Source organism: Papio anubis, chromosome X (genome assembly GCF_008728515.1).
Source record: "Papio anubis isolate 15944 chromosome X, Panubis1.0, whole genome shotgun sequence".
In the NCBI taxonomy this organism is placed as follows: Eukaryota; Metazoa; Chordata; class Mammalia; order Primates; family Cercopithecidae; genus Papio; species Papio anubis.
The window spans coordinates 115,172,258-115,244,346 of NC_044996.1; the positions used below are offsets into that span (position 1 = coordinate 115,172,258).

A 72,089-nucleotide genomic window follows, 5' to 3' on the forward strand; every position below is an offset into this window, starting at 1 on the left:
CTAACCTCAGAAAAAAATTCCCAAATCACAAAACAAACATTAAGGAAAAAAGGTAAAAAGTATCTTCTTGTATTACTGGGCTCAAGCATATCTCTGCTCTGAGATCAGCCATTTCACCTCTGTAGTGAACTGTCTTTGATAATTAGGTGTGGTTTTATGTGTATATGTGTTCTCTCTCAAGTGAAACACAATAAAGTAAGGTATGCCTTCATGTAAATTCTCAGGGAATGCATTACTCTTACCTATTCCACCCCATCTTCATGTGCTGATTGTATATATGGTCAGTTAGAGAATAAGAAAATATATGTATCATTTCAGTAGGGTCCAAGGTATTATAATTTTTTAAATTATGATTAAATAATTATTAAATAATTGTAAGGTAAGCTCAAGATAAGCTGCAAATTCCTTGAGGGAAGGACAATGTTTTTCTTATTGTTTTCCTTCATGCTACCTAGCATAGTGCTTTGCACGTTCTAAAGAATCAGTTTTATTATTGTTGTTGTTATTGATGCTTTTCTGTTTGCTGATCCCTTATTGAGAAGTTGAATTAGACTCTGCTTATGTTTCAAGTCTCAAAGCCTGGAGATTTGCTTTCTGTTTCTTTGTCTTCTCTGTTTTTGCCAAGTGTTCCATTCCATCTACTTGACCTAGCATGTCTATGCTGTGCTGTAAGAATGACACCTTCTACCTCTGGTCCTGTGTACACATTCTCACCTGGAAGAATGGCAATAGAATGGATAGCGATTTATTTGAATTTGTATCAAGGAAGAGGAAGAAGTAATTTAGATGCTTCCTAAATCTTGCCATATAGGCAGACATCGACTTGCCTCGTGCCTAAGGCTAACTCTTCCTGTTAGAGTGAAACTTCTTATTTTTAGTAAGCAGTGGATGTTGTTTGAACTTACTTATCTCTGAGAACTTTACCTGGACAAAAATGTTTCTCATGTCAGCCGTGAAGTTGATGATTTGCCCAATAATGTGTGCGTGGAGTTTTCCACTCTGCCTGAACAAAGTTGAAAGGAGGATTTTGCAGCTGCAGCCTGGGTATAGATACCTGGAAACTCCCATAGGCATCACTATTGAAAAAAAAAAAAAACAAAACTGTCTTTATATGCTGTTAGTATCTGCATTTAAACCCAATGTTTCACATCTTGGAGCTTCAAGCTCATCATTTATGAAAAAGTGAAAGTGACAACTGGTCTTCTTGCTTCAAACAGGGTTTATTTTTCATGAAAATCAGATAAGATGATGTGTGACAAAGGCCTAGAGTAATATATTCTCCATCTTTGATGACAAGTACCAGACTGGATCTGGAAAGACTTTCCTAAAACCTTCCCCTCTCTAATGCTGCCCTTCAATCTTTGGTTCATGGGGTCATAAAGCAGAATCAGATGGAAAAGATACAATATTTCCAGCTTTAAAGATCTCTTACCTACAAGATACAGCATCTGTCTAAATAATGGATTTCAGTACAATCCCAGGAGCAATCTTGCACATTACAGTTGGTTCCACTTCATTACCCAGTTATTTTGTACCTTCCCAGACTGTTAGTCAAATCACCCCGCTGCCTAGCAAGTTTCTGATTAATCTGGATTTTACTAATTACCCTGCAGTAAGAGAGATGGGACTAAACTGCTTTTTGTATTATTTTGCTATAGGTTTTAAATCCGTTTCCATGGAATCTGTTGCAAAGACACTACCATTGCTTCCCTGATAATGAATCTTTTCACAGGAAAGACAGCCAGGAACTATGTTTTAATTCTTCCTCATATGGTCTTTCTTTTAGACAAATATTCCTCCAGAGAATCAGAGATGTGTTCAAGGAAAAAAAAAAAAAAAAAGGAGTAAAGAAACTGGAAAAAAGTAAGGAATCAGGCCTTGTTGCTGCTCCATTGACATGACTGGGGATACATAGGTGCAGCTAGATAGGATTCAGCAAAATAATAAAATAAATGCTAAGGGTCAAACCTCTGATAATTATCTTTCAAGAAGCAACACTGCCATCTGGCTGTGTAAGATTGAGAAATGTTGCTGTCTTTTTCTAACCAAATATTCCCAATATTCGATCTACTTCCTGATTTCAAGATTCTCTAAGTAGGATTGTGGAATTCTGAAAGATTCCTATGGTATCTCTAAGAATACTAAGTGCTAAGGCACAAAATCATAATAGGATAATTGGAAAAGATCTTAAGGACCATCCAAACCACTATTTAGAGTGCATGAAGGTGAAGCCCAAAATTGAATCACAAAGGTAGTATTATAACGCAGGTCTCTGATATGCTGATCCATTATATTTCCACTATTCTGTGAATTGCCACCAGAATCCAAATTCAGAGTCATGATTACTTTACAAGTGGCACATAAACTTTGGGAAACAGCAAAGAAGGGAATATGAGTGTAATGGTATTTTTTAACGTTTTATTTTATTTTTAATTGACACATAATTATACATATTTATAGGGTACGATGTATTGTTTCGACACATGTATACATTGTATATTCACCAAATAAAGGTAATTCGCATATCCGTCACCTCTAATATTATTATTTCTTTGTGGTGAGAACATTCAAAATCTTCTCTTCTAGCTGTTGTGAAATATACAATACTTTATTGTTAACTATAGTCACCCTACTGTGCAATAGAGCACCAGAACTTATTCCGCCTACCTAACTGTAACTTTGTATCTATTGACCAACTTCTCCCTAGTTTCTATACCACTTCTCTCCCCAGACTCTGTAACCACTATTCTACTCTCTACTCCTATGAGATTAATGTTTTTAGGTTCCACATATGAGTGAGATCTTGCAGTCTTTGTCTCCCTGCGCTTGGCTTATTACAGGCATAATGTCCTCCAGGTTCATCCACATTGTGGCAAATGGCAGGATGTCATTCTTGTTTATAGTTGAATAACATTTTAATCAAAGCCACAGTGAGTTTTTTTTTTTTTTTTACTTGTTTCAAGCTCTTTAATCCCTTTGTAAGTTAACTAATAAATCTATTTTCTTTTTAAAAATTTTTATTTTATTTTAGATTTGGGGATACATGTGCAGAACATGCAGGTTTGTTACATAGCTGAACGTGTGCTGTGGTGGTTTGCTGCACCTATCAACCCGTCACCTAGGTAGTAAGTCCGACATGCATTAGCTATTTGCCCTGAGGCTCTTCCTCCCCATAACCCCCCACCCCCAACAGACCCCAGTGTGTGTTTTCCCTTTCCAAAACCACCGTAGATATTGCCTCACTCCAGTTACAATGACTTTTTAAACAAAGGGAAAAGATAACAAGTGTTGTTGAGGATGTGGAAAAAAGGGAATCCTCACACACTGTTGGAAGGAATGTAAATTAGTACAGCTATTATGGAAACCAGTATGGAGGTTCCTCAAAGATATAAACATAGAACTACCATATGATCCAGCAATCCCACTACTGGGGATATATCAAAAGAAAATGAAACTAGTATAACCAAAGAGATATCTGTATTTGTAACCTTTTGAGCTATCAGAATTTGTTTCTTTCAGAAGAACCACTGTCAGTGTTCACTGTCTTGAAAGGTTTAAACCCTAAAACTGCCATTTGCCATAAAACACATCTTTTGTGATTGGCTTATTGAAATTTTACCTAAGCATCTCTTTAATGTGGCAATTTTATGCTAGACTCATGCTGATTTTTTCTCTGCAAATTATAGTCTCCACCACAAAATTCTGCAGTAGAGGTAAGTTTAAGAAGAACATAGTCTCATACCCTTTATTGGATTTGCCTGAAACTTATTGCAGTGGCTGTGTAATGCATGGTCGACTTGGTTAAACTGAGTTACATTTTCCAGAATTCCCTTCCCTGTATATTTTCAGTTAGCTGTGGCTGCAAGTGTGGCATGCGTGAGACATACAAGGCTGAAGTGAAGTAGTATCCATGTTTACTCTCGAAGGTCTATGTATTAGTCTGTTCTCACACTGCTTATAAAGATGTATTAATTTCTTTTATAATTTTTTTAAGATTCCACAGATGAGTAAGATCTTGCAGTATTTATATTTTTGGGGGGGCTTGGCTTATTATAGGCATAATGTCCTCCAGGTTCATCCACGTTGTGGCAAATGACAGGATGCCATTCTTTTTTATAGCTGAATATTATTTTAACCAAAACCACAGTGAGATATTGCCTCGCTCCAGTTAGAATGACTTTTATAATAAAGACAAAAGACTAATTTACATTCCCTCTGACAGTAGGTAATTTATAAAGGAAGGAGGTTTAATTGACTCACAGTTCCACATGGCTGGGGAGGCCTCACAATCATGGCTGACGGTGAATGTGGAGCAAAGTCACGTCTTACATGGTGGAAGGCAAGACAGCTTGTGTAGGGGAACTCCCCTTTATAAAACCATCAGATCTCATGAGACTTATTCACTATCACTAGAACAGCATGGGAAAGACCATGATGCAATTACCTCTCACTGGGTTCCTCCCATGACACGTGGGAATTATGGGAGCTACAATTCAAGATGAGATTTGGGTGGGGACACAGCCAAACCATATCAGTCTATGTCAGTTGATACCTGATGTAGCCCACTCACGTTTGTGTGGATGCACTGGTTTAGTCGTTGATATGGGCAGCAGCTGGGTCCACAGCTTCTTCTGTTCTCTTTGTAACTTTTTTTTTTCTTTTTAGCTTCTCCAGACCCTGAGTCAGAAGCAAATGAAGATTGGTGGCAAGAGCATCCACTCCTCCTGCAAGTCACCCAGCAGTGAAGTAGGAGGCTTGGACACAGGGAGAGATAAGTGTGGGTACTTCTAAGACAGATGCAGGATCCAACTTATTCCTTGAAGGTTCCAGTGTTCTGCACTCCACTACTTGACATCCATCTTTCCTTCATGACCCCCTGCTCTATAACTTCAGGCTCAGCACCAAACACAGAATAAACAGTTGAATTAAGTATAGCAATTACATAAGGTCAAATGTCTACAATAAATTCTTTACCCTACCTCATTACCAGTGATTGTTTCTTCGATTGAACCATGGCTGACCCACCTCTCATGTTCACATTCTTAATCATCCTTAGGAGAAGCACAGGTGGTACTAGACCCTATAACTATAGTAGGCAGGGTACCTGGGCACTGAAATATAGGGAACCCAAGTTGAGGACTTGAGAAAAAAATAGGACTGAAGAGGGATAAACAGTTTTGCCTTTAAATCCCTGTTTTTGAAATAGTGGGGGTTGTTTCAGTCAAAGTTTTCATTTTAATGGCTGACTTCTTATTCCAGGTAGTTACTTTGGCTTTCATTTCTCATATCATTATTGTGAATTGCTTATTAAAATCTCTTGACTAATGCTGTTAAGTTGACAGTAAAATTTCTATAGCTTAAGCTGTTTCTCCTCATTCATGGATGAACAAAGACTTTACTCTGAACACCCTTTCAGCTGGACTGATTAGCTGTAGTATTTTACACTGTGGCCAATAAAATCACATTGAAGTATTATCATTGCCTTTTGGCTCCAAATACAAAGTTTTAGGTCTAATTATTTTATAATTCATTGATTCAACAAATACTTACTGAGCACCTACTCTGGATTAGGTACTGTGTTTGGTGCTGTTGGAGTCAGCAGTGAACATGGCAAACAATCCCTGGCCATATAGAGGGAGATTTTAAACTAATAATTTAACAGATCATTATTAAAATACAAGTAAAATACTCTCATAGCTTTGTTTTCTGAGAACATATAGAAGGGGAACTAACCTAGTCAAGAGGTAAGAGAAATATAAGAAGGTTTTCTAAGGCAATGACATTTTAGTCGAGGCTAAAAGACTGAAGCAGAATCAGGAAAGTAAAAGGGAAAGAACATTTTAGAAACAAGAAGCTGTAAGTGTGGAGGACTTGGGAGTGGAAGGGACTTGGCTGATAGAAACACACACAGTTTATCTAAAGCAGGGGTTGGCAAACTATCATCCATAAGCCAAATTCCAACTTTTGTCTGTAATTGTAAATAAAGTTGGTTGGAAAACATCCTCACTCATTCATTTCCATATAATCCATAGCTACCTTTGTGCCACAAAGGCAGAGTTAAATAATTGCAACAGAGACTATATGGCCCACAAAGCCTAGAATATTTGCTATCTATTCCTTTACAATTGCCAACCCTTGAACTATCAGAGAATAGGATTTGTATAACTCAGTCTGCTTCTCTACATTTATGGAATAATACATTCCCACATTGGTGGAAAAGGGGTTCAGACTTAAAATTTGAGGAAGAAAGAATTGAAAGGGTACATAGAAGCATATGTAGGGAAATCCGTGGTTAGAAGGCAAATGATCAAATCAAAGAGAAAGGTAGTGGTGAGGAATAGTAGTAATTAAGACACATGAGACTATTTAAATTACAGTAACAATAGAATCAACAGGCCTTGATTCTTGATTATCGTTTGGGAGGATAATGAAGAAGAGAAATGATGCCCAGGTTTCTGGCACTAGCATCAGGGTACTTAGTAGGGCCATACACTAAAATGAGGACTTAAGGAGGTCCCGGTTTGGGGGAGAGCCCATAAGTTCTGTTTTGACATATTGGGTTGAAAGAGCCTGTAGTGATTTGAGGAGACCATTCTTTGACAGTTCTACATAAAAATTCTTTAAAAGGTGAAGTTTAAGACTCTTTAATGCCGGGTTTTCAGCTGTTGGTAGAAGTGAGTTAGACTCTTGCAGGCAATTAAAAGATACAGCATTATCTTCTCACCTAAGGTTAAGGTGACTACCAGAAGAAATTGAGACAGAAGTCTAGGTCATGTCAAGTGAATGGGAAATAAATATTTTGGCAGAAACCAATTCAGAGATTATGAGAAAAAGGAAGTAATACTTATTAAGCCTTTACTATAGGGCCAGTGCTCCACGGGGCATATTTAATATGTTGAGTCATTCTACCCTGAGGCTTAGAGGTCAGGCAATGCTTCCCTATTTAACATTCTTCACTTGGCTAACTATGACATAATTCATCACAGTTTCCTCAAAAAAGTCTCTTTAACCCACCACACAATAGTCATTCATTCTGTCTTTAACTTCAGTGGTACCCTTTGCCCACCCTACTCCCTACCACTTTTGTTATAAGTATCTTCTTGTCATTACTTATTTTATCCCCATCGTACCCATTAGGTTAGTCTAGGTTATGCTGCTGTAGTAAACATCTTCCAAATATTAGAGCCTTAAAATACATTTTTTTTCGCACATTACATGTTCAAAGTAGGTCAGCAAGAGGGTCCTTCCTGTTCACGTTAGTTACTTGGTGACATATGCTGATGAAAGTTCCAATAGCTTATGGCATTGCTATCTCAACATGTTTTGCCATGATTGCTAATAGGAGAAAGTGAGGGCTGGAGAGTTGAGCACAGGTGACCAAATGCCTTCTCATGAAAGGGACACATGTCTGTATTTCATTTGGACAAAGCAAGTAACATGGCAAAAATCTATCTTTACAGGGGGAAAGAAAGTGCAATTTTCCTATTTGCTCAAAAGTAGAGAAATAGATATCGGTAAATAATAATTTCTACCATCCCAACTTTCCCATTGAACTGTGAGAGTATGTATGTTTTGTTCACCTTAGTGTCCACTATTATATTGATTTGCATACAGTGGATACTTCTGTATGTATTAAATAAATGAAAATGGCAAGGCTGGCAAATAGATCCTAGACTACTTCCAAAACTCATATTCTTTCCGCTCTACCATGTTAAGCCACACATATACATTGTGCTGGTTCGTTTCCATCTTTATAAATTTTCTAAGGTATAATTCAATCACAGTAAAGCTTTTCTAGAGGGATTATCAAACATTTTGTTTCCAAAGGTAGAAACACTCATTATTTTGTAATGAGAAAAACATCCATTTTTTATTTCTCTTTGAATATGTCCTAATTTAACAGATCATCTGAAATGAGATTTTCTGAATAATAACCTGAGTATAGATTATGAAAGATTTTAGAAACAAGATACATGAGAAAATATATGACATATAGCAAAGGCCATATAAGAAAAATGATGTTTTATCAAGTTTTAGAACCAGCTCAAAGGCTAAACTGTTCAAACAATATTTTTACATAATTTAATAAGCCCAGCAAAGTCTCATAAACTAGGAAATGATATTTCTTGAATTAATGACTTTTACAATTATTATTTTACCAAACATTTATTTTTAGTATCAACTATATGTCAGGCAGTTTTAGAAACTAGTGGTATGATCTTCCAAGTGCAAAGTTCTTTTTCAAATCTGTCCAGAGAACGGCAAAGATTTCATTATGATCAGATGAAGTGTGGGTTAAGAATTGTGAAAAAGAAACTACAGTCAGGACAAGTGTGGCCTTATATGACCTCCTAAGAAACATATATATTTTTTGGGAGGATACACAGTTAAAGATTTTGAATATAAGGGTAATCTAACACAATTTGTGTTGTATAAATATGACTCTAATGTGTGTGTGTGAAGAATGCATTGAATGGGGGCAAGAATAAAATCACTGAGAATAGTTGAGGTTATTCATTAATGTGGGGAGAAATTAAGAGGAACAAACCAAGTCATTGACAGTGGTAGGGGAGAATGGAATTAATTTGAGTGGAGTGATGTTATTAGGTTGTGGTAGGTTGAATCATTAGTCTCAATTTTTTACTTACTTCAAATAACTATACATATATACACCCATGCTAAGGTTTCATGATGGCCAACATGTACTTTCCTGTCACTTTGATGTTAGGCTTAATCATGTGACTTTCTTTGGCCAATAGAGTGTTAGTGGATATGAGGTGAGCAGAGCGTTGGCATGTACTTGGACCATTTGGCTTGACTTTCTTGGACTCCTGTGATCTGCTATGAGAACTACTTCTCAGGCAGTTACTGTCCTTTCAGTCTTGGCCTCAGAATGAACACATATATAATAGACCTACATCTAACCTTCAGACTCACAGCCTAAAGCAGAGTTGTCCAAAAATCTGACAGAACTATGACTATGAGAATAAATGTTTATTGTTGGATAGCACTGAGTTTTGGGGTGGTTTATTAGGTAGCATTATTGTGGTGATAAATGACTAAGACATCGGTAGATATGCTAGATATCAGAGAAAGACTGATTATCTGAGGGAGGTATAGGCATTAATGTTGATTCCTAGATTTCCAGAATTGGTAATGGAATATGGTGGTGATATTATCCTAGGGGGAAAAAAAAGAGGAAAAGCACGATGGTGAGGAGAAAATTATGAGTCTAGATTTGGGGCAGGTTTCATTTGGAATACCTGACAGACATATAAGTGGATGTATTTTATAAGATTCTGTCTGAAACCTCACGGTAGAGAAGGTGATTAAGCCAGGTCTTTAAGGAGCCAACATCTCTATATTAAAGACTTTTTACTGATAGGATGTATCTTCTAGAACATAGTGCATAGAAATGTTGGAAATTTTGAGTTGAGAGATATCAATACCTAGGTAGAGGCTGAAGCCATGGGAGAGAACAAAGTCTTCAAGGAGGGTTTACATCATGAAAAAAGAGGAGATCCAAAGACGTAACCTTTGAGAACATTAAATGTTTCAGGATTGGACCCCAAAGTTGAAGACCACAGGACAATGAGAAGAAAAAGGTAGAAATATGAGAGAAAAACTGAGGGTGAATGGAGTTCCAGAAGCATCTTGGAAGAAAATGCCAAGCATAGAAAGGCAACCAATTATGTGAAGTGTTTTAAAGTAGGATAAGAATCAAAAAGTGCTTTTGGTAAAAATGATAAATTAGCATGTGGGTCATTAAAAAATATATAGGATTAACTTAAACACACTCAAAATCTAGATACCATTTTTATTTAGAATTTCACAAAGTAATTCTAAAAGTTGTCTGAAAGAATAAATATAGCAAACAGCTTATAAAATATTAAAAAAGAAAATCACTGGGAAGAAATATCACCTACCACATTTATATATATATATACTTTTTTTTTTTTTGAGACAGAGTCTCACTCTGTTGCCCAAGCTGGAGTGCAGTGGCAAGATCTTGGCTCACTGTAACATTTGCCTCCAGCATTCAAGTGATTCTCCTGTCTCAGCCTCCCGAGTAGCTGGGATTACAAGCACCTGCCACCACACCTGGCTGATTTTTGTATTTTTAGTAAAGACTGGATTTCACCATGTTGGCCAGGCTGGTCTCGACCTCCTGACCTCAAGTGATCCACCTGCTTTGGCCTCCCAAAGTGGTAGGATTACAGGCATGAGCCACCGCACCTGGCCTGAAATATATTCTAAATATATAATCATTTAAACAGTATTATATTGGTGCTAAATAGACATATAAATGAAACAGACTCTCGTGTGTATGAAATGTTGATTAAAGTGGAGAAATGGTTGCTCTCATGAAATTACACATAAAACGCACCACTCTTTGTACAGATCAATCATTGATATTAGGTGAATATTTAATATATGCTAATACATTTATATATTTATGAAGTATTATTTTTAAAAAGAAAAAGATAATTCTGTCTTATAGCACTTTATTACCTTTCTGTAATATACATTATTTTCAGAAATATAGGGATTTCTGAAATAAAATGCATCAAATTATTAACAATGGTTTGAAGTGCTAACAATGGTTAACTGCTATCTTTGGGCGGTAGGATTATGGGTAATTAGTTCATTCATGTTTTAAACTTAAAAAATTTCTAATGTGCTATAGTAGACAAACATAACTTTTGTTAAAAATAAACATCATAATTTTAAAAGTTTCTATTGGATTGATCACCCAGGAGATCCCTACTGATGGTGGTGAATGTTTGAGTAGAGAAGTAGAAAAGATGAATAGATTGAAATGTATTGAAAAGTGGTAGAAATAAGGTAGTTGATAGATCAATATGGACACTGATTAAATGTACCTTGGCCATCTGATTAAAAATAAACTTAAAACAATTTGGTGGAGTCCTTAAGAGCAAATGGAGTAACACCCCATTTATCTCAAGATTCTAGCTGGAACATCACAGTAAAGGAGATAATTAAGCAAGGCCTTTGAGCAGCCAGAGTCTCTATATCAAAAGAAATGCACTCTGCTAACAATACAGTCATTCAGGTCATCCACAAGAAACTGATTTTACTTTGATATGCTTCTTAAAAATCTGGTTGTCTGGATTCATCCCTTGGCCATTTAGAAGCTGCCAACATTTTGAAAGGAATTGCTAAAACTGTGAGAAACATAAAGTTAGTTTAACAATAAGGGAGGAGACAAAGAAACTATAAATGGCAGAAAATAAGATGAATAACTTCAAGATACTGAACCTTGTCAATATCAGAGTCTTCAGCTCAATTACCCAGGATGGAAGTGGCAGAGCTCTGAATAAGAGCAAAAGAGCACACACACACATACACACATACATACAGCGCAAATATGTTTCATATATATATATATATGGTTGGCAAGTCTGAATGGAAGTGGCAGAGCTCTGAATAAGAGCAAAAGAACAAACACACACACCCATAGAGCAAACATATAATATATTATATATAGTTCTATATTATGTATATAATATATAGTTTTATATATATATAATGTGTATAATATATATATAGTTATATATATAGGGTTGGCAAGTCTGAAATACATAAGGTAAGCTGGAAGGCTGGAAACTCAGGTACGTGATAGGGTGACAGTATCAAGTCTGAAATCTGCAGGGAAGGGCAAACAGACTGGAAACTCAGGCAAGATTTCTATGTTGCAGTCTTGAAACTGAATTTCTTTCTTTGGGAAACCTTAGTTGTTGCTCTTTAGCACCTTCAACTCATTGGAAGAAGCACACCCAAACTATGGAGGGTGATCTGCTTTACTCAAAATCTAGTAATTTAAATGTTAGTCACATCTTAAAAAGAAAACCTTTACAGCAATATCTTGACTGATGTTTGACCAAACACCTGGGGACCATAACCTAGTCAAGTTGATGCATAATACTAACAGGTGGGAATGATAAGGAGGAATCCAGACTTGGATATATGATGCTGCCACTAAGGAATAAGGAATAAGGAAACAGGAGAAGGTAATTTTGGAAGACAAGATGAGTTTATATTTCTTTACACTGAGCTCGAGATATCCATGAACCAGTCATAGTTTGATCTGTGTTTAAAGCTTTGTGGGTAAATTAAGTCTTGGGATAATAGATGTCGAAGTTAGAAGCATATAGTTAGTTGCAACTGCAGGAGTAGATGAAGTTACCTAGGGATAGCTGTGCAGGGAAAGTATTAGCGGCCTGGATATGGTAACTTGAGGAACATCAATGTTTAACGGGTGAGATGAAGAAGGAGAATTCTATTGAGGAGATGAAGAAAAAAAGCAGTCCGAGAAATAGAAGAGCCAGAACAGGGTAGTGTCTTGAAAACTGTGGCAGAGACAGTGCTACACTCACCAAACGTAGCTTCATATCCCTTCTTCTTAGGCACAAGGAGAACTCTGTTTCTCAGACCTCTTACAGCTCACCAGTGACATATAACTAGTTGCAGTCAATGAAATAGGAAAGAAAATTATTGGTTTGGCTTAATCAGAGAAAAGCCCCTTGGAGACTTTCTGGCTTCTCATTCCTACCTCAATGAGCAGGGAATTCACAGATGGAGCATCTGTCAACTCAAATTTCTGAGTGACAATGTGGAACAAACACTTAACGCCCTTTTCTTCCCCATACCCATTAAACATGTAATGTTATAAATAAATAAACCTTTCTTATAGTGAGATGCTGACATTTTAGGATTAATACTAACATTTCAGGATTAATTTCTAACTCTAGCATAGCCCAGCCTATTCTTGACTAATACAGAAGCTAAAGCAATAGCATGTTTAGCAAAAAAAAAAAAAAAAAAAAAAGAATAGTCAAAACAGTGTTATATGTAGCACAGTTCCAGAAAAGAGACCTTTATATAGATTCCTGGATGTGGAATTCTTGTGCCAACAAGTCCAAACATTTTAGAGGCTTTCAATTATAACAGACTGACAGATAATCTACATTGTGTTTGGCTTTAGGTAGCAAGTGTGCTTATCAGATCAATAAAATGTAGAGCTAACTGGAACTGGAAATGAACATTACAACATACATATGCATTTTGGTATATTATCCTTGTAGTTTGACTTCAAATCTTAAACATATAAATCATGGTTGAATTACCTTGCCTTAGTTCTCCATTTATGTTTTGCATGGAAAGACTGGTTTTTTTTTTTTTTTTTTTTTGAGATGGAGCCCCTCTCTGTAGCCCAGGCTGGAGTGCAGCGGTGCGATTTTGGCTCACCATAACCTTTGCCTCCCAGGTTTAAGTGATTCTCCTGCTTCAACCACCATGCTTGGCTAATTTTTGTATTTTTAGTAGAGACGGGATTTCACTTTGTTGGCCAGGCTGGTCTTGAAATTCTGACCTCGTGATCCACCCACCTTGGCCTCCCAAAGTGCTGGGATTACAGATGTGAGCCACTGCACCCGGTGTGAGATTGGTCTTAATATTTTCCTCTTAGTACAAGCAAAGCCCAATTTATAAAGAACTTTTCTTCCATACATTTAGCTATGAAGTTGGTTGTTTAGAATTCCAGGTGCTCTCTCCCAATTGGAAAGAAATGATAAAGGATGGTTAGTTTCCTAGGCTATCCCCCACAGCCTAAACCACAATGTGGCTGAACTAAAAAATAAATTTTATCCCAGTACATAATTAAGATTTATATTATTGTTTCTAGCCAATGAAAAACAAACTAAATGTCATTTTACATACAGCATGACAATAGAGTCGAGTAGGAAAATGTTTCAGATATATACGTATTCTACTGGAAAAAGCGTAATGCTAAATTCCAAAAGCCACATCTATAAAAAATAAAGGAAGTCCAACTAGCCTAAATGCACACATCTAATCATAAATTCTAAACATTTGTATAAATAAAAGTGAAATACCTTATGAGGCTAATAATTATGACAGAAAATATTCCAGCTTGGAAAAATTAAGTTAAAAATCACTTAAAATCTATAAAGTATACATGAAGACAATGCTTTGGATATGCCGCACTTCCAAGATATTCTAATTCTTCTTCCATATTACTCTCAAAAGAGATCATCAGAACGTGCTCAGATTTATTTAAAAAATACGATAAGAGATATCCTTGGACACCAGACTACCCTGAAATCTTACTTAGTTCAAGATGTGGTCCAAGCTGAGTTTCTCAGCTCTTCATTGCTTAGCTATATACTCATGACAAAAAATGGAAATGTCTCTCCATTAAAGCATTTCATTTATCCCTACATAAATAGGAAGTGAGAAATTAAGGCTAATAAATTCATGTGATAGCCATGGCTGAACTTTAAAAATATTAATGCTTTTTATTGACTTAATTAATACTAATAGAACCCCTCCTATAGTGTTTTAGGAACTACTCCCTGTCAGAACTTTATTATTTCTATATCCCAGCTTTTCTTTTAAGTACTAAGGTTCTCTATGGAGTCTATTTTCTCTCCGTAGTCAAGGTCAATTAATTCCCAACATGTAAAATAAAAACTCATCAAAAATGTTTTCGATAATAAAATAATAGTTAACATGTACATAAAATGCTTATGAATTTGTGAACACTGTTCTGAATGTTTTACATTTAATTCTCAAAGTAATTTAGTTAGGTACTATTATTACCCCAAATTTACAGATGAGAAAAGAGGCACGGAGAGGTTAAGTAACTTACACAAGATCACACAGCTAGTAAATGGTAGAGCCTGGATTCAAACACTAGGTATTTGACTCAAGAATCCCATTCTTTTAAGTACTGCATTTGCCTTTCTAGACAATGTGAGATAAATACTCTCCACGAACTATATAGAAAACCATGAACTATTAAGGATTTATCTTCTAAGTTTGCTTTGTGTTAATCTGCCATTTTGGGAGAGAATAGTCTACAGATAATCTTAATTTTTGTGCATTTTATAAGTGAAATAATAATATGTTATTTAACAATTCTTTGAAAATTATTGCTTATTTTTTCTCATTTTAATGATTTTTCAAATATGTACAATTCAAATTTTCCATACCTTTTAATATGTATTTTTCTTAACCTTCAAAAATATATTTAAGAATAATATGTGCTCCCTGTGGAAAACAAGAAGAACATAAAAAAAAAATCAGTACTTTTTTGTGACCACTAGTATCCTTTAATGCACTTATTTCTTAATTGCTGCTGCCTAAAGAACAGCCACAAAACTCAGCATCTTAACACAGCCATTTGTTCTCATGGTCTGTGAGTTGGCTGAAGTGGCTCTGCTGCACACTGTAGGTTGGCTGGGACTAGAGAACTGACTGGAACTTTTTCTAATTGTGATGGCAAACGTGTAAGAAAGCATGCCTCAATGTAGAAGCACATTTTAGCACTCGGCTTAAGTCACAACAATTGGCCAAAGAAAGTCACACGGCTGAGCCCAAAGATAATAATTGGGAAAGTACAATCTGCTCATGATGAGGCTGTGACAAGAATAAAGATATAGGGAGGGGTAAAGAACTGGGACCAGTAATTGACTCCATCACAGTGTATTCCATTCAGTAAATAAAACTATTTATCTATCTATCTATCTATCTATCTATCGATAAATATGTTGATGCAAATGTATTTCTTTATACATGCAATCTAAAATTTCCCTGATATCACCACTCTATCACTAGAAAATGGAGCCACATCTACATTTAAATACAAATTACAGCAACAGTTACATTTCCTGCCAACGCAGAAATCATGGCCTTCTCAATGTGTCCCCTCGTTATTTCTGTCACCAAAGGAGTGATTTACATATTTCCACAGACCTGCCTGTCACCAGCAGTTACCTGCTTGCCATGATTTTCCCTTGGCCTTGGCTTTGGTTCATGCTTGGCTAGAATGAACATCATCATATACTAAGTTCTGTGTGTATCTCTGGTTGTTAACTTAAGCGAAATTTCTAGAAGTGAAATTGCTTGGAAAAATGTTAAAGATCTTTTTAAAGCTCTTTATATATAGTAAAAGTCTCACTCTATCCTTTCACTAGTGTTAGATGCTATTATTTTTAAAATCTTCTCTATTTTATGTACAATAAACAGTATTTACTTTACTAACAAATACGTGAAATTAACATTTAAAAATATTCATTGACAATTAATATTTTTATTCTTTGCTTTCTTAATTAATTCATTCACACATAGTAAGTTGCCCATGTCTTGGACCTTACAATTTATGACGTTATTTAACTACTTAGATTATACAGAATTAGAGTCAGAGGGAGACTTAGCAATTATCCAAATCACCCAGCCTCCTCATCCTTCTGTGCTAATGAGGCAGACCTAGAAAGAATTCACTTATCTATTGACTTACTGCTTATTAGTGGTAGAAATGTCCTAATAATTATGAATAACACTGACAAGAATTACTGTCTTCTCTCTCATTCTTTGAGAAAAAACTGCCCAAAAATTTGCTGAATAATCAATATCCAGACCAGAACTACCCAAAAGAAATTTAATACATGCTATATTTTTAATCTTATACTTTCTAAAAGGCACATTAAAAAGGAGAAGCAGGTGAAAATATTTTTAATCATATATTTTATGTAGACTTAAGATATCAGGTTTTTAAAATATGTTTTAGATCTTTTCTATTATTTAATTTTGTATGAAGTCTTTGAAATCTGAAGTGTGTTTTATACTTATAGCACATTTCAGTTCAGAGGAGCCACATTTCAAGTGCTTAATAACCACATGTAATTTTTGGTCACAGTATTGTATACCATATACCCAGACCTTATTCTCAAAATATGAAGGAATCTCAGTAGGAAAAAAGGCTATGCATCAATTAAAACTGTACACTTTTATAAAATATATATTTTACAGAGACATGGAGAAGGCATATAGTGAGTACTCAGTATAGATTTTCCGAACAAACAATGTTCATGTGGAAATTAATTTGAGTAAAAAACTGCTTAACATATATTTTCTTTTATACTACATCATGAGATGTGTCATTTGCTTATCAATTTTTAAAAATTGTTCAAAAAGAACATCAGAAATTCTCAATACAGATTATCCAAATTCATTCCATCTTGCACATTTGAATAGCTTGGTAATCTTTTAAGAGAGAAGTCTTAGTTAGAAAGGACATGCAAATATTCAACTTTAAAAAGAAATAATTTTCTAACTCTATAGAATAAAAACTTATTTGACCCAGTATGTTGTTATGTGAGACATTAACGGACAAGATAATTTTGGCAGAAAACTGGAGTGAAATTGTACTTTTTACATTTTTGTTTTAGTTTTATCCCAAGGGCTTGACCAACAGTTCAGCAAGGTAGAACAGGAAAAGAAAAACAGCAAAATCAAAAGAGTACAAGACCTAGTTGTTCCCTTCCACCTTTTGAACTTGACAGACATTTTACAGATTGAGGAATGGGTCGATAGGAGAGGCCATTTGGACCGGAAGTAAGTAAACACGGTAAGCCACTGAGCTCTGCTCTGGCAAGTTCCTTCGGTATCCACGCCCTGGGAGCCTCAAGTTGTTAATTCAATGTGTGTGTCATAGCCAGTCTCCAATTTAGTGACGTTAGCCTTCCTTCTGCTTGCCATCTGTTGTGATGGATTAGAGGGAGACATACTGGAAATATAAAAACTTGGAGGAAAAACACTATAGTAGTTTATACAACAAGGGCCTGAACTGCTGAGATGGCAATATGAATTTTTTAAAAAAGACATAATCAAGGCAATAATTATTAAATTAAGTTGATAAATCGTCAGAATATCATTTTGAATATCGCACCTTCCCCATGCCCAGCACACATACTTCACTTGTAAAGTTTAACAATGTACTTTATCTTGTTAAAGACGTTGAGATATGCTGAAGAAAAAAAGTTACTTTAGAAAAACTTCTGCTTCCTACCAAGATGGAGTAACAGGGACCAGTTTTACCCTCCTATTGGGAACAACAACTACAAGAAGAACAGGGAATATATGCTTTAAAAAAAAAAAAAGTGGAGGGAAGTGCTTTTAAGACATTGGACATCCAGTAAGGAACCACAGCAATCTCTGGGAGACGGGAAACAAAAGAAACTAGCTCTATATTTTAACTCAAATGGCATGAGAACTATAAACCCACAGATCCAAGATGCTAAAAGAATCCCCTAACACAAGAAACATGAAGAAAACAACAGTAAGGCACATTGTAATCAAATTGCCTAAAGCCACTAACAAAGAGAAACTCTTAAAAGTAAACAGAGGATATTAATAAAAGACACTTTACCTCCAGAGGATCAATGATAAAGATAGCAGCAGATTTCCCTTCAAAAACGATCTAAGATAGAAGACAGTAGTGTTAATGCCTATCTTCTGGTGGTTAGTAAAGTACTGAAAGAAACAAAAAGTACCTGTCAGCCTAGAATTCTCTATCAGGTGAATCTATCTTTCGGAAACAAAGGTGAAATAAAAGATTTTTCAAAAATACAAAACCTGAAAGGATTTATCACCAACAGATGTCCACTACAAGAAACATTGAAGCAGGTCTCCAGGAAGAAGGAAAATGGCATCAGACAGAAATCTGGATCTATACAAAGGAATAAAGAGCACTGGAAAGGGTAACAAGATGCTATATATATGCCATATATATAATGTCTTTAAAAGACACTGTTTTAAAGTAAAAATAATGGCACTATATGGTGGTGTTAACATATGTTGAAGAATAATTATAATAATGACGATAGCCCAAGGGGTGGGAAGTGAGAAGCAGAATTACACTCTTGTTTCTTGTGTCTGAGTATTGAGTACCAATGGGTAGGGCCAGCTTTTTCCTCTTAGTACCTGAAGCCCTGGTGATAAGATGAGCCCATACACATACCAGGCATTAAAAAAAACAACCAAACAAACAAACAAAAAAGAAACCCACATCATTGAAAGTGTGAAAGCAGTCTGACTAGAGATAATACTGTGAACTCCAGACACAAATTATCCTTCTCTGTTCCTTGAAGCAGGAACTCATATAAGAACCCCTCTGACTTGTGATACTATAGGGAATTCAGCTGCACATCTGTAATAGATTTGGTTGAGACTGAGCCATGTGAGCATCAGTCAAGGCCATTGTATGCCATGCTGGGGAGCAGAAACGACAGATGAAAGCAAAGGCAGCCAAGCTCACTGCGCTTGCTGAGGGATTGCATGCATGGATGTGAACTGAGAAGACTTTCAAAAGAAAGAGACATGGGTGACAAGAAATCCCACTGTCCTAAAGGGAGTAGCAGAGGTCTCTTTCCCATAGGAGAATTTGAAACAGTGCTAGAAAGGGAGTGGAGACAGGGATTGGGGTCAGCACGAAGGCAAGGCCTGTGCAAGTTACTAATGAGGATGGTGGGTTGAAGAGAGGGCAGCCAGTCCTGTGCTGAAAATAGAAAAGACATGAGTGGATAGGAGGACAGAATGTGTTTGTGTGTGTCCAGGTGGGAGTGGGGTGGGCAATGAGGGGTTTGAAAACAAGAGAAGGGATGGCAAGGTAGGCTGGGCATGCAGAGGTAGGTGGCCACATTTCTGCAGTGCTGGAGAGCTAAGCAGCAAAATTGGGATACAGTGTATTGGGCAGAACGAAATCCACACAGATAGGTGCCTGTGCAGAAGCAGAATGTATTTGTGGCAGAAGAGATTTTATAGAATTTGGGCCACTATATGCAAAACACTTGATTTTACCTCAACCTATGGCCTCACATGACCTCTTCTGACAGCCAAATCTGATCTTGCTTCTGTCCTGATAGCCAACTTCACATTTTCTACTTTCCATTGAACATCACTTGGATAACCATCAGAACATTACCATCCATAGGGCCCACACTGACCTCATCTGCCACACCGTTACTCACTTCTACTCCTAACGCAAATCACCACCAACTCTTCCTCCTCCTTTATCCTCAATCTCAGCTAAGGGAAACTTTTACCTAGTTATCCAACCTTCAGGATTCAGTCATTATAGACTGTCCCTCGCCCTTTCACATAGTCCCTAACTTTCCAAAACTCAAATGTGACTCCTCTTCACCATCCTCACACCCACAGCCTAAATCAAGTGCCTTGCCATTTCCTTTTCTTTTGTTTATGTAGGGTTTCTCTCAGTATATGTTCAATAAATGTTTAATGAATAAATGAATGAATCAAAGCACCAAAACTGAATAAATCACAGTACCAAAATGTGGAGCCTACCCCGTGGTAGGGTGTTCTGCCTCCATGGAATCTATTACTGAGAGTGTGATTATGAATGTCTCCCTCCCAAGCTTTCACATTCTCACCTTGAAGGTGCATATCCCAGCAACAGGATGGTATGTGATGCTTTCTGCATTGGATTCCACACATCTCTATCAGCCACCATCATTTAAAAAAGGTAGTGTGCCATCTCCATCAGCTCACCATTCACTCTGCAAATGTCTACACCTTGGGCAATGTCTACAGTATCTGGTGGCAACATAGGCCAGCAAATACAGCCAGCAGGCACCTACTCTCTGGTGTGCCAAGAACTCTGAGACTATGGGAAGCAGTCAGAGTTGAGGGCATCATCTGGATTGTTTTAGGAGACATGTCCATACCCAGCCTTTTATCTGTAGTATAACTTGCAGTACTTAGCATCAATCTCCTCTCCAATCTCCCCCTCCTTGCAGTTGCATACCCTCTTTCACTGCTACACTGATACGCCGAGCCTACCTCAACTGCTGTCACATCACTAGTGAATATCTGTCATCTTCAACTAACCCTACCTATTCACATAGCCCTAGCCTCGGTGGAGAGGATCCACTCTCCAAAGGGAAAGAAATACCTGCCTCAAATAGGCATGAAGATACCAGTGAGCTCTGGCACTCTGGCAAGGGTGTATCGGACCCTCAGGGTAGTCAAGACATATAACTCTCTCAAAATCCATCACTAGAATTGCTGAGTGACAAAGGGGAGCTAGATAGTAAGTAGGGGAGAATTCTAAGGGATCGTGAGGTGTCCATGCAGATAAAACCTGATATGGGTTGGCAGAGGCTTTCTGCCATCAGGTGACCCAGGCAACCAGGCTGCCTCTGATCCTTTCATTCAATAGATCTGCCCACTCAGATCACCCTACAATTTCAGGCTGGTAACGATTATTCAGAGATTTCCCAAATCAGTTCATGGAAGTTGTTCAGGCCCTCCATCAGACTCTCTGCCCTCTCTCCTTCTGGTTCCTTCTCTACCTTATGCTGTACTCTAGATCCAAACCCCTGACTGCCAGCTGCCTTGGGTTCTGTGGGCTTAGTTTAGCATGTGGTCTCTCTAATGGACTCTGAAAGTTGCTCTCCCCCTGAATCCTCCAGATGCTCCTCACAAACTGAAGGTGACTTGTCTGGAACCACTTCCTGGCACCTGGTCATTCGGACCAAATCTTTTCCTCTCAAAGTAAAGGGAAATGTGTTATCAACATTTCAGAATTTCAAGGCATGACCAAAGGGATTCTGGTACTCAAGACATCACTGCAGAAATCTTCCTTTATAGGGGAAAGGAATTAAGTGAATTTTCTGCTCAACCAAATTAGAAAACAAGGAAACAAATTAAGATTACAGTGAGATAATATTTTTACCCCAAAGTTTAACCAAAATTTAAGATTGATAAAATAATATGCAAATAAGGGTGCAGGGTATCTACATACTTTAGTTTGTGGTAATGTGAGTCAATAGAGCATTTTTGATGAAATTTTAGCAATATTTATAAAATTTTGCAATCATCACACCTTCTCCACTTTAACCCTACTTCTGCTTCACTACGTCTTTCCTATAAGGAACCATGCATATTTACTCCAAAATTCATCTTCAAAGGTATTAATTTTGGTTCTATTCATCATAACAACAAATGGGAAGCAACTTATGTGTCTATCAGAAGGAGAATGGTTAATTGAGGCACATGTACACTTTAGAATTCTAGAAATTAGCTTAAAAAGTGAGGAGGATCTATACCTGCTGTCATAAAAAGATTCTGCATTTGGCCGGGTGTGGTGGCTCATGCCTGTAATCCCAGCACTTTGGGAGGCAGAGGCGGGAGGATCACAAGGTCAGGAGTTCAAAACCAACCTGGCCAGTATGGTGAAATCCCGTCTCTACTAAAAATACAAAAATTAGCCGGGCATGGTAGCGTGTGCCTGTAATCCCAGCTACCCGGGAGGCCGAGGCAGAAGAATCGCTTGAACCCGGGAGGCGGAGGTTGCAGTGAGTGGAGACTGCACCACTGCAGTCCAGCCTGGACAACAGAGTGAGACTCCATCTCAAAAAAAAGAGATTGTGCATTCACTTCATTAAATAAAAAGAGCAAATGGCGCAACAATATATACATTGTTACCTATGTATGTTAAAAACTCAATATATTTTCATGGCATATCTATGTATTAAAAAGCTTTGAGTGGGCTTTAAAACGACACACATCAAATTATTAATTGTGGCTACTTTTGAAAAGGGGGCTGAATTTTAGAGGAAAGTTGTGAGATTGTGATTTATTGGTATTAAAATTTTTTCCAACAAGAATATGCATACTACCACTAGCTTTACGATTAAAATATTTTTAATAAGCCTGACAATAGAAATAGTAGTTGTGTATATTACTCAAATAAAGTAACTGCTATCTGATGCAACAACAACAACAACAAAAACCCTGAAATATGAATGGGTTAACACAACAAATATTTCTCTTTTTTGTGCACATAAAACCTGAAGTGGGTTGGCAGTGACCTAGAGAACCAGGTTGTTTCTATTATGTGGCTCCACACCTCAACGTGGGTTCTCCATGTTTGCTGTTGAATGGAAGAGAAAGCATGGAGGTGGCCGACTGGATCTCAGTGCCTTGACCTAGAGATGACAAACATGCTTTTACTCATATTTCAGTGGCAAGGGTTAAATACATGACCCTTTTTAACTATGAGTAGACTGGGAATGTAGTCTCTCCATGAGCCCAGGAAAGAGAGCAAGACATCATATAGATAAACACTTGCCATCTCTCCCATAAACCAGTACACAGTAGATGTTCAATGAAGAGCAACTGTTATAATTGGTTAGGACAATAACCCTCTTCATTTCTTAGAGGAGTTTGTAAGAAGGCCAAATTTGCCTTGAAATTTGCAACATTTTTCTAGTGTCTACTATGTGACAGATGTTTTCAAACACAAGGTCATGTCTAATTTTCAAAATGATCCTGGAAATTTCTACAAGGAGGATTTGTCCTTTGTCGATCAATAGCACGTTTCTACACGACTCTTTATAATAACCTGCGTAATTTTAGTAGGCTGAGAATTTTCTCCTACCTTTGGTGCCTGGTCAAATCATAGCTACCCACCACCTACTTAACATTCCCAAACACCTGAACAGGTACAATGAAGCACACTGAAAAACCAATATTTTCCTCTGGGGCAGATAAAGATAAGAGTAAACTGAAGGATAGTAAGTTATTTTCTCTTTTTATTCAAAGTTGGCATGTCTGCCAAGGAACCATTTTCCACCTCTGAGAAGGACTTGAAGAAAGATTTTCAGGGATTTAGCCACAGTAGATGTTTGCTTACACAGTGATTTCCTCTGTCTTTCCTTATCTACCACTTAAGAGGCAAGCTTTGGATGTTGACCACCTAGGTAAATTCACTCATTGGTGTATGTGTTCAGTGGCCTGTCTCAAATAAAATACTCTATTAAAATCCTACTGCAAATATCAGGGTGGTTTTAAAAAGCCTCTTTTCTAGCCTCAGGGTTATAAATCAAGAAACAGTAGATTCTGTGCTAAATCAAACTCTTCTCACTAGTAGATTTGAAAACACTTTGACAGTGTGGTGGCAGCATCCAGAGACATGAAGAGGTGTCTAGGCTTCACTATTTGAAGTGAACAATTACACGAAAGGGGCTGTTGCTGTCAAAGGGCATCTGTGGTGAGGGGTGGGACCTCCAAGCAGTTAGAACCCTCTGTGTTAGGGAAAGTGCAAGTGAGTCTGGGCTGTTCCTCTGGGAGCAGGTGCAGGCTGCAGAGAAAGACACAGTGAGGCTGACCAGCAGGTCAGTTCCAGTTTGGACAGGGGGGCACACTGAGGAAGACCCCGGGGAAGGGCACTGTAATGTGGGAAAGCACTGGACTAGACTTATGTGCTGGGCCCAGAGCAGAGTCAGCTCTAGAGGAACCTGTGGGCTAGAGGCGGGAGAACCCCAGGGCAATGAACCCCACAGTTCAAAACTCTGTTTCTCATTTTGCCTTTCCTTTCACTGAAAGGCCTGCTTTTAGTACTTTGGCCACAGGGCACTTGTTATCATTTGAGAGATATTGTGGAAGAGTGAGAATTAAGAGACAGTTTGGCCTCAGATTGCGAGAAGCAGGACAGTGAGGGCTCTGGAAACATTCAGACTGGGGGTTTTGTCCCAGCCCTGTCACTTACCAGCCGTGTGAACTTGAGGATGTTGCAAGTTTTTCATCTCCTAATTTGATAAGCCCCATCTTGTAGGATTGTGGAACACATGAAATGTATGTAAGGCATCTGGCAAAGTGACTGGCAAATATTGGCTCTTTAATGAATGGCAGTTATTACTATGATTATGTTCATACCAAGAAAACTGCTCTCATCTCTGGAAAATTTTTGTTTTGTCCAGGAATTGTCAGAGAACATGCAGTACTCTAAAAAACAACCAAATAAGTCAAAATGCTGCTAAGCAAGTAACGCTACGTAAATTCTCCCCATGGGAGAGTATGTTATTTAATACGGGAGCAGGGACTTCATCAGAATTCAACTCAAAGCTTATAGAGTTTATGTCAAGGACCAACAACTCCCCTCCCTCTGAGATTCCCTTCCTACAAAAAATTCTTATTTTCACTTATTTCATCACCAATGAGATCTAGCCCTACCTTGGAGTTTTGCCAAATTATACACAAGAAGACCTAATTAATGGAGTAGGCTCTGGCTGCACAAGCTCAGGGAAAAGAGTGTTAGCTTAGTGGTTTCTTGGCATCTCACCTCAAGGAAGTGTAACCTTTATTTCTCAAACCCTCTCTGGAGACAACGTGCATAAAACAACTAGTTTGTGCCCTGTGTTTGACTGCCCTGGGATGAGAGCACTGTATTCTTCAACTCCTACCCTAGACGCAGGTTCTCTCTGCTTTACCCACAATCCCAAAGTAACTGTTAAGGGCAGTTTCCCTTTCCAAGCTTAATCTCTCAACTTTAAGGCTCATGATCTGAGGGTGTGGCACCTTCTTATGATTATCACCTCAACCAGTTCACTGTGGAGCTAACTTAAAATGACCTCCCAATGAAGGACTTGCATTGTCCCACACCACAAAGTGCCTTGGCTAAGGAAATTAACACTTGACTGCTCTTGTCTGAACCTTCTCCCACCATCCTCACTTCTTTTTCTAGGGAGTAATTTTTTATTTAAAAAAAATCTGTACATGTTAGAGTGTCTCTCACCACCTTCCTTAAATAATAACTCCTTAGACTAAAAATCTGTGTGCAGGGGAAGGGTCTTCTCTAACTTAGTACAATCACTACTATCACAGAGCCTTACAAGGAGCAAATGCTCAATTTATGGTGAGAATAAATGAGCCACTGAACAAAGAATATAATTTATTACAACTTATTTTATCTGCATTCTTGAAAAGGTTAAAGACAACCAGGTATGTATCTTTGGATTTTACAAAAACAAAAGTGAATGAATGCAGAAAACAAAAACTTGACATGCTTTGCTAACTCTTCCTCTATTTTAAGACTCCAATTACGTTGTGTGAGGTTCTTTCACACATTTCTGAGAAAATCTCTATTCTAAAGCTATACTTTCTTCTTCTTGAACCCAAAAAAGATTCAAGGATTTCAAAAATGTATTACAGAATACCAAAACTCTTATGCTTAAAGCTGGCGGCACCAATAAATGTGTGATCCATGTCGCTCATATACATAGATCCTAACTCTAAATAAACGTTCTATTAAAAGAAAAACACTTGAAAGATACTAATGTTTAACAGGAACACAAACAAGATATATGTTATGATCTCTCTACCCCTATCTTGGCTTCTACTTTAAAAGGTTGGCATCTTGCCACAAAAACAAAGTGAACAATCTGCCTTAATTCTCACATGGGTTGGGAGGAGTTGCTGAATGCGGCTCTAGAACGCCCTCTAAAAGCTGCGGCAGTAGTGCGACGCCTGGCTCTAACACTGGATCGGACTCGGGCTCTCTCTTCCTCATCTCTCAAAGCCTCTTCATAATGGGATGGGAAGTCACGGGGAGTGGTACCATTCACCTTGGCCAGAAACTCGAGGACTTTCATCTTGGTGGTTTCAGTGTAGGCTCTTGGACCCCACAGGAATTGATAGCGTGGGGGATGACTGTTGGGCACCCGCTTGTACTTCAGATATTTTTCCTTCACCAGATCTTGGGTGATGAACTTCCGGGGTTCCCCATAGATTACGTGCTCCTCTCCATCATAGGCTCCCAACATATTCATGAATTTCCAGATCTCTTCCTCGGTGGCAGAGTTGCCATTTAAGAAGATCACACCCAGGAGAGGCATCAGAAGCCCATTCCTGGGAAAGTCCCAATCATTGCTCAGGTTTCCATCATTGGTGAGGTTTAGCTTGCTGACGAGGGTGTAGGTGTGGCCACTAGGGTTGTCTTCCTTCAAATCAAGGCCAAAGACCAGCTCCAAGCGGTGAGAGGCTCTACTGAGGATCTCAGGGAAGTGATCCTTGTACTTTTCATCAACAAACTTCAGCATATCTGCCTTCATAATGGGCTCTCTCATTTTATACTTATGTAGCATGAAATGCATCAGCATTCCTGCTTCCCAGGCTACAGGATCTTTGACTGACTTCTCAGTGGATGTTGTGCCCTGGGAGGAACTTGCATTTTCCTCACCTTGGCTTTTGGCACCTTCATCAGATTCGGTGCATGACACAGCCGCAGCAGCAGTGGTGGTGGGTGAAGCTCCCTGAGGCTTCTGGGGGATGCTAGCAGCAGGGGAGCTTGCGGGAGTATCCCCCAAAACAGGAGAGGGGGGGCACTCCTCTTTCTCTGCTGCAGTGGCCTCAGCAGCCTTGAGACCCTGGGTCTCCTCTCGTGCCTTGCGGCGTTTCTCCCGAGCACGGAGCTTACTCTTATGACCCCGAGGCATGATGGCTGTGGTCAGGCAAAATAGGCAGGAGTGTGGGCAGAAGGGCAGGAGATGTGGGGCCTGAAGGAGAGAGAATGAGATTCTGTGAGCACTTGCAGTAGGGAGGTAACACCTTGGCTTTTAGAGAGCCATTTCTGCTGGTTTTTTTGAGGACACTGCTCTAAGAACCCACTAGGCTCTTGTTGCCAATCCTGCCTGGGACTGACTGGGTGACAGCAGAGGTTGGCAGTGTAGACTACCTCTGTGTTCAAGGGCCCTCTCAATTTATATACAGGATCTTCATATCTACTCTTGGAAGGGGCTGGGACCTCCTTCCTGTGCTGCTCTGAAGCTGACACTTCAAAGCTCTCTGGAATCCACCAAAGAAAAATGAGGCACTGCTTCAGCCCACCATCCTTGCCGGGGGCTGGGCGGGGTGGCAGTGCTGACAGTTCTGTGGAACTCTCTGTCCTGAGCTAGTTGGACCTCAATCTTCATTCAGAGTCCTCATCTCATCTATATCTAAGGTCTGGGAACCTCTCTTCTGCTAACTGGTGCTGCATCTTCAGACCAAAGCTGTCACCTCCCTTAGACCTAATGCAATGAAATAAAGAAGTCTCAGCCTGGCAACTCTTGGCGAAGGCCTTTGAGAGCTAAGTGCAGAGACAGGACTAACATCGTTGTTTTTCCTCTATTTGGGATGGTGGTTGGGGGCTTGGGGGAATGGTACCTTCAGTCCACATCCATACTTTCACTCCCAGAAGAGCCTAGGGCTCTGTTCTCTCTACACCTGAGGACCTTTACTCATAGTAAGGCCTACATCTGCCTGAGACCCAATAGAGGAAATGAGGGTGGCTGTATCTGGTCACATCGCCCAAATTCTCCAGAGGCTCAAAGCTGTGGCTGGCAGGTTGAAGCCCTGCGATGTGTAGTCCCACTCATGGTCCTCACTCAAGGTCTCCAGTTTGACTCCTGGGCGGACCTAAAATGCCTCCTACCCCTCCTGCTAACCCATCCGACTAAGACCTTCATTTCCGTTATTCCTGAAGAGGAATTTAGGGGCACTTCTGACATTTATGCTCAGGGCTTCCTAGGGATGACATACAGAGTGACTCTGAGGGATCCCCACTGATGAGGTGGGAGTTCCCTCAAGTCCTCTCTATGAGTCCTGGCACAACCTGGAAATCCTCTCTCTACTGACCTGAGGCCCTTTACATCAGATTAAGATTCTCATTGCCTCAGAGTCCCAAGATGAAAGAAAGTCTGAATCACATCCAGTCATCCCGTCCTCTATGGGGCTCCACTGTTCTGGGGTCGTCGTTCTCTTTAGTCTTCACTCAAGCAAAGTCTGAGCTCCTCTCTAAGCCCGCTTGATTCTTCCAACCTCAAACAAAAGCCTTCACCTCTCTGAGTACCCAGGGCTAGTCTTGAGGGGATGACACATCTGGTTACTTCTGCCTGGGGTTTCCCAGAGCTGAGAGGGGGTGGAACTTGGTGAAGCCCCACTCTCTAGGTCAATGCTCATCTCATTCCTCCTTCAGTGTCTTCTCTGTCTTGATCTAACGCCTATCCAGTCATACAAAGCCCCCCACTCCCAACTCCTTGAGGAAGAAGTGAAACTTTTCCCATCTGGCTACAACTGTCCATCATCTCCCAAGGATGAAAATCAGGAAGGAATTCCGTGTTTCTTTCACTGTTATGGGATAAGTGGTCCCCCCAGTTCTCAGGGTCTTCTTCTTGACTCCTGGAATTACCCGGGAATCCTCTAGCTGCTAACATAAGGCTGCCCCCTTTGATGAAGTTCCTCACTTCCCTGAGATGCTCTAGGAAGAAGTGAGTGAGACTCATCATATCACCATACCTGGATCTCCCAGGTCTCAGTGGGGATAGGGCTCTTTGTGTGTTACCTCTTTCTTGGAGGGGATCCCCTCACACTCCCTCAGTATCACCATCTTTTAGGAACTGGGCCTCCTCCCTGTACTAAATAAGGGCTTTCATGTTAAACCAAAGCCATTATGTACCTGAAACAGCCCCTGAAGGAAATGAGGGGCATCTCAACTTGAGAGTTCTAACCCTGGCTTCTCAGGAATGAACGCCAAGGTAAGACTGTGTGTTCCTGCCTGTTCTGGACTACATGGTTACCTCATTCCTCATACAGAAACTGTACCTTAACACCTGTCTTGGCATATGACTCCTATCTCTCTACTGAACTGGGGCAGCAAGGTCTTAAACCAAGGCCCTCCTCTCCCTAAGACCACGAAGGCAGAAGCCAGGGAGTACTTGAGCCTGCCAGCTCTGGCCTGGGATTCCCAGGGACAGCATCAGGCGCAGCTGTCTCACTTGTGTATTGAGTAGCCGCCATTTCCTCACTCAGTGTCTCCACCTACACTCGTCACTCTTTCTGGGACTCCACCCATGGACTGGTCCTGAGACCATGCCCTGTAGACAAAAGTTCTCATACTCCTTGGACCTAAGTTTACAGTCATAGTGGGCCACATCCCACCATGGCTGACTGGGGCCCGTGCGTGCCGACAGCAGGAGCGGGACTTTTTTTTTTTTTTTTTTTTGAGACGGAGTCTGGCTCTGTCGCCCAGGCTGGGGTGCAGTGGCGCAATCTCAGCTCACTGCAAGCTCCGCCTACCAGGTTCACGCCATTCTCCTGCCTCAGCCTCCCAAGTAGCTGGGACTACAGGCACCCGCCACCATGCCCCAATAATTTTTTGTATTTTTAGTAGAGACGGAGTTTCACCATGTTAGCCAGGATGGTCTTGATCTCCTGACCTCGTGATCCACCCGCCTCGGCCTCCCAAAGTGCTGGGATTACAGGCGTGAGTCACCACGCGCAGCCCAGGAGCGGGGCTTTTGGACCCCACTGTTCTGGAGTCTGTGACTCCCTCAGTTGTCACACAGGACTTTGTCCCTGATTCCTAGTAGGGTTTAGGACTCCTCCCTCTATTGACCTGAGTCTGTAAGACTTAGGCCAAAGCCCTCATCTCCCTGAGTCACTGAAGAGACAGTCAGGGTGCTACCCATCCGGTTACCTGAGGCCTCCCAGGACCAAATGGAGAAGCGGGACTTAGTGGGGCCCTCTTTGTTACGGGTGGGTGTGGTCTCTTCAATTTACACTCAGGGTCCTCACCTTGACTCCCAACCAGTCCTGAGAATTCACCCTCGGCTGACCGGACGCGGCACCCCTTACGCTCGCTCGGGTCCTCGCCTTCACAGCGGAAGTGAGGATGAGCCACATCCGGCAGCCCAGGGCCTCTGAGGGCTGACGGCAAGAGTCTCTGAGGACTGACGACAGAGGCAGGACGCTAGGACACTGTTCTAGCATCACTGGTCCCTTCGTCCCCACTAGGGTTCCTCACCTTAGTATCTAGCAGCCTGGGACAACTTCCACCTCTTGACCCAAATCCGCCAGGCAGACCCTGCGCCCTTACGCTCGCTCGCTCCCGCGCTCGCGTCCTCGCCTTCAAAGCGGAAGTCAGGATGAGCCACATCCGGCAGCCCGTGGCCTCAGGGCTGACGGAAGGGGTAGAACGCTACCGGACGTAACTGTTCTAGCGTTGCTGCTTCCTACGTCCCCACTAGGGGTCCTCACCCCTGCTCATCTAGCAGCCTGGGATGACTCCGCCTTCTGACCCAAATCCGCCAGCTTCCAAACAATACCCCCACCTCCCTCAGCCCCCAAGGTGGTAATCTTAGCGAGCCACACAGGCCATCCCTGCCTGGGCCTCACAGGTCTGACAGCAGCGGCAGGGCTCTGTGAAAGTCCCTTTTTGGGGAGAGGTCTTCTCATCAGCTGTCAGAGTCCTCATCTGACTCTGGTTTCCTCTCCGGGCAGAACTGAAGTGACTCCCTTCCGGCCCCATGCTCCCCATCCTCCCTGAGACCTTCCAGGCGGAAATGAGAGGCGTCTTAGGCCGATAGCTGTGTGTGATGCCTCAAAACAGGGGATGAATTCTGGGGACTCGTCTGCTGATGGAGTCCCCTCTTAACACTTAAGAGTCCTACGTTGATTCTTGTTAGGGTCTCGGCCTCTTCCTTCTGTAAAACTGAGGCTGCCCCAATTAGACGGAACCAGTCATGTCCCTGAGACTTTCCAGGCAGAAATCAGCCTGCCATCTCCGCCAAGGCTTCCTAGGGCTGACAGCAGAGGGGACTTTGTGAGGCCGTGTGGGTGCTATCCTTAGTTCACATTCAGTCCTCACCTTGACAAGTGAGCAAACCTGTAACTTACCCTTTGTTTACCTGAACCTGCTCCTCTCACATCAAGGTCCTGTTTTCTGAGAATTTCGAGTTGGAATTCTGGATGATCCTCATGATCACAGTCCTTTTGCAACCTGCAATAACAGATAGTAAGGAAAGGACTCCATAGAACCCCACAGTTTTGGCTGGGTCCTTCCATCAATCTTCTTTTATGCTCCTTGCCTTTACATGTATCAGAACCTGGGACTCCTCTGTCTACTGAACTGAGTTCACTCTCCTGAGGGGCTGGATGAACCCTTACATTTTGGAGTGGTTTCTCCCCACTATTCATTCATGAGTGTTCTCATGTTGGCTTCTGTTTCTTGATCAAACTCTTCCAGGGAAGTGTCACATCCCTGCAAAAATTTGACCAGTTTCCTCTTTGCAAACCTTGCAGAGAAGAGGTCCCTGTCCCAGAAGTGATGTGACACTAGGAAACTGAAACGGAAGGTGGAGAGCCTCAGACAGATGTTGTGCTCTAAGGGAAAAAAACATGCTGATCTATTTCTTCACTTCACCAACCAAAGGGTAGTTCTAAAAGATTTACTTTCTACAGAAAAGGTGCAGCCAGATGATTTTTGTAATCTTTTGATCTTTCGAAGCTATCTAATTTTGCTTCTGTCGGTGATCATATTGTCACCGAGTATTGTTTCTTTTTCTCTGTAACTCACGTCTGCCAATTATTGTGGTATTATTCTTGCTCTGGTTATGTATTTCAATCCAGTGTTTGGGGTACAGAGACCTCTTCTTTCCTACCTGAGACACACTTTGGGGTTGTAGAAGAAAATGAATTAAGCAATTCACAGTAAGCTTCAGTTTGGGAGGAGTGGAACAGTGTGAACTCTAGAGGAATTCAGACCAGCAGTCTAGTTCCAGCCTTATCACTTACTAGCTGTGTGAACTTGGGCACATTACCAAACTCTATGAGCCTCGGGCTCTGCATCTGTGAAATGGGCTTGATAAGCCTTGTCTTGTAAGACTGGTGGAATGTGGTCAAAGTGTGCAAAGCCCTGGTGTGCATTGAGACTTTAAACAATGCTTGTTATTACTGTGATTATTTCAAGTACAGAAGAAATCATCCACCCTGCTGATTTTTTTCAAGTCCAAGAGATAACAAAGAATATACAACTTTCTAACACATGGAACAACAAATCAGTCCAAAACGCAACTTACAAAGAAACTCTAAATAACTTTTCCGTATGAAATCATATTTTGAGTGTGGAGTTGTCTTTCTCATCTGAAAGCAACTCAAACCTTCTAGGGTTTGGTTCAAAGATCAACTCTGGCCTTTCATCCAAACCACTTATTTTCATTCATTTTACCACCATCAAAAATCTAGATCTCCCTTAGAATTTGCAAAAACACATGAAAGGAAAAAAATTCGTTTTAATGGAATGGGTTCTGGCTGCCCAGCTGATAGCAGAGTGTTAGCCCAGTGGCTTATGAGTTTCCAGTCTTAAAGGAGTATCACCTTTATTTCTCAGAAACACTCTGGGGACTACGTGCATAAAACACCCAGTTTGTGTACTGGATTCACTTCACTTGCACTGGGGCAAGAGCACCGGCCACTTTCAATCCCTGCTTCTAGGCAAAGATTCCCTCTGGTTTTTCCGCAATCTCAAGGTAACTGTTAAAGGCAATTTTTCATTCCAGTCTCCATCTCTGGAGTCTGAGATCCACCATTTGAGTGTGTGACCCCTGCTCAGTGCACCCCATCTAGGCACTAGGCCGGGACATAAAATTACCTCCTATTGCAGTATGGTCGGTTTCCCAAAGTCTCAATTACCTTGCTTAGGACATTTACACTAGATTCCACTGCTGGAAACACCCCCACCTTCTTTCTTATCCCCTCTTTTCACCTGTTTTTAGGTCTTAGGGAGTATCTCATCACCTTCATTATATGATAGCTGCTGTTGGATTCTAAAATTCTATGGGCAGGGATTGGGGGTTTTTTGTTGTTTGTTTGTTTTTTGGTTTTTTAGTTTATCCGGTACTAGCCAGGAGCCCTCCAAAGAACAGCTGCTCAATTAATATTTGGACGATTAAAGTGTAAGTGACCAGGAAGTCAAATGTATTGCTATTTAATTTCCCCCACATTCCTGAAAAAGCTAAGCCAATCCGGGTACATATACTTCAGTTTTACAAAGAAAAACTAAAAAGAACAAAACAAAGCAAGAATTGACCACATTTTACTTTTTTTTTTCTCTACTTCATGGTCCCACCAACTTTATTGCAAGGTAATTTCCTTTTCACAAATTTCATATTCCAATTCCATATTATCTTGTTCTAGATCACAGGAAAAGACTTACAAGATTTTTAAATTGTTTTACATAATGCAAAAATTCTCGCTCTTCAACCTGTTATATTTTAATAAATGAGTGATTCATGCCTTTCACAAACTTAGATTCTGAAACTAAATAAATCTACAATTTAAAAAAAGAACACTGAAAAGCAGGAAAAAGAAAAGATAAATCATTTTACATACAAATATGTTATATATAGTGTTCCCACCAACTCCCCTTTGGCCCTCCATTAATTAGAAGGTTAAGCGTTTTCTTAATCAAAAGTAAAGAATATACCTCAGACTTCACAAGGAGTGGGAGACACTGCTGGACACCACACTGAAACATGCCAGACCCAGTTGCAACACTATCTCTGGCTCTCTCTCCCTCATCTCTCCAAGTCTTCTCTGAATGGAGGGAAGACAATGGGGACACTGTCATTGACCTTGGCCCAGGCCTCCACATTCTTGAATAATCTAAGCAAACCAGGTATGTAACTTTTAAATTTATGAACAAAAAAAGACTGAACGGAGTAAGACAAACCATGAATAAAGCAACTTTTACTTTTCTTCTCATTCTATCTTCAGATTCTACCTATTTTACTGTGAAGTTATTATAAATTTCTAAGGATAACCTTACTCCCATGCCATGTTATTTTGCTCTGTATCGCAAAAATGATTTCAGGATTTTCTATTTGTATTTCAAAAACAAAATTCTTATTACTAAACCAACCTGATAAACAGCAATAAGTGTGTGATGCATGCCATTTCTAAACTTATATTCTGAATCTAAATAAACTTTCTATTTTAAGAAACATCACTAGAAAATACAACAAAGAGATAAATCAACAAGTTATTCATGCATCACAGGAACAGAGAAAGCAACAGGTCTTTCAACCACAAAATGAACAATTTGCCTTAGATCTCACATGGGGTGGGAAGAGCTGCTGGATGTGGCCCTGGAATACGTACTAGTCACGGCCGTAGTGCCACGCCTGGCTGCAACTCTGGGCCGGGCTCCGGTTCTCTCTTCTTCATCTCTCAAAGCCTCTTCATAAAGGAGTGGGAAGTTATTGGGGGTGGTGTCATTCACCTTGGCCAAAAACTCCAGGACTTTCATCTTGCTGGTTTCTGCATAAGCTCTTGGACCCCACAGGAATTGATAGCGTGGGGGATCACTGTTGGGCACCTGTTGGTATTCCAGATATTTTTCCTGCACCAGATCTTGGGTGATGAGCTTTCGGGGTTCCCCAAAGATAAGGTGCCTCTTTCCATCATAGATCCCCAACATATTCAGGAATTCCCAGATTTCCTCTTCACCAGCACAGTTGCCGTTTAAGAAGATCACACTCAGTAGAGGCATCAGAAGCCCGTTTCTCGGAAGGCTCCAGGCACCGCTCTGGTTTCCATCATTGGTGGGGCCTAGCATGCTGACAAGGATGTAGGAGTGAGTGGTGGGGTTGACCTCCTTCAAGGCAAGGCCAAAGACCAGCTCTGTGCGCTGAGAGACTTTCCTGAAGATCTCAGGGAAGTGCTCCTTGTACTTTTTGCTGATGATCTTCAGCATTTCTGCCTTTGTAGTGGGCTCTTTCATTTTATACTTGTACAGCAGGAACTGCACCAACATCTTTGTCTTCCTGGTTAGAGGATCTTTGAGTGATCTCTCAGTGGATGTTGAGGCCTGGGAGGAACTTGCATTTTCCTCATCTTGGCTCTCTTCACCTTCATCAGGTCCAGTGCCTGACATAGCTGCAGCAGCAGGGGTGGTGCGTGGCTCTCTCTGAGGCTTCTGGGGAATGCCCAAAGCAAGGGAGCTGGAGGGAGTATCCCCCAAAACAGATGAGGAAGAGGAAGGAGACTCTTCTTTCTCTGCTGCAGTAGCCTGACCAACCTTGAGATCCTGGGTCTGAGCACGGGTCCGCTGGCGTTTCTCACGGGCACGAAGCTTACTCTTCTGACCCCGAGGCATGCTGGCTGTGGTTAGGCACAGCAGGCAGGAGTGTAGGCAGAAGGGCAGGTGATGTGGTTCCTGGAGAAAAGCGAATGAAATCCTGAGAACACCTTCAGCAGGCAGATACTACCTTGGCTTTTCAGAAGCCGCCTCTGCAGGATTCCTTGAGAACACTGCTCTAAGTATTCACTGGGCTATTGTTCTTAGTCATTCTGTCCCCTGAGAACTCAGCTGAGGAAGTTACAATGTGCCTTAGGCTGCAGCTTGCCAACCCTGCCTGGGGGCTGACTGGGTGACAACAAGCCTTGCAGTTGGGATCTCTGTGTTCAAGCTTGGAGAGGATCCACTCTGATTACCTTTAAAATTATCATGTCAGCTCTTGGCAGGGCCTGAGCCTCCCTCTCTTGGTGTTGTGAAATTGACTCTTTAGTTTTCTGGGACCCAAATGAACGAAGTCCAGGGGCCCCTCAACCCACCACCCCTGCCTAGAAGCATTTAGTACTCTCTCTTTAGGTCCCAGATTTGCACTCAAGACCCTCATCTGGACTCCATGCAAGGTTGTGGACTGTCTCTTCTGCTGACTGATAACTGCGACTTCAGAACAAGAATTTCACCTTTTCTAGTTCTGATATAAAATGTGATGGGCATCTAAGAAAAAAAAATTGATAATCTGGACTTTGCTAAATTAAAACTTCTGCTCTGCTAAGGATACCACAAAGAGAATAAGATAACTCCCAGGTTGGGAAAAAATTATTTTCAAAAGACATATCTTATAAGGGACTGTTAACCAAAACATACAAAAATTTCTTAAAACTGAACAATAAGAACTGACCAACCCTATGAAAAATGGGCAAAAGATCTAAGCAGGCACCTCAACAAATAATATATATGGAAGGCAATACATACATGAAATGATGGTCAACATCACAGGTCATTAGAGACTTGCAAATTAAAACAATAATGTGATACCACTACATACCTATAAGAATGGTCAAAATCAAAAACACTGATAACCCCAAATACGGATGAGGATGTGGAGCAACAGGAGCACACTGTCATTGCTGGTGGACATGCAAAATGGTATAGCCACTTTGGAAGACAGTTTGTAAGTTTCTTACAAAGCTATGCATACTCTTATCATATGATCCAGCAAGTGTGCTCCTTGTTATTTAGCCAAATGAGTTGAAAACAGTATGCCCACAAAAAAAAAAAAAAAAAAAAAAAAAAACCTGCACACAAACGTTTATAGTAGCTTTATTCATAATTGCCCAAATTGGGAAGCAACCAATATGTCCTTCAGAAGGAGAGTGGGTAAATTAATAGAATAAAGTATTATTCAGCACTAAAAGGGAATGAACTATCACGCCACAAAGAGACATGGATGAAACTTAGATACATATCACAGAGTGAAAGAAGCCAATTTGAAAAGTCTATACATTGCATAATTCCATCTATATGACATTCTGGAAAAGGCAAAAGTATGGAAACAGTACAAAGTTCAGTGGTTTCCAAGAGTTGGGGAGAGTGAGAGATAAATAGATCAGGCACAGAGAACTTTTAAGGCAGTAAAACAATTCTGGATGATGCTATGGTGGTAAACATATGTCATGTTACATTTTTAAATATTAAAACCCACAGAATGTGCAGCATCAGGAATGAATCCTAAACTACAGACATCGGGCATTGGGTGATAATGACGTGTCCATGTATTCTCAATTGTAACAAATGTATCACCCTGGCTTGGGAGATTGATATGAGGGAAGCTGTGTCTGTGGGAGGACAGGATGCCCATGGGACTCTGTGCTTTCTGCTCAGTTTTGCTGTGAACGTAAAACTATTCTAAAAAAGAAGGTCAATTATTTTTTAAAAATTAAAAAAGTGGTGGTGAATCCTCAACCTTACATGCTGCTCTGGCAATTTAAGATTTATGCAGGGGGGTGGACTCTGTTGTCCTCTCTATTCGGAGGTGAGCAGTCCCCTCAGTTCTCACTCGGTTTCCTTGATTTGGCTCCTGGCAGATCCTGGGGCTCCCCTCTTTTTTGACCTGAAGACCTCTCCGTTTAAAAGGCCTGCACCTCCCTGAGATCTGATAGGAGGAAGAGGGTGGCCTTATCTGGCCACAACTGACCGTGGTCTCCCAAGAGTGGCAGCTGTGGTAGACAGGTTGAGGTCTTATGATGGATTGTCCTACCAGGTCCTAACTCAGGATCCTAAATATGACTCACAGGAAGGCTTAATATTCTTCCCTTTGCTGAGCTGGGATTGCCCACCTCAGAACCAGACCTTCACTTCTCTGTTACTACTGAGGATATGAGGATGCCTCTGTCTGACATTCATGCCTGAATCTCTCAGAGATGACGATAGAGAGGATTCTGTGGAGTCCCCACTCATAGGGGTTTGGTGGTTTGTGCACTCTTCAGGGTACTCACTTTACTCCTGGCACACATTAGGAATCCTTCCTCTATGGACCTGAGTCAGCCAGCCTCAGATCATGGTCTTTACCTTCTTAAGAACTCCGGAGTAGAAATCAGGTTCAGCCCCGTGCTGTCAAGACTATTTGGGTGAGTGCTTCCCTCATTCTTCATTCAGGGTCCTCAGCTTGGTATGTGTCAGAGAATGGGACTCCTCCCTCTACCGACCTGAGATGCAGGAACTCATAGGTCCCTGAGAACCTTGAAGAATAAGTGAGGAGATGCTCAGGCTAAGAACTCTGTCTGGCATGTTCTGCTCAGTCCCCCTATATGAAGGTCTTTTTTTTTTTTTTTTTTTTTTTTTTTGAGACAGAGTCTGGCTCTGCCGCCCAGGCTGGAGTGCAGTGGCCGGATCTCAGCTCACTGCAAGCTCCGCCCCCCAGGTTCCCGCCATTCTCCTGCCTCAGCCTCCCGAGTAGCTGGGACTACAGGCGCCCACCACCTCGCCCGGCTAATTTTTTGTATTTTTTAGTAGAGACGGGGTTTCACCGTGTCAGCCAGGATGGTCTCGATCTCCTGACCTCGTGATCCGCCCGTCTCGGCCTCCCAAAGTGCTGGGATTACAGGCTTGAGCCACCGCGCCCGGCATGAAGGTCTTTATCTTAGCTCTTGTCCCTTAATTAATGACTTCCTGGGAAATGCCACATCCCTAAAAACTCTTGACCAGTTTCCCTACAATAAATCTTGCAGACAATGCATCCCTGTCCCAGGAGTGATGTAATATAGGGAAGCTGTAACACAAGGCAGAAGCCCAGGATTAAAAGTCATACCGTCAGAGGAAAGAAAAGCAAACAAACAAACAAAAAAAACATGTTGATCTATTTCTTCTCTTTACCACCCTCTTATGTATTTCTCTTGGAAAAGATTTAACTTCCTATAAAAAGGGGAACTGTTCAGAATGACAGAATGTGAGCCCATGATCTTTTGAGTTTATCTGACTTTGCATATGTAGTCAGATTGTCACCAAATATTATCTTTCTCTCCTTAATTCACACCCCTCAACCATTTTGGTAATTTCCTTGCTCTGGTTATGTATTTCAGTCCAGCAAATTGGGCACAGAATCTTTTTATCACTTGATATACATTTGGGAGTAGTGAGAAGAAAAGTGAATAAGGGGACACAGTCAGTCTCAGGTTGGGAGGCATGGAACAGAGTGTGCTTTACACTAATTCAGACTAGGGGTCTTGTCCCAGTCCTGTCACTTACCAGCCATGTGAAATTGGACACATTAATAGACCGTGGGCATCAGGCTTTTTATCTGTGAAGTGGATTTGATAAGTTCTGTTTTGTAGGACCAGTAAAATGTATACAATGTATGTAAAGTGCTTGAGATGTATTGAGACATAAAATAGTGCCAGTTCTTATTATGATTAATTTGTACCCTGACATTGCAATCTACTACACTGGGACTTATTTTTCAGTGCAGGAGATGTCAGAGATTATACCATATTCTAGGACAAAGAAAGCCCTATCAGACAAAGTGCTACCTAGAAAGGAAAACTAAATAATATTTCCTCATTACTTGATAGATCATTCAGTATTAGTATGAGGTAGACTTCCTCAGTAGATGCAACACAAATTCTAAAATGAGTTTCAAGAACCAAAAACTTCCTTCTCTCTCAGCTATCCTTCCATCTAAACCACTTTTATTTTGATTCATTTAACCACCTCTCAAAATCTAGACCTTGCCTAGAGTTTGCCAAATTACACACGAGGTAACCTAATTGAATGTGCTTTTAATGGAACAGGCTCTGGATCCCCCAGCCCAGGGCAAAGAGCACCAGCATAGTGGCTTCTGGTCCTCCCACCTCCCTTGAGGGTATTACCCTTATTTCTCAGAAACTGGCTGGAGATGATGTGTACAAAACACCTAGTGTGTGCTGTGTTTATTTGTACTGGGAGAAGAGCACAGGACACATTCTTACCCCAGGTTCTCCCTGGTTTATCCATGATCCCAAAGTAACTGTTAAGAACTGTTTCCTATTCCAAGCTTTGTCTTGCACCTCTGAGAGGCAACTTCTGAGAGCCTGGCCCCTGCTCACCATTCCCACAGCCTCATCCAGCCCACCATGGAGCCTCACTTAGATGAACTCCCATTGAGGGACCTGCATTTTCTTAGGCCCAACACCGCCTTGATTAGATAATTCATACTTGACTGTTCTCATGTGGAACTACCTCCCTCCCTTCTTATCATGTATCCTTTTGGTCTTAGAGCGAATATCACCATTTTCCTTAGATGATAGCTGCTTCTCGACCTTATAATTTTAAGGTCAGTTGCCAGGTTTTCTTTTTCTTAGCCCTCCCAGTACTAGCATGGATCCTTCCAAGAGCAGATGCTCAATTAACACTTGGAGAATGAGTGTGTCAGCATGAGGTCTAATTTATTATGATTTAATTCTACATTCTTAAATAAGCCAGACATATATGGTTATTTTTCTTTCATTTTCTTAAAACACAGAGTAAAAGCATTTAGGAAACCAAATATTGACCATCTTACACTCTTTCTCTATTTCTTAATCCCACACATTTTACTGCTGACTTTTTTAAAAAAAACATTTTCAAGGAAATGCTTATTCTAATTCCAAGTTATCTTGCACCAGATCACTAAATAAGATATAACTTTTCTCAATCTGCTTTACGAAACAGCAAAGTTTTTACTCTTAAACAACAAATATGACCAATATCTATCCTAAATTTAGATTACAATGATAAATAAAAGGAAAATTTGAAAAGTATGCCCCAAAATACAGATAAATCTTCAAATTATCCATTTAGAACAGAAACAAAAAGGTATTATACAGTGTGTTCCCTCCAGTAACACCCAGTCCTTCACTCCTTGGAACAGTGACTGCCCTCTTTAACTACAAAATGAAAAATTTGCTTCAACTTCACTAGGCGTGGGAAGAGCTGCTAGCCTTGACCTTGGAACATTTTCTGCCCATGGCACTACTGCCATCATTGAACGTAGCTGCAGCTTGGACTCTTTCTTCCTCATCTCTCAAAGCCTCTTCATACCAGAACTGGAACGCACTGGGGACAGTCTGATTGACCTTGGCCCAAAACTCCAGTACCTTCATCTTGCTGGTTTCAGCATGGGCTCTTGGACCCCACAGGAATTCATAGCGTGCAGGATCACTGTTGGGCACTTGTCGGTACTCCAGGTATTTCAGCTTCACCAAATCTTGGGTGATGAGCTTTCTGGGCTCCCCAAATATGAAGTGTTTCTTCCCATCATATATTCTCATCTTATTCAGGAATTCCCAGATCTTCTCCTCAGTGGCACAGTTGCCCTTCATGAAGATCACGCCCAGGAGATTCAGCAGGAGACCTGTCTTGGGAAACCCCCTCCCACGAGTCACTGTCCCATTGTTGGGGAGATCCATTTTGCTGACAAGGACATAAGAGTCCTTGGTAGAATCAACTTTCTTTAAATCAACACCAAATACCACCTCCATGTTAAAAGAGGCTTTTTTAAGAATCTCAGGGAAGTGATTCTCATGCCTTTTTTGGACAATTTTTAGCATATCTGCTTTCATAATGGGCTTTTTCATTTTGTACATTTCCATCAGGAATTGCACCAACATATTTGTCTTAATGGTTAGAGGGTCTGTGCGAGACCGCACAGTGGAGGATAGACCCTGAGAGAAGCTTTGCTTTTTCTCAATTTTACTGTTGACTCCCTTGTATGACTTTTTGTGATAAGCATCTACAGATGTAGTGGTGGATAGCGCTCTCTGAGGCTTCTTGAGAACACTATCTGACCTACCAGCAGACTTTTTCTGGATAGTAGCCCCCAAAATAAGAGGAGATGAAAAAGATACTTTTTTCTTCTGAGTTGCAGTCATCTGAGCACCCTGGTGACCCTGGATCTGACTCCAGGTCCGCTGGCATTTCTCACGTGCACGGAGCGTACTCTTCTGACCCCGAGGCATGATGGCTGTGATCAGGAACAGCAGGCAGGAGTGTCAGCAGAAGAGCAGGTGACACAGGCACCTGGAGGAGAGAGAGAAAGAGAGGTATGAGAGCCTTCAGCAGAGAGGTACCACTTTGGATTTAAAAGAAGACCGCCTCTGCAGTTTTCTGTGAGAGCACTGCTCTAGAAACCCAGAGGGCTTCTGTTCTGATCAGTTTGTCCTCTGAGAACCCTGGGAAGGTAATTAAAGTGTGCCTTAGGCCACAGCCTGCCAGCCCTGTTCTGTGTATACTGGGACTGAGACCGGCCATGACATGTCTAGTCCTTGTGGATTTCCTTTTACTCTGGGGTAGGAGGTTTCTCTCACATTCAGGACCATCATAAAAACTGTCAGGGCTGGGTCCCCTCCCCTGTGCTGCACTAAATTTGACACCTCCAACAAATGTCCTCATCTCCTTGGGACCACCTAAGAGGAGGTGAAGGAATGTCTCAGCCTCACCACCCCTGACAGGAGGAACTAGGTGCTAAGAGCACTGTGGAGACCTACCCTTTCCTGGGCTTATTGGGGTTCTGATACCTCATTCATAGTCCTCATCTTATCTCTAGATAGGACCTAGGACAGCTGCCTCTGCTGATCTGATGCCCCTCACTTTAGATAAAGGCCCTCAGCAACCTAATGCCATTAAAAGAAGGTGAGTTCACATACACCTGACCTCCATGCCCAGCCCCCTCAGGGCTGCAAGTGGGGAGTGGGGGACTCTTTGTTGTCTCTTCTTTATATGGGAAGAGTGATATCACTAGTCCTCATTCAGGGTCCTCACTGTGACCCCTGTAAGGCTCTGGGCCTCCTCCCTCTTCCGTCTGCAGAACTGGGGCATGTAATTAGTTCAACCTTTCTGGCACTCCCTAGGCAGTAAGGGGGGCTGATGTTATTCCAAGGCTTCCCGGAGCTGAGAGAAGAAGCATAATTTGTGGGACTCTACTTTTTAGAGACAGTGTTCCCTTTAGCTTTCGCTCAGGTCTCTGATCTTGACTCCTAGTAGGATGTGGGACACTTCCCTCCATTAACCTAAGTCCTCCAGCCTCAAAACAAGGACCTAGACAGGGAAGTCAGACACCCCTCCCCTACGAATACCTTTGCCTGGAACTTGCAAAATGAGTGCAGGGACGTTGTTTGTGTTGACACCTCTATTGCAGAGAGATTCCTTCATTAGCACTCAGGGCCCTCACCTTGACTCCAGTTAGGACCCAAGTCTCTCTTCCACCTGCTGAACTGGCCCTACTTTCTTAGACCAAGGCCCTTCCCTCCCTAAGACTTTCCAGGCAGACATCTGTCAGACAGCTTTCAAGGTATTCCCAGGGAAGACTTCAGGGGCAGGACTTAGTGTGGCCCTCTTTGTTATAGGTTGGGGGATGGTGGTCCCTTTCGTCCACATTCAGGGTCTTGACCTTGACTCCAGAACAGTCCAAGGAATTCACCCTCTGCCGAAGGGATACCGTGCCCCTCAACTCCAGATCCTCCCCTTCAAAGCACTTCCGAGGAGGTGAGGACGAGCTTTATCTGTTCACAGCTTCCTGGGGTCTGATGACTGACAACAGGGGTGGAACTCTATGGGACTTCACTGTTTTGGAGTCGCCAGTCCCTAGATTCTCATTCAGGGTCTTCACCTTGGTATCTTATCACAGCCTGAAATTTCTCCCTCTACTGACCTGAGTTCGCTAACCTCCAAACAAAACCCTCATCTCCCTGAATACTTCCCTCCCTGGATGGGGAAGTCAGGGCCCCCGGTTATGACTACCCCTATCTGGAGCCTTCTAAACTGGCTAGCAGCAGTGAGAACCTGTCTGGAAAAAAATAAAAATAAATAAAAAAGACAAGGACCACTGGTGCTAACCAGGGGAATGCTAACCAGTAGGGCTGCTGCTGCTCTCTGTTGACGCCCCTCCTGGGAAGAGATCCCGTCCTTTAGCACTCGGAGACTTCACCTTGGCTCCAGTCAGGGTCCAGGTCCTCTCCAACCGAATAACTGGGGCTGCTCCCTTAGTGAAAGGCCCTCCCTCTGGGAGCCTTTCCAGACAGAACTCAACCAGGACCTCCCACGGTCAACCACAAGGGGGAGACGTTGTGGGTCCCCCTTTGTAATGGGCAGGGAGTAGTCCCTTCAGTCCCTGCTCAGGGTTCTTACCTTTACTCCAGATTAGTACTAAGAATTCACGCTAGGCTTCGGACCCGACTGAAGCTATTGCACCTGTCAGGCCAACAGCCTCACTTTCAAAGCGGAAGTGAGGATGAACCACGTCCCGCTCGGGGTCTCCGATGGCTGCCAGCAGGGGGTGAGACGCTGGGACCCCGCTGTTCTGGAGTCAGTGGTCCCTAGGTCCTTATTCAGGGTTCTCATCTTGATACTAAGTGGAGCAGAGTAACACCTCTGCCGAGTGAAGTCCGCCAACCTCCAAAATCCTCCCCTCCCATAGTCCCTAGAGGGGAAGTCTAGGCATGTTATCGGGCCATGTCCTGGGCTTCAAAGACCTGAAAACACGGTTAGGGATTTTGGTGGGCCCCTCTTTTGGAGAGAGGTTCCCTGGTTAGCACCAGTGGGCCTCATTTTTTTTTTTTTTCTTTTGAGACAGCGCCTCACTCTGTCTTCCAGGCTGGAGTGCAGCCGCGCGATCTTGGCTTACCACAACCTCCGTCTCCCAGTCCTCGAACTCCTGTGCTCAAGCGATGCGGTTGTCTTCGCCCTCCCAAAATGTTGGGATTACAAGCGTGAGCCAGAGCCCTGCCTTAAAAAAAAAAAAAGTGTCTATTTATTTATTTATGTATGTATTTATTTTGAGACGGAGTCTCGCTCTGTCACTCAGGCGGGAGCGCAGTGGCGCAATTTCCGTTCACTGCAACCTCCGCCTCCCAGTGATTCTCCTGCCTCCACCTCACCAATAGCTGGGACTACAGGCGCCCGCCACCACGCCCAGGTAATTTGAGACAGTGTCTCTCTCTGTCGCCCAGGCCAAAGCGCAGTGGCGTGATCTCGGCTTCTAGCCGAGGAGCGCTAGGATCTCGACTTAAGCGCTAGGATCCTCCTTAAGCCCTAGGATCTCGACTTAAGCGCTAGGATCCTCCTGAAGCGCTAGGATCTCGACTCCTAGCGCTTAAGCAATCCTCCCACCTCAACCTCCCGGGTGACTGGGACTACAGGGGTGCTCCACTGCTGCCTGGCTAATTTTTTTTTTTTTCAGAGACAGGTTTTTGCCATGCTGTCCTGGCTGGTTTCGAACTCCTGGGCTCAAACAGTTCACTCGCCTCGACCTCCCAATGTGCTGGGATTACAGGCGTGAGAAACCGCACGGGCTTGGTCTTCATGTTGACTCTAGTTAGGGCCAAGACACCTCTGAAGAACTGAGGCTGCCCTGTTAGACAGAGCCTTCCCCTCCCTGAGACCTTCCAGGCTGAAATGAGAGGCAAGCCAGTTTTATAGCTCTGCCTGTTTTCCAGGGTTAAAAACATGGATTGGGCTCCGTGAAGTCTCCTCATTTGTGGGTTTAGTTTTCCCTTTTTTACTCACTCAAGAACCTCACTTCGCTGCTGGCCAGTCCTGGGACTCCACCTTCCGTTCCATGAATCCTGCTCAGATCAAGGTCCTCTGAGATCTAGGCTGAAGCTTCGATGAGCCACATTAGGCCAGGGATGTTTGGGTCCTGTGAGAGCAGACAGCGGAGTCAGGTTTCTATGGGACATCACTGTTCTGGCTCCTCCTTGTTCTTCATTCAAGGTCCTCCCTGATATCTGCCAGACCCTGGATCCTCCCTCTGGTTAACTGAGGTCATCTTAGGTCAAAACTCTCACTTCGCTGAGAACTCTGAAGGGTAAAAGAGAGGCTGCTCAGTCTGACTGTACTGCCTGGGGCATTCTAGGCCTGATAACAGGTTTGGGTAGATCGAGGAAGGCCCCGTTATCTTTTGGTGTGGTTGTCTTTCCACTATTTATTTATGTGTGTCCTCCTTATTTTCTCTTGCCTCTCTGAATGAAGGCTTCCTGGGAAATGCCACATCCCTGCAAACTCTTGGACGATGTTCCTACTGCAAACCTTGCAAGTCTGTGCCCCAGGGCTAATGTGAGGTAAAGAAACTATAACACAAAGCAGGGAGTCCAGGGTAGTTGGTGGGTTGTCAGAGAAATATGATGCTGATTTACTCTTTTCAATAGCCAGCAATAGCCTCTTATGTGACTTCTGTTTTAATTGATTTACTTCTTAAGGGGAAGGAGCTGTTCAGGATGATTGTGTGGTCCCTGATTTTGAGGTTATCTGACTGTGCATATGTAGATGATCATATTGTCACTGAATAATATCTCTTTCTCCTCTTTATTCATAGCTTTCATTTATTTTGATATTCTTTATTGCTTTGGCTATGTATTCCAATCCAATTCTTTGGGCACAGAATCCTTCTTTTTAACCCATGAGATATATTTGGAAGTATTGAGAAGAAAAGTGAATTAAGGAACACAAAGTCTGCTCCAGGCAGAGAGGAATAGAATGAAGAGTGTGGGCTCTAGAAGAATTCAGAACAAGAGTCTAGTCCCAGCCCTGTCACTTATTCACCCTGTGAATTTGAGCATATTACCAAACTCCAAACAAAGAAATTATAATCAAACAAAATGCTGCTTAGCAAGGACAATTATACAATTTATAAAGTGTTTGTGGCAGAGCCTTCCCCAATTGGATACAACTCAACTCTCAAAATTTTTGTCAATGACCAATATTTTTTTCTAACTCCTAGACACCCTTCTATGTTAACCACCCCTGTTTTGATTTTTATTATTTATTTATTTTTTGAGATGGAGGCTCAGTCTGTCACCCAGGCTGGAGTGCAGAGGCACTATCTCAGGTCACTGCAACCTCCGCCTCTGGGCTCAAGTGATTCTCCTGCTTCAGCCTCCCTAGTAGCTGGGATTACAGGTGTCCACCACCACGCCCAGCTAATTTTTGTATTTTTAGTAGAGACAGGGTTTCACCATGTTGACCAGACTGGTCATGAACTCCTGATCTCAAGAGATCCACCTGCCTTGCCTCCCAAAGTGCTGGGATTACAGGCATGAGCCACCATGCCTGGCCACACCCCTGTTGAATGTCCTTTTAATAGAGCGGGCTCTTGATTCTCCAACCCAGGACAAAGAGTGCCAGCACAGTGGCTTCTGGGCATCTTACCTCCCCTGAAGCTGTCATCTTCCTTATTTCTCAGAAACTCACTAGAGATGATGTATGTAGAACACCTAAGTTGTGCACTGTATTAGACTGTGCTGGGATAGGGACATAGAACACTTTTCACATCTGTCCTAGGTAGGGGTTCTCTCTGGTTTTCCCACAACAGGAAAGTAAATGTTAGGGACAGTTTCCCATTCCAGGCTTAGTCTCTCAACACTGAAATGCACCAACTGCATAAAGCACTTAGGTTTGTGCACTGTGACTGTGTTCTCCTGCACTGGGACAAGAGCACAGGACACATTCCATCCCTGCCCCAGGTTCAGATTCTCTCTGGTTTATCCACGAGCACAGAATAGCTGTTAAGAACTACTTCCCATTCCAGGCTTTGTCTCACACCTCTGAGAGGCACCATCTGAGGGTCTGGCCCCTCCCACAGCCTCATCTAGCCCACTACGTAGTTTCCGTTAAAATTACCTCCCACTGGGGGATTTGAGGTTTCCTAACACGCCAAACTGCCTTGCCTCAGGGCGTTTACACTTGATTGCTCTCATCTCAAACCTCCTCTGTTCCTCATTCCTCCTTTGTACTTGTTCTTTAAGTCTTAGAGAGTACCTCATCATCATTTTTTTTTTTTAAGACAGCTGCTCCTAGACTCTAAAATTAAATGAACAAGAAATTGATTTGTTTTGGGGAAAACATTCCCAGTACTAACATGAAGACTTCCAAAGAGCTGATGCTCAATTAATGATTAAGGAATAAATAAGAGAGTGAGTATGAAGTCCAATAAATTTGGATTTCATCTCTCCTACATTCTTTAATAATCTAAGAAAATCCAGATACATAACTCTTAATTTTATAAGAAGAAAGACTAAAAGGAATTAGGCAAACCAAGAATAGACAACCTTTTAAAACAATTTTTTTTGATCTCAACAATTTTTAATACAGTGTTCAATCACATTTCCAAGATAATCACTACTCAAGAAGAATCACTATTTGTATGACATTTCTCCAAAGCAGACATAAAAATGTCCAATAGCTATACAAAGATATGCTCAACATCACTAACCATCAGGGAAATGCAAATCAAAACCACAGTGAGATATCGCCTCATACAAGTTAGGAAGGCTATTATAAAAAAAATAAAATAGGACGAGCGCGGTGGCTCAAGCCTGTAATCCCAGCACTTAGGGAGGCCGAGATGGGCGGATCACGAGGTCAGGAGATCGAGACCGTCCTGGCTAACACGGTGAAACTCCGTCTCTACTAAAAAATACAAAAAAGTAGCCAGGCGAGGTGGCGGGCATCTGTAGTCCCAGCTACTCGGCAGGCTGAGGCAGGAGAATGGGGTAAACCCGGGAGGCGGAGCTTGCAGTGAGCTGAGATCGGCCACTGCACTCCAGCCTGGGCAACAGAGTGAGACTCCATCTCAAAATAAAATAAAATAAAATAAAATAAAGTAAAACAAAACAAAAACAACAGAACAAAAACCCACTAGACATGAGTGTTGGCAAGAGTGTACAGAAAATGGAACACTTCTACACTATGGGTGGGAATACACATTGGTACAACCATTATGGAATACAGTATCAGCTTTCTCAAAAATTAAAAATGGACTACCATATGACCCAGCAATCTCTCATCTGGGCATAAGGAAATGAAATCATCACCTCCTATAGATATTTGTGCTCCCATGTTCACTGCAGTATTATTCTCAATGACCAAGATGTGGAAACAACAAAAGTGTTTATCAATGGATGAATGGATAAAGTAATTGTGGTATATATGTACCATGAAACAGAAAACCAAATACTGCATGTTCTTTGTGGGAGTTAAACATTGAGTACACATGGACACAAAGAAGGGAACAGACACTGGGGCCTACTTGAGGGTGGAAAGTGGAAGGAGGGTGAGGATGAAAAAACTGCCTATTGTGTACTATGCTTATTACCTGGGTGATGAAATAATCTGTACCCCAGACCCCCACGACATTCAATTGCCTATATAACAACCTGCACATGTACCCCTGAAACTCAGATAAAATTTTAAAAAATGTTATTTAGCCTCGAAAAAGAGATTCTGCCATTGCAACAACACAGATGAACTTGGGGGACATTATGCTGAGTGAAATAAACCAGACACAGAAAGAAAAATGCTACATGCTATTAATCTCTCTTATATGTAGACTCTAAAAAGAAAAAAAGTTAAATACATAGAAAAAGAGAATAAAACAGTAGTTACCAGAGGCAGGGTGGGGAGGGGATGCAGAGATGCACGTCAAACAGTAGAAAGTTGCAGTTTTGTAGGACGAATAAATCTAGAGATCTAAAGTACAGTATGAGGACTACAGTTAATAATATTGTATTGCATACTGCAAATTTTCTAAGAGTAGATTTTAGGTGCTCTTACCACAAAACAAGGTAACTATATGATATAATGGATATATTAAATTGCTTACCTGTAGTAAGCATTTCACCATGTACTGTAATGCATTGCTTAACAATGAGGATACTTTCTGAGAAATGCGTTGTTAGGCAATTTCATTGCTGTGCAAATATAATAGAGTATACTTACACAAACTAGGTGGTATAGCCTACTACACACATAGGCTATTTGGTATAGCATATTGCTCCCAGGCCACAAACCTGTACAGCATGTGACTGTACTGAATACTGTAGGCAAATGTAACACAGTGCTAAGTATTTGTGTACCTAAATGTAGAAAAGGTACAGTAAAAACTATGATATAAAAGGTTGTTAAAAATCATACACCTATATGGAGTATTTACCATTAATGTAGCTTGCAGAACTGGAAGTTGCTTTGGGCGAGCCAGTGATTGACTAGTGAATGAATGTGAAGGCCTGGGACATTACTGTACACTACTATAGACTTTATAAACATTGTACAATTAGGCTACACTAAATTCTCAAAAGTAGTTTTCTTTCTTTAACAATAAATTACCCTTAGCTTACTGTAACTTTTTTGCTTTATAAACTTCTTAATTTTTTTTAGCTTTTTGACTCTTTGTAGTAACACTTAGCTTAAAACATAAGCACATTGTACAGCTGTACAAAAATATTTTCTTTCTTTATATTCATATTTTATAAGCTTTTTTCTATTTTTACTTTTAAAATTTTTAAACCTTTTTGTTAAAAATGAAGACAAAAGCACACACATTAGCCTAGGCCTACACAAGGTCAGGATCATCAGTATCACTGTCTTCCACCTCCACATCTTGTCCCACCGGAAGGTCTTCAGGGACAATAATACACATGGAGTTGTCATCTCTTATGATAACACCACCTTCTTCTGAAATACAACCTGAAGGACCTGCCTGAGATTGTTTTTACAATTAACATTTTTTTTTATTAGTAGTAGTACAAGGAGTGTACTCTAAAATAATAACAAAAGTAACACCTGTAATCCCAGCACTTTGGGAGATTGAGGCGGGCAGATCACTTGAGGTCAGGAGTTCGAGACCAGCTTGGCCAACATGGTGAAATTCCCTCTCTACTAAAAGTCCAAAAATTATCCGGGCGTGGTGGCAGGCCCCTGTAATCCCAACTACTCAGGTGGCTGAGGTAGGAGAATTGCTTGAACCCAGGAGGCAGAGGTTGCAACGAGCTGAGATTGCACCACTGCACTCCAGCCTGAACGACAGAGCAAGACTCCGTCTCAATTATTACTACTTTTAATATTACTACTTATTAATTAATATTAATATTTTAATATTATTACCTATTAATATTACTATTTATTTAATATTACTAGAATATTATTACTACTACTACCCTGTCTCAATTCTTATTACTTTTAATGGCAAAAAGTGTAATTACTTTTGCAGCAACCTGATTTTTTAAAAGTATAGTATAATAAAGATATAAACCAGTAACATTGTTGTTTATTATCAGTATCAAGTGCTATGTACTGCACATAATTGTATGTGCTATACTTTTATAGGCCTGGTAGTGCAGTAGGTTTGTTTTCACCAGCATCACCACACACATGTAAATAATGCAGTTTTTTAGCTCCATTATAATCTTATGAGACCACCATTGTATATGTGGTCTTGATTGAAACATCATCATATGGTGCATGGCAATATATGTATATCAAAACATCCTGCTGTACAACTTAAATTTATACAATAGAAAAGTCCTTATTCATATGCTATGTTATCTTGTTCTGGACCACAAAGAGAGACCTAAGGATTTCCAATTTGTTGATAAAAAATTCCAGCACTTTTACATTTATATATGGAAAACAGAAATAAATATGTTATCCATGTTATTCATAAACACAGATACTGAAGCTGAATAAATCTTCTATTAAAATGAATACATTTTAAAAGTGCCAAAAATAAAAAAGATACATCTTCCAATTATTCAAGTGGAGCAAAAAACAAAAATAAGACATACAATATGTTTGCCCTAGGTCGAAATTGGCTCTCCACTACTTAGAATGTTGCCTTCTCTTTTCAACTACAAAGTGAAGAATCTGTCTCAGATCTCACTAGATGTAGGAGGAGCAGCGGGACGTGGCTCTGGTATGTGCCCTGGCCATGGCAGTAGCACAGCCCTGGCTGCAGCTCTGGCTCAGGCTCTCTCTGCTTCATCTTTCAAGGCCTCTCTATATTTCATCCAGCCATGGAATTCAGGACCTCCAAGGGTCAACAGCAGGGCCTGAACTCTTCGGGACCCCAGTGTTCTGGGTGGGTGCTTTCTTAATTACTTTTAAGGGATCTGGCATTTGTATCTAACAGATCTTGGGCCTTATCTCTCTCCTGACCTAAGCTTGCCCTCCTTAGGCCAAAGCTCTCAAGTTCCTGACAACTGTGAAAAATAAATGAGAGGATGCTCATCCTGACAGTTCTGCCTGGGACCCTCTAGATCTGAAAGCAGACAGGGGCTAGTCTTTTTGTAATAACCAATATTCTGCAGTGTTTGTTTTTCCAGTCCTGATTTATGTATGTCCTCATACAGGCTCTTGCCAGTGGCATTAAAGCCCTCTTGGGAAACGCCACATCTCTGCAAACTCCTGAACAGTGTCCTCTCTGCAAACCTTTCAGAGAACAGGCCCCTGCCCTAGGAATGATGCAATATGGGAAATCTACAGCACAAGGCAGGGGGCCCAGGATAGGTGGTAGGCTATAAGAGAAAAAGCAAATGTTGATCCCCCATTCTTGCCCAGCCAGATTTAGGGTCTCATGTAACTTCTGTTGTGATATATTTACTTTTTATAAGGAAGTGGCTGAGTCAGATTATTTTTTTGTACACCCTCATTTTTTGGATTTATTGGACATCACATATGTATGTAAATTCTGTCATCAAAAATTTTTTTTTTCCTTACTCAAACCTTCCATTTATTTTGATATTTTTATTGTTCTGGCTATATATTACAGTCCAATAGTTTGGCCACAGTCTTTCTTTTTATTGCCTCTGGTACATTTTGCAGTAATGAGAGGAAAAGTTAATTAAGGAACAAGGTCATCCTTAGTCTGAGAGGAGTGGCACAGTGTGGGCTTTTGACTAACTCCGACCAGGGTTCTCGTCCCAGCCCTGTCATTACTAGCAGGGTGAACTTGGGCACGTTACTAAATTCTATGAGCCTCAGGTTCTGCATCTATGAAATGGGTTTGGTAAGCCCTGTCTGGTAGAACTGGCAGGATGTGGGTAATGAATGGAAAGCACTTGGCACATAGACTGGCATGTATTGGATCTCTTCTGCTGACTGGTAGCTGAACTTTCAGACCAAAGATTTCCCCTCCCCTAGACCTTATATAAAGAAGTGATGAGGTGCCTCCCCTAACAGTCCTGCTCTGAGTCTTCTAAGGCTGATATCAAAGGGTAGACACTTTGTTGTCCCCTCTATTCAAGGCTATGTTGTCCCCTCAGTCTCCACTCAGATTCCCTGATTTTACTCCTGGCAGGGCCTGGGGATCCCCTCCTTCTTGACCTGATGACATCTCTTCATAGTGAGGCCCACACTTTCCTAAGATCCAACAAGAGGAAGCAAGGATGGCCTCATCTGGCTACATACCTGCCAATGGTGTCACAAGAATGAAACCTGTGGCAGGCAGTTCAAGGCCCTATCATGGGTAGTTCCATGCAGGGTCCTAACTCAGGGTCCTACATTTTTAACTTCTGGACAGGCCGAATATTTCTTTTTCTGTTGATGTGAGACTGCCACCCTAAGATCAAGACCCTCACTTCCCTTGTTACCCTTGAGTAGGACCTGATGGGAAATTCCAGCTGACATTTCTGCTTGGGGTCTCTGAGGGCTGACAAGGATTTTGTGTGGCTCCTACTGATGTGGGGTCTGTGGTCCCTTACTCTTCAGTTTCCTCATCCTTATTCCTGTCACACCCTGTGCAAATCCTTCCTGTCTTGACTTGAGGCCTATCTCCCCATATGAAGGGAATTGAAGACCAATTCCCTGGTACACCCTAAGAAGAAGTAAAATTTGCTTCATGTTGCCATAACTGCTCATGTTCTCCCTAGGCTAACAGTAGTGGAAGGAATCTGTGCTACCCTCACTGTTATGGGGTAGGTGTTCACCTCAGTCTTCAGGGTCCTCACGTTGACTTCTGCAACAACCTAGAAAGCTCTCTACTGACCTGAGGCTGCCCATTTTGTTAATATTTTTCACCTCCGCGAGATTACCTGGGAAGAAGTGAGTATGATACATCATGTCATCGTGTCCAGGTCTCAGGTCTGACAATAGGGACAAGGTTCTACGTGACCCTCTTCTTTCTGGGAGGGGTCCCTTCATTGTCACTCAGTGTCATCATGTTGAATCCTGTTAAGGAGCCAATATCCTCCCTCTACTGAATGGGGCCTCCCCTATTAGTCCAAGGACTTCATGTCCCTGAGACCACTCCCCGGCCCTCAGCAAATGTGGGGTAACCCCAGCCTGAAAGCTATGCTTATGGCCTCCCAGGGCATAAGTTTCTTTTCTTTTCTTTCTGATGAAGTCTCGCTCTGTTACCCAGGCTGGAGTGCAGTGGCTCGATCTCTGCTCACTGCAAGCTTAGCCTCCCAGGTTCAAGCAATTCTCCCTGCCTCAGCCTCCCAAGTAGCTGGGATTACAGGCGCCCACCATCATGCCCAGGTAATTTTTGTATTTTTTAAGTAGAGACGGGTTTTCGCCATGCTGGTCTTGAACTCCTGACCTCAAATGATCCACCCACCTTGGCCTCCCAAAGTGCTGGGATTACAGGCATGAGCCACTGCATCCGGCCAGGCATAACTTTCTAAGGACATCCTTGTTCTCTGTTCACCTCTCTAGCAGTTGTTTCCCTCTTTCCGCATATGAGATTTTTACCTTAACACCTATCATGGCCTGGGATTCCACCCTTTGCTTAACTGGGAGGCCAGCCTGTAAATCAAGTCTCATCTCCTTGGGATTCTCCAGGAAAAAGACAGGGGCACCAGGGCCTGCCAGCTCCTCCCTGGGCCTCCTAAGGCTAATAGCAAAGGAATGACTAGAGGCAGGCCTGCCAGTTATGGGTTGAATGGTCCCTATATCCACATGCCAGGCCTTCACCTTGACTCTGCCCCCTTCCTGGGACTCCACTCCTTACTGACCTGAGGCCATAGCCTTCAGACCAAAGTCCTCACCTTGCTGGGACCTGAATTGGAAGTCAGTGTCCACCAGGACAGTTCTGGACTTCACAAGACTGACAATTGGAATGTGACTTTACAGGCCCCCAACTGTTCTGGCTGGGTCTTTCCACCATCCTCATTTAGGTTTATTATGTTCATTCCTATAAGAGGCTGGGATTCCTTTCTCTACTGACTTGAGGATGCTGCCCTTAGGGCTCTTATGTCTCTCAGATGCCTGAAGAATATGTGAGGGGATGCTCAGACTGACAGCTCAGCCTAGGACTGTGTCTGAGAGCAGAAGGGAATGGTCTATGTTAAACCCCTGCCTGATATTCTGGGATGTTGGTCTCCCCAGCCCTCATCTTGGCTCTGTCTCTTGGATTAAATGCTTCCTGCAAAATGCCACATCTCTGCAAATTCTACAACAATTTCCTCTCTGTAAACATTGCAGAGAATGGGTCCCTGTCCTAGGAGTGGTGTGATACCGCAAAGTTGTAGCACGAAGCAGGGGGCCTAAGACTGGAGATGGGCAGCCACAGATAAGACACATTGATCTATTTCTTCTCTTTATCAGCTAGTCTTACACGTTCATGTAATTTCTGTTCTGATAGATTTATTTTCTACAGGGAAGAGATTGTTCAGGATGATTTGGGGAGCCCCTGATCTTTTGAGGTTATCTAACATTGCAAATGTAGATAATCATTCTGTCACTGAATATTGTCTTTCACTTATTTATACCTCTCAGGTTTTTTTGGTATTATTGTTGCTGTGGTTATGTATTCCAATCTACTAGTTTGGGTACAAGGTTATTCTTTTATTACCTGAAACACGTTCTGCAGTAATAAGAAGAAAACCAAAATATTTTTTCAAGGTTTGCCTCAGGCTGAGAGGGGTGGAGCAGTGTAGGCTCTAGGGTAATTCAGATCAGGAGGCTTATCCCAACCCTTTCACTACTGGCCCCGTAAACTTTGGCAAATTACCAAACTCAGTGAACCTCAGACTCTTTACTGTAAAGTGGGTTTGATAAGCCCCATCTCGTACTACTGGTGGAATATATGTCATGCATGCAAATGTGTCTGTCTCGTCAATTGAGACATCAGGAAGTGGCAACTATTACTATGATGATTTTGATCAGAGACATTACCAACCTTCCAGCTGAGATTAAAAAAAAAAAATCCATTATATCTCAGAGAATACACATTTTAAGACTGAAAAACCACATTCAGTCAAAATGCTGCTTAGCAATGAAAACTATTCCTTTCATCACCTCTTTTTCCTATTTTTTATGAAGTATCTCACCTTCTTCCATGATGACAGCTTCTCCTAGACTCTACAATTGCATGAGCACAAGTTTGGTCTTCTTTGACTAAACACTCCCAGTACAAGCAGGAAGACTCCCAAAGAGCAGATGCTCAATTAATATTTAAAGTAAGAGTCATAAACGAGAGGATTAACTAACTATGATTTAATTTCTCACACATTCTTGAATAACATAAACAAATCCAGGTATGTATCTTTATGAAAAGAAAGATTAAATGGAGTAAACCAAGAATTGAACATTTTTACCCCTCTGGCTTCTGATCCCAAATACTTCACTAAGAGGTCTTTCACATTTCCAAAGATATTTCTATTCCAATGCCACATTTTCTTGTCCTGGATTACAAAGGTGATTTAAGGATTTCTATTAACAAGTTGTTTCACTCAAAAAACAAGACACTTTCTGCTATCCCTGAAAAACAGTAATAACAGGGTGATCCATATCATTTGCAAATTTTACATTCTGAATCTAAATAAACCTGTTGAAAGAAACACTAGTTGAAAAAGAGAAAAAAGTCAACAAGTGATTCATGCATAACAAGAACAAAAGTTAACAGGCCTTTTAAATTACAAAGTGAAGAATCTGCCTAAGACCTCAACTGGGGGTGAGAACAGCAGGTAAACTGGGCTTTGGGAGATTGACTGGCCATGGCAGTAGTGCAAGGCCTGGGTACAACTCTGGCTCAGACTCCGGCTTTCCCTTCATCTCTCAAAGCCTCTTCATAATGGGCTGGGAAGGCACAGGGGGTGGTACCATTCACCTTGGCCAAAAACTCCAGGACTTTCATCTTGCTGGTTTCGGCATAGGCTCTTGGACCCCACAGGAATTGATAGCGTGGGGGATCACTGTTGGGCACCTGCTTGTACTCCAGATATTTTTCCTCCACCAGATCTTGGGTGATGAGCTTCCGGGGTTCCCCGAAGACTAAGTGCTCCTCTCCATCATAGACTCCCAACATATTCAGGAATTCCCAGATATCTTCCTCAGTGGCAGAGTTGCCATTTAAGAAGATCACACCCAGGAGAGGCATCAGAAGCCCGCTCCTGGGAAAGTCCCAGGTACTGAGCAGGCATTCTTCATCGGTGAGGTCTACCTTGCTGTTGAAGGTGTAAGTGTGGCCGTTGGGTTTGACTTTATTCAGCTCAAGGCCAAAGACAAGACTCAGGTGCTCAGAGGCTTTCTTGAGGATCTCAGGGAAGTGCTCCCTGAACCTTTTGCCAACAATCTTCAGCATTTCTCCCTTTGTAACGGACTCTTTTATTTTATACTTGTACAACAGGAACTGCACCAACATCCCTGCCTTCCTGGTTAGAGGATCTTCGCTTGAGCTCTCAGTAGATGTTGAGGCCTGGGAGGAACTTGCGTTTTTCTCACCTTGGCTCTTGGCACCTTTTTTAGATTTTGTGGATGAAACACCTGCAGCAGCAGCAGCGGCAGTGGTTGGGGCTCTCTGAGGCTTCTGGGGAATGCCAGCAGCAGGAGAGCTTGAAGCAGCACCCCCAGAAACAGAAGAGGAACAGCAGGGGGCCTCTTCTTCCTCTGCTTCAGTGACCTGAGGAACACTGAGACCCTGGGTCTCGTCTCGGGCCTTGCGGCGTTTCTCACGGGCACGGAGCTTACTTTTCTGACCACGAGGCATGATGGCTGGGTACACTAAGAAATGTGAGCAGAAGAGGTGGTTAGTATACCTGGAGATGGGAGAAAGAAATCTGCGAGCACCTTTAGCTGGAAGACCCCATCTTGGCTTTATTGAAGGAAGCCTGCCTTTGCAAGTTTCCCCGAAGGCACTGTTCTAGAAAGCCACAATGCTCCTGTTGTCCTGGTCAGCCTTTCCCCTAAGACACCAGAGAAGAACCATAGAACCTCTATAGTGAGTTTCAGACTGCATTCTGTCAGCCCTGCCTTGGGCTTACTATGGTGACAGGAGGTACTGGCAGCGGGGCCTCCTGTCTTCTGGTATTTGAGGTTTTATCAGTTCACTTTTAGGATTATCTTATGAAGTCTTGGCAGGGCCCGAGCCACTCCCTTCTGCCATTGTGAATTTGACACCTCAAAGCTCCCTGGATTCATGAGAAGGAATTGAAGGGGTGCCTCAATCCACCACTCTGACAAGTGACACCCAGTGCTGAGCGTTCAGTGAGGTCTTTGATGTCTTGGAATCATTAGAGTCTTCAGCTCTCATTCAAGGTCCCCACCTTGGCTTCATGTAGGGCTTGGCACCAGCCCCCTTCTGCTGACTGGTGGCTACAGCTTCAGACTAAGAATCTCACCTCTCTTAGATCTTATATAAAAAAGAGAGGGGGACACTAGAACTGATAACCCCTTCCTGAGCCTTCTAGGGCTGAAAATAAAGGGTTGAACTGGATTCTTTGATGTCTCCACTGTTAAGGGTTCAATGGTCCCTTGAATTCTCACTCAGATTCCTCAATCTGACTCCTGATAGAGGAGCTCTCCTTTTTATTGAACTGAGATCTATGTCGTCATAGTAAGAGCCAACCTCCCTGAAAATCCATAGGAGGAAGTGAGGGTGGCCTTATCTGACCAAATGTGGTCTTCCCAAAAGTAAAAGCTGTGGCAGGCAGATAACTGCCCTGTGATAGATGGTCCCGCATACAGTCCCAACTCAGCCTCTAAATTTGACTCATGAGAGGGTCTAATATTCTTCCCTGATATGGTTTGGATCTGTATCCTCACCAAATCTCACCTCTAATTGTAATCCTCAATGTTGGAGGTGGAGCCTGGTAGGAGGTGACTGGATCATGAGGGCAGATTTCTCATGAATGGTTTAGCACCATTCCCTTTAATGGTGAGTTCTCATGAGATCTGGTCATTTAAAAGTGTGTAGCACCTCCCCAGGCTGGGCGCGGTGGCTCACGCCTGTAATCCCAGCACTTTGGGAGGCTGAGGCGGGCAGATCACAAAGTCAAGAGATCGAGACCATCCTGGCCAACACAGTGAAACCCCGTCTCCACTAAAAATACAAAAAAAAAAAAAAAAAATAGCCAGGTGTGGAGGTGGGCGCCTGTAGTCCCAGCTACTCGGGAGACTGAGGCAGGAGAATTGCTTGAACCTGGCAGGTGGAGGTTGCAGTGAGCCGAGATCTCACCACTGCACTCCAACCAGGCAACTGAGCGAGATGTTGTCTCCAAAAAAAGAAAAAGTATGTAGCACCTCCCCTGGCCTCTTGATCCTGCTCTGGCCATGTGACATGTCTGATCCCCCTTCACCTTCTCACCTCCCTGAGACCACCTCCAGAGGAAATGAGAGGGCATCTCAGCTTGCCAGCTTTGCCCTGACCCTCCTACTGCTGGCAGCAGATGTGGGTCTTGGGTGTAGCCCTCAACTTCTTTAGTTCCTGGAGAGGAAGTTAGGTTGCACCGCATTTGTCATCTCAGCCTGGGACCATCTAAAACCCAGTGCACGTCAGCCTGGGAACTGCTCAGCATGACTCCTCTTTTGGGTAGAGGTCCACTCATTGGTACTCAGAGTCCCCACCTTAACCCCAGTTAGGTTTTAGGTTGATGCCATATGAGCAGAGGCAGGGCTGCTTCCTAGGTTCAAGGCCCTCCCCTCCCTGAGGCTTTCCAGGCACAGCTTCGCTGGGGCCTCCCAGAGCCATCTGCAGGGACAAGACTTAGTGAGGCCACCTCTGTTAAGGGTAGGAGATATTCTCTTCACTCCACATTTACGGCCCTCAAATTGATTTCAGTTAGGGCCTACATCCACTCTTAAGTGCAGAATGAGGCCTATCGCCTACGTCCAAGCCTCCTTCCCCCGCGACTGCCCCTCCCCTCACCCTTCCCCTGCCCTGGAACTTTCCAGGTGGAATACTGCCGGACGGCTTTACCGGAGCCTCTCAGGACCAAATGCAGAAGCGGGACTTAGTGGGGCCCTGTTTGTTACGGGTGGGGGCGGTCTCTTCAATTTACACTCAGGGTCCTTACCTTGACTCCCGACCAGTCCTGAGAATTCACCCTCGGCTGACCAGACGCGACACCCCTTATACTTGCTGGGGTCCTCGCCTCCAAAGCGGAAGTCAGAATGAGCTACATCCGCTCGGGTCTTTGTCTTCAAGCGGAAGTAAGGATGGGTCACATCCGGCAGCCCGTGGCCTTGGAGGACTGACGGCTGGGGTAGGTCGCCGCTGGACGTCACTGTTCTAGCGTCGCTGGTCCCTACGTCCCCACTAGGGGTCCTCACTTCAGTATCTAGCAGCCTGGGACAAATCTGCCTGCTGACCCAAATCCGCCAGCCTCCAAACAATACCCCCACCTCCCTCAGTCCCCACCGTGAAAATCAGAGCGTGCCACACAGGCCACGCCTGCCTGGGCCTCACAGGCCTGACAGCAGCGGCGGGGCTCTGTGAATGTGCCTCTTTTGGGGAGAGGTCTTCTCACCTGCACTCAGAGTCCTCACCTTGATTCCCGTGAAAGCCAAGACTCTCTCTCTGCACAACTGGGGTCACCCTCTTCAGACAAAGGCCCTTCCTTCCCCGAGACTATACAGGTGGAGTTAAGGGGACTCAGAGATAGTTATTTTGGGACCTCTCGGTGCTAATAATGGCGAGGGGCTCCGTTTGGCCCCCTCTGCTGGTGTTGCGGGGCAGAGAGTACCTTCATAACACTTAGGATCCTCACCTTGACTCCTGTTAGGGCCTGGGTTTTGTCTCTTTGAACTAGGGCCATTTCCGCTAGTCCAAGGTCTTCACCTCTGTGAAACACACCAGGCATGTTGATGGGGTTTCTCCACCTCATAATTCTCTTCTGGGCATCCCAAGAGTGACAGCATTGGTGGAATTTGTGGGCTCCTCTGTTCTGGGGTGGGTGGTTTTGAAACTGCCCTTATGAACTGTATAAAATTAATCAGGGAAGAGGGAAGGGAGATAAATGAAGGTAAGCCAAGCTTGCGGAACATTCAGCATTAATCATGAAGTCAGCTTGCTCTCTGACCTGCTTCCTCATAGTTATTTGGTGCCTATTATCCCAGAATCATGTAGATCCTGTTACTAGATTATAGTTCCCCTTAATTCCTATATAGATAACAATTTGAACATAATGAAACTTTTTTTTTCTTTGAGATATTCCTTCAGGTCCTGCATAGTGATGATTCTAAGGACTCAGCTGGTCTGAAGGACCCCACTAATGCCAGCTGCTCTAAAGGACCCTACTGACATCAGCTGGTCCAAAGGACTCTACAGGAGCTGACTCAAAACAAAACAAAACAAAACAAAAACAAAAACAAAAAAAACTCAGTTTCCACATTCTAATGATTTCATCCCCTTTATCCCAACGAATCAATAACCTCAGTTCTCCAGCCCCTCGACCCCCATGATTTCCTTGCAAATCCCAGCCCAGAACTCTTTGGGGAGATGAATTTGAGAGTCTCTTCTCATCTCCTCACTTGGCACCCTGCAATCATTAAACTCTTTGCTGCAAACTTTGCCATTTTATTATAGTGTGTCTGTTACTTTGCAGCCGACACACAAACCTGTTGGTCCTATAACAGTTCTCTTATTCCCCTTCAGGTTCCTCACCATGACACCTGACCAGTTTTGGGGCACTCCATCCTCCACTGACCTGAGGCTGTTCCTATGAGATCAAGGTACTCACCCTCTGTGCACCTCTGAACTGGAAGTTGTGGTGAGCTCTATTTAGCCAGGGCTGTTCTGGACTTTGAAGGGTTGACAGCCTGAGCTGGACTTTGTGGGACCCCACAGTTCTGGCTGGGTCTTTCCATCATCTTCATTCAGGGTCCTCACGTTCATGTCTATCAGAGGCTGAACTCCATCAACTGACATGAAGTTGACCTTCTTAGGCCACGTCCATGAGAGGTCTGAAGATTAAATGAGTGGATGCTCAGCCTGACAGTTCTGTCTGGAGCTCTGTAGGTCTGAGAGCAGATGAGAGCCAGTCTATGCATAACCTCATATATTCTGGGATATTGGTTTCCCATGTCCTCTGAACTGGGGATCATCTTTGATTAAAGGCTTTCTGGGAAATATCACATCCCTGCAAACATGGCCAGTTTTTCTTCTGCAAACCTTGCAGAGAAGGAGCCGTGTTCCAGGAGTGATGTGAGATGGGGAAGCTGAAGCACAAGGCAGAAGCCACAGGACAGGTAGTGGGCTGTCAGAGAAAAAACATGCTGATCTTTTCCATCTTGCTATACTTAGATTCTCGCGTAAATTCTCTTCTGACAGATTTATTTTCTACAGGGAAGAGACTGTCCAGGATGATTTTGGGAGCTTTTGATCTTTTGAGATTACCTGATAGTGCATGTGTAGATGAACGTATTGACACCAGGTACTATTTTTCTTTTCTTTATTTATGCCTCTCATTTATTTTGGCATTCATATTGGTCTGGGAATGCATTTGACCCAGTAGTATGGGCACAGAGTCCTTCTTTTTATTGCCTGAGATACATTTTTCAAAATTAGAGAGAAAAAAATGAATGAAGTAACACAAGGTTAGCCTCAGAGTGGGAAGATTGAAACAGTGTGGTATCTAGATTAATCCAGACTGGGGTTCTGGCTTCAGCCCTGCCACTTACCAGTTATGTGAACTCAGGAACGTTACTAAACTCTGTGAGCCTCGGGCTCTGCATCTGTGAAATAGGTTTGATAAGCCCTTCCTTGTGGAATTGGTGAAATGTGGTTAATGTATGTAAAGCACCTGACACAATACTTGGCCTGTATTGAGATTTCAGCATGGCAGCTATTACCTATGATTAACGTGAACTCTGATGATACCACCCATCCCACTGTGATTGATTTTCTTAATCCAATAGATGTCAGAGAATATGCAGCATTCTAGAAGAAAGAAAACCCAATGAGCCAAAATGCAGATTAGCAAGAAAAATCAAGTAATAGTTCCCCATTAAATGATAAATTATTCAATGTGAGGTAGACTTCTCCAGTTAGGTGCAACACAACACATCTAACATTTGTGTCAAGGACTAACAACTTCCTTCCCTCCCAGTGTCACTTCCATCTAAATCACCTTTATTTTCATAAATTTAACAAGCACCAAAAACCTAGAACTTGCCAAATTATGTACACGATAGCCTAATTTGAATGCTCCTTTTAATGAAATTGACTCTTAACTCTCCCAGCCCAGTGCAGAGTACCCAGCGGCTTCTTATCATTTCATCTTAGGGGAATATCATCCTTATTTCTCAGAAGCTCACTGGATACAATGTATATAAAGCAGCTAGTTTCTGCACTGTGTTCATCTGCGCTGGGACAAGAGCATAGGACACTTTCCAATGCTGCCCCTAGTGGAGCTTCTCTCCAGTTTTCTCCAAATACCAAAGTTAAGAGCACTTTTCCATTACAGGCTTAGTCTCTCAATTCTGAAGCTTACCATCTGAGGGTCTTGCCCTGCTCACCACTCCCACAGCCTCCTCCAGCCCAGCGTGCAGCCTCACTTAAAATTACCTCCCAGCGAGGGACTTGCAGTTTCCTAAGGCCCTAACTTTCTTCTTCTCAGAGCATTTACGCTACACACTCTCATCTGGAACCCTTCCCCCTTTCTGACCCGCCTCCATCTTTTTTAACCTTGTCCTTTGGATCTGAGAGATACTTTCACCGTGTATTTGTATGATAGCTGCTCCTAACGACTAAAATTCTTTGGACAATGGGTAAAACTTTCTTTTTTATTTCTTATCATCTCCAATGCTAACATTGAGCAGAGAATTGATTACTATTTAAGGAATAAAAGAGCCAATGAACAAGAGTACTAAATGAGTACAATTTAATTTATCTTACATTTTTGAAAAAGTCAAACAAATCCAGCTATATATCTTTTAATTTTTTAAAAAGAAAGACTAAAAGGAATAAGGCCAATCAAGAATTGAACACATCTCACCTTTTTTTTTTTTTTTATTTCGTGATTTTGACTATTTGAGTGTGGAGTTATTTCACATTTCCAAGAAAATACCTATTCTGATGTTATGTTATTTTGTGTGGATCACAGGGGAAAAAAAAATCAAGGATTTTCACTTTTTTTAAAAACTAAAAACTCTCATTCTTTTTGAATTATTTATTTATTTTTTTACTTTAAGTTTTGGGATACATGTGCAGATACATGTACAGGTTTTTTACATAGGTATCCATGTGCCATGGTGGTTTGGTACACCTATTAACCCATCATCTAGGTTTTAAGCCCCATACGCATTAGGTATTTGCCCTAATGCTCTCCCTCCCCTCCCCCCTCCCCCGACAGTCCCTGGTGTGTGATGTTCCCCTCCCTGTGTCCATGTGTTCTTATTGTTCAACTCCCACTTATGACTGAGAACACGCAGTGCCAGAACTCTCATTCTTAAACCTGATAAACAACAATAAATATATGACCCGTGCTATTCAAAATCTTAGATTCTTAAGTTAAATAAATTATCTATTAAAAAGAACAACATTTGGAGAATACCAATATATAAACAAATCTACAAGTTACCCATAAGAGCAAGAAGACAAAGGAGATATTCATTGTATACACTGTTTCCTTATCCTAACCCTCTACTACTGAGAACACTCACTGCCCACTTCAAACACAAAGTGAAATATTTGTTTCAGTCTTTACTAGGCATGGGAGAAGCTGCTGAACGTAGTCCTGGAATGTTGCTTGGCTGTGGCAGTAGTGCCAGCCCTGGCTTCAACTCTGGCTTGAGCTCTGTCTTCTTCATCTCTCAAAGCCTCTCCATACGTCGGTGGCAAGGCACTGGGATGATATTCTGAGTCAATGAAAATGACTGAGGCATGTCTCAATCATTTAAGGAGGTTTATTTGCCAAAGTTAAGGATTCATGCCCAGGAGACAGGTCTATGCCTTTCTCCAAAAATGATTTTGAGAGCTTTGATATTTAAAGAGGAAAGGGGGGGATATTGAGGGAAGAGGAAGAAATATTTTTAAAATGTGTTGGTAGATAAGAGACAAACAAAAGGTGGCATCCTTTAGAGTCTTTGATCATCCTTTCACTGAATACACAATTTTCCTGTGAGACGGTGGGTAGAGGAAATATTCACTTATGCTTTCATCTGGGTCAGTGAATCTGCATTTATACATAAGATAACATAAACAATAGGGCAAAATAAGCAATCAGATATGCATTTGTCTCAGGTGAGTAGAGGGATGACTTCGAGTTCTGTCCTCTGTCCCACACCTACGAAGATAAGCTATGAATTTATATTGCCAGGGTGAAATTCAACAGAACTATTACTATTTTAGGGTAAAGATCTTGGGGCCCACAAGGGATATCCCTGTGGCCAAACTGTGAGGAAGGTGTGTAGTTTTTTAAATCTTTCTAGCTATCTTATTTGTGAACCAAATGGGAGACAGGTTTGCTTGACCCAGTTCTTAGCTTTTCCCTTTGGCTTAGTGAGTTTGGAGTCCCAAGATTTATTTTCCTTTCACAGTATCATTAACCTTGGCTCAAAATTTATATGACTTTTCATTTTTCTGGTTTCAGGATGGGCTGTCTCTCAGACCCCATAGGAATTCATAGTGGGAAGAATCACTATGGGGCATCTGCTGGCAGTCCAGGTACCTTTCATGCATCAGATCTCTGGTGATGATCTTCCTGGGATTCCCAGAGATGAAGCACTTCCTCCCATAATACATACCCTTTATTTTCAGCTCTTCCCAGATTATCTCCTCATTGGTTCAATTGCCTTTGGTAAATATCAGGCCTAGGGCAGTCATCAGGAAGCTGGTCTTGGACATGCCCTTTTCATATCTCAACCTCTCATCATAGGTGAGATCCAGTTTTCTGACAAGGGCATAAGAGTGGTCTACTTCTTTTACTTCAACCCCAAAGACAGGCTGCATACACTCAGAGGCTCTCCTCAGGACCTCAGGAAGCGCTCCTTGTACTCTTTTATGGCATTTTTCAGCACGTCTGCTTTTGTGGTAGGCTTTTTCATTTGGTAACTGAGCAACAGGGAATTCATCAGAAAAAGCACTTTCTAGTATAGAGGGTGCCCGGGCAAATTCTCAGTGTTTGGCAAAGCCTGCAAGATTCTCTGACTTTCCTCCTCTTCTTGACCTCTGAGTCCTCATCTGATACCCTTGATGAAGTTGGACACTTTTGGCTTTTGGATCTCCTTGTAGGCCTGGAGGCATTGCTTACATGTACACGGTTGATACTTCTGGCATGGAGGCATGCTATCTCTTGGTGGTATGGTAGGCAGGCATGTTGGTAGGAAGTATGGCAATGGGGGACCACAACCTAAGGAAGTCTTAGGTTGTGAATGAGTGAAGACACCCTAATGGGTGTCTTCAGCTGGTAAACTCAACATCGTTGACTCTGACAAAGGCCACTTACACCAGGCTTTTCCAAAGGGCAGTGCCCTTGGGCCTCAAATGTCTCCTGTCTTGTCCTGTAAGCACTTGAAGAAGGGACTGAGAAGGCTCTTTACAGTAGAGCCAGCAAGCCACCTATCCAGGGTGCACAGTAGGACAGGCAGATGTGGATTCTATGAGAATGCCTCTGTATTATGATAGGTGATCCCTTCAGTCCTCACTTAGGGTCCTCACTGTGCCTCTGGGTAGGTCTCAGGATACTCCCTCTTCTGACTTGAGGTTATCTCACCTCAGACCCATGCCATCACTTCTCTGAGGCCCCCTAGGAGGAAGTGAGAGGGTATCTCATATGACCACTCCCTATCTGGGTCTCCTCAGAGTTTATAGCAGTCATGACTCTGTAGAGCATCCTCTGTTCTGGGGCGGGAGGTCCCCTCACCCCTCATTATGAGTCTTACCTTGACTCCTGGCAGAGTCTGGAACGTATCCTTTTGCTGAACTGGGGTCCTTCAGACAGAGGAGCTTACCTCCTTGAATTCCCTGAGGAGAAAATAATACAGGGCAAAGAAATTCAGGACCTGTTTTCTATATATAGGGTGCCTGGCAAACCTACCTGAGAAATCTTAGCTCGAAACTCTGCTTGGGCCAGATACAGTGGCTACACCTGTAATCCCAGCACTTTGGGAGGCCGACGCAGGTGGATCACCTGAGGTCGGGAGTTTGAGACCAGCCTGGCCAACGTGGTGAAACCCCGTCTCTACTAAAAATACAGAAAATTAGCCAGGCGTGGTGGCAGGCACCTGTAATCCCAGCTACTCGGGAGGCTGAGGCAGGAGAATTGCTTGAACCCGGGAGGCAGAGATTGCAGTGAGCTGAGGTTGCACTATTGCACTCCAGCCTGGGCAACAAGAGCAAAACTAAGTTTCAAAAAAAGAAAGAAAAAGAAAAAAAAAGAAACCCTACTTGGGCCTTCCAGTTGTCATAGCAGGGGCAGAGCAGGACACTGAGGTCTCTCTCTTCTGGAGTTATATCACTCCCAGTTAATACAGAAGGTTCAAGCACATCAAGAAATCACGGTACTCTGAGACAAGCAAGCTTGAAGACCTGCCAGGGGATGGGGGAATGAGTGATGGCAATGAATATCTCTGGCTAAGACATTGTTCCTGGGAATCAAATATACCTCCCAATCAGTGCTAGAATGATGTTTACACCAGCATTTCCAAAAATAGGACCTGTGGAATAATATTAGGCACTAATAAAAAATGTGAAATCATTTTAGAGTAAGCTACCTTAAACAAAGTTGAATAGGTTTTAGTTTCTGATTTTGTTTTGACTGCAAGACTTCCAAGCACCCTCAATATGCCAATATGCACTGGAAAACTCCAAAAGGGATGATATAGTGTGATGAGTTTCCTAAACCTATTTAACCACGGAAAGCATGCCATGCCCCCCCCGCCCACCTTTTATTTTCACATTAGATCTTAAGACTTCAAAACAGAACACTTTGTGGATGGTCCTGGAAGATCCTCAGCTTATGTTTTTCTGAATGTTTTCAGTGAAAGTGTGGTGGCCCTTGGAAGAAACCAGAATAAAGACCAGGGGCATTTTCAAAACAAAATGCCTGCTTTAGTGCCTATAAAGATGATATCCAAAGTGCAACAACATCTCCTTAATAAGTGACATGAAATATCAGCTCTTTAGGTGCTTTTCCAAAAATTCAATTTAGAGTCAACAGGGTTCAACCACTTTCAAACCTTGCGTGAAATGCCTGATCATTGATAGACACAGTCAAAGGGTCATGTTAAATGTATGTCAACCTAGATTTCCCCCCAAAAATGATACTGTATTTGGGCTACTGAAAGGAAATTACATTTGTATTTTCTCAGCCTCCAACCCTCCAAGGGGGTAAATAGGCTAGTGCTAGCCAAATTATGGGGGAGCCAATACAAAAGGGTATGTGTATGGCCAGGTTTTCAGCCCTAGAGGAGAATGAGAATCTTTGAAAACCACACAGGAGAGACTATATCTTATGAACTGGCTTTCCCCAGTGGAAGTGGCAAGGGACTGTGTTAATGTGGAGGCTAGTCAAGTGCCTGCATTTCATCCAAGTGTTACGGGATACTGTGTGTTTCAAAAGACCTAGTTCTGGGCCCTCTGGATACTGGGACTGAAGTGATTGATATTCTTTCTACTCTTCTTCTAACAGTTAGTTCAGAAACTGGAGCAGGCCATATTTCTGCAGAGGTCACACATAGTAGATCTACCTGGGACAGACAAAGGCAGGGAATGGAGACAGGAACTCCCAGCAATGACCCAAAGATGCCTGTAGAAGTCCAGAGGGATGCAGTTCAAAATACATCCATTTCTCTCTTCATAGTTCAAATAAATTTGAAAATGAAAGCAATTTACAAGGCAAAACTGTGACACAAACTGAGCCTTTATCTTGTGGTTTGAACTTAATTAGAAGTGTGTTTATCTGGTCAAGTTACTTTCTTAAATGCTGTCTTTTAAAGCATTTTCAAATACAAGGAAAAAGAGGTGATAACTCAAGATAGCTGACGTTTAAAACAACAGCATATGAGTAATATATTTAAAGCTATATTGATTGTGTCTCCTGGGTAATTTTAGTATTCATTAGTGTCTACACCTCTCAGTGGAACAAAACTCATGAATGTCATTAATATATTGTTTTAGTCGTGTTCTACCTAATTAATAAACATATTAAATATAACAATTTCTGAAACCCATGCCTCTGGCATATATTTTGGCAAAGCCTCTTCAATGGGTTTTTAATATTTTAATATTTCCCTCTATGATATTTGGATATGTGTATAGTTTTAAAATGTTATAAAATTATTCATCAGAGAATTAGAGCAGGGCTTTGAGACATTGCTAGAAGTGTTTTCAGTTGAAAACATATAGTAGCCAGTGATAGTGAGAGAAAATTCGAGTTTTATGATTGTATGCAACCACATACCATTCTTTCATTATAGAGCAAGAAACCCAGAACATAATAAAAACATCTCACTCAATGTTTAAGCAGATTTTCATTTTTCCAAGTGACAGTTTTGCTTTACAGAATCAGTCTTATATTTCTTCCAACTGGTATTTCTATTTCATAATAAAAGCCTCTTCAAAAATGTTAGTGTTCGTTGTTTAAAATGATAATTGAAGAGGTGAGAAAATAAGAAAAGCACAACTAAAACCAACAAAAATAACAATATAATCCCCACCATTCAGAGACATCCGTTGCTATAAAATTGTTTTTTTTTTTTTTTTTTGTATGTTTGTTATTAGGCAATTTTGGAAGACTGAAAAAAATAAAAATAAAAAAACAAAGAAAACCTCAGCTTGGCATACTCACATCATCTAGTGAACAATGACAGAATCCGACCTCCTAGTTATTTCTTTTCAGTTTGCCGGTGGATAAAGAAATTCAGCCCTGAGAAAAGAATGCTGCTTTTAAAATTATTCCTTCCTGCTTTTCTTCATCCAATGAATATACACTGCTTTGATTACAGTACGGCTTTGCTTAAGCTGTTGACAATGATTTTTCTTTTAAGAAAAAACCCTAGGGAGAAAATAGCCAAAAAAATTACATGAAATATTCAAAGACCAAGAATAAAGGAAACAAAAATCCGCCATCAGAATTTGAACTTCAGCCTTTGTCAGTGGTTGACTGAGATCATCTAATGTAGGATGAAATTTGTCTCCAAACTTTAATATCTGTTAAACACACAATGGCCAGGTGGCCTACATATGTTATATATTTACTTAATATGTTGGATTTGATGTGACATTTCCAACTGAAAACTAAAGGTCTAAATCTAGTGTTGTGCTCTACAGAGATGGACGCTTAAACTGTGGATTATATCAAATGTTTACTGAAGTCTAAGGCTTCTCTGGCTTTAAGTTCCTGATTGATGTTAGCTATCTGAAAAACAAAATGTAGCCCAAACTAGGAGTAACAAAAACACTCTTTCTTTAGTGATAAGAACCACTGAGTATCCAAAATCCAGAACAATATCAAATGATCAACAAAATGCATAAAAGATTAAAATATAAATTAATAAATAGGTATTGACATGAAAGGAGTTCTGTTTTATAGTGTAATACAAAGATACTTGTTAAATTCAGGGCCCATTCCCATATTGGGAGTTCGGAATCATGCTCCAGAAAGAGTCACACAAATGGTGGAGGGAAAATATCTACTTGTATGTGTGTTGGAGGGAATGGGGTGGGAAATGGGAGAATTGGAATTGGACCAAACGGTAGGGAGCTGGAGAAATGGTGGATTCTTTTCTGTCTCTCAGCAATGGATAAGAGGACTTGTGTTCTTAAAAAGCAGCAGGTTCTACCCACTCTGGTAATAAAAATTACTTCAGAAGTTTATTAAGAATACAGATTTCCAGGCCCATTTCAACCCCTGAATCAAGAGAAGCCTTAAAATCCAGATTTTTAAAAAGAAGCCTCAGGTGATTCTGATAAGAGCCAAATTTGGAGCCAAACTGTTACCCACACTGATATCTTGTTAGCACTTCATTAAGAAGTGTTAAACACTTGGAAACTAAGGTTCCCCCAGAATATAAAAAAGTGTTTTCTGATTAAATTCAAACATGCTAATAAGAAGTCCATAGATATCCTGACACTGTTATTAACATTTTTGGTGATCATTTTTCAACTGCAGAGCTTTTCTTCAGTAATGACCATTGTTAGCTGGCTATGGACATCTATTAAAATACAGATCTGAAACTGTCCAAATAGTGTCAGGGTGAATAAAATTAAAACTGGCTTAAAATGTTAGTTGAAACCTTGCTAAGGCGTATTAATATTTAGAATTTTTTGGTAGGTCAGAATAAAAACAGGTTTTGGGTCACAGATAACATTCTTTATTCATTAATTTTCTAAGACATCTCCCTATATTTGCTAAACTCTTTCCACTTTTATACTTATAAATAAGTTTCTTTATAGCTTTAATTGCAGTTTAAAGCAGTGCATACAGGTTATGTGTAAAAATTACATTTTAAGTTGTTACTTAATCATTCAATACATATTTTTCATCTCTTTTCAAATAAATTTCCAAGAGAAGGAGCACAGACTTTTAGTTCCCTAATACCCAGAACATTCAAAATAGTATTTTAAGTGTGGAAGACCCTCAGTAATGACTTATTCAATGGGTTTTTTAAAACATTAAATTTTCTTAAGAAAAGTATATACAGATGTTCCCATGCTGTTCAACACAATAGCTGCTAGCCATATTTGAATATTTAAATTTAAATGCTCACGCCTGTAATCCCAGCACTTTGGGAGGCTGAGGCAGATGGATTCCTGAGCTCAGGACTCCGAGACCAGCCTGGGCAACACAGTGAAACCCCATCTCTACTAAAATACAAAAAATTAGCCAGGTAGTGTGGTAGTGTGCACCTGTAATCCCAGCTACTCGGTGGCGGGCAGGGGGAGCTGAGGCAGTAGAATTGCTTGAACCTGGAAGGCGGAGATTGCAGTGAGCTGAGATTGTACCACTGCACTCCACCCTGGATGACAGAGCAAGACTCCATCTCAAAAAACAAACAAAAAAATAAATGAATAAAAATTAAATAAAATTAAAAATTCAATTCTTTAGTTGTACCACACACATTAGAAGTGTTCAGTAGTGATACGTGGCTCTTGTACTGTACAGCACAGATATAGAAAATGTCCGTTAGTGCAGAA

The 72,089-nt window shown here is 41.9% G+C and overlaps 4 protein-coding genes across 5 annotated transcripts; all 4 read right to left on the reverse strand.

The window, feature by feature from the left end:
- Window positions 1-25,570: 25,570 nt before the first annotated feature.
- Window positions 25,571-33,997, reverse strand: MAGEB1 (MAGE family member B1). Of its 2 annotated transcripts, none has more exons than XM_003917535.3 (3): window positions 33,926-33,997; window positions 31,339-31,441; window positions 25,571-27,179 (listed from the first exon to the last, which is right to left on the reverse strand). In XM_003917535.3, exon 3 carries the CDS (start codon window positions 27,117-27,119, stop codon window positions 26,079-26,081), a length of 1,041 nt encoding a protein of 346 aa, XP_003917584.1. In that variant the 5' UTR covers window positions 27,120-27,179; window positions 31,339-31,441; window positions 33,926-33,997; the 3' UTR covers window positions 25,571-26,078. The 2 variants fall into 2 exon arrangements, with proteins under 2 accessions (XP_003917584.1, XP_009195629.2); XM_009197365.3 differs by having other exon boundaries at window positions 30,467-31,441; window positions 33,926-33,981.
- Window positions 33,534-36,770, reverse strand: LOC101020928 (melanoma-associated antigen B4). The gene has a single exon (XM_009197367.3). It carries the CDS (start codon window positions 35,594-35,596, stop codon window positions 34,553-34,555), a length of 1,044 nt encoding a protein of 347 aa, XP_009195631.1. The 5' UTR covers window positions 35,597-36,770; the 3' UTR covers window positions 33,534-34,552.
- A 2,201-nt stretch (window positions 36,771-38,971) lies between these two features.
- Window positions 38,972-44,656, reverse strand: MAGEB3 (MAGE family member B3). Its single transcript, XM_021933126.1, has one exon. It carries the CDS (start codon window positions 41,980-41,982, stop codon window positions 40,942-40,944), a length of 1,041 nt encoding a protein of 346 aa, XP_021788818.1. The 5' UTR covers window positions 41,983-44,656; the 3' UTR covers window positions 38,972-40,941.
- Window positions 44,657-56,215: 11,559 nt separating this feature from the next.
- On the reverse strand, window positions 56,216-60,141 carry MAGEB2 (MAGE family member B2). The gene is made up of 2 exons (XM_009197363.2): window positions 60,028-60,141; window positions 56,216-57,736 (listed from the first exon to the last, which is right to left on the reverse strand). The coding sequence occupies exon 2, from the start codon at window positions 57,720-57,722 to the stop codon at window positions 56,766-56,768; it is 957 nt and encodes a 318-aa protein (XP_009195627.1). The 5' UTR covers window positions 57,723-57,736; window positions 60,028-60,141; the 3' UTR covers window positions 56,216-56,765.
- Between the last annotated feature and the right edge of the window lie 11,948 nt (window positions 60,142-72,089).

Bases quoted from the DNA above. Each gene is read 5' to 3' on its own strand.
- MAGEB1 (XM_009197365.3), bottom strand. From the start codon at position 30,598: ATGTGGCTCATCCTGACTTCCGCTTTGAAGGCGAGGACGCGAGCGCGG. The intron at 27,180-30,466 runs GTGAGGAACCCT...TCTCTCCTTCAG, and splicing joins CCAGGCTGCTAGATACTAAG to GCCCCACATCTCCTGCCCTT.
- LOC101020928 (XM_009197367.3), bottom strand. From the start codon at position 35,596: ATGCCTCGGGGTCAGAAGAGTAAGCTTCGTGCCCGTGAGAAACGCCAG.
- MAGEB3 (XM_021933126.1), bottom strand. From the start codon at position 41,982: ATGCCTCGGGGTCAGAAGAGTACGCTCCGTGCACGTGAGAAATGCCAG.
- MAGEB2 (XM_009197363.2), bottom strand. From the start codon at position 57,722: ATGCCTCGTGGTCAGAAAAGTAAGCTCCGTGCCCGTGAGAAACGCCGC.